Consider the following 72089-nt stretch of genomic DNA (forward strand, 5'->3'; position numbering starts at 1 on the left):
AAAGTAAATTAATTAACTAATTAAATTTTGCTCCCTTTGAAAATATTAGTCGACACGTTCTTATTTATACGCACCTGTTTCGTTGAGAGAAGTGTATTTTTCGTGAGGGAGATTATTTTTACTTCAAATTAAATAAGAAAAATTGTATTTCATAAATCACATTTATATTATATTTTTAGATGTATTTTTTGAATTTTTCCAAGAATTTAATAAATGTGTATATTAAATTATGTAATTATTATTCGATTATGTTGTAACTATCGAACAACTGTTAGTTGAACTGATATAATATTTAATTGTGATTATTTAGAAAGACAGTTTTTCAAAATAAATGCAGTCAAACTCTGTTATAACATCAAATATTCCATGGAATTCGGTCGCTATAACCGATTTGTCCTTACAACCGAAGGTGACGATATCAAGACCCTTTTTGAAAAATGTGATCTGATTCAATCAAATAATGTGCTTGAAATTGATATTTCATTATGATGCTGCTGATTAGACATTAAACATGAGAGCAGCGATGGAATGGTTCGGGGACGATAGAAGCTACGGGTGTAACATAGGATCCTGTGGGTTCGCTTGAGTTGGGGGGGGGGGGGGGCAACCATATTTAATTGAGAACATGATGGGAAATGGGGATCATAAATATGGACCATTATGGTGTCTCTCCAGCATAATTATGTTATTAATGTTATTCATATAATTAATTTTCGTGTTCCCGTATGGCAACATGACACACAATTCAAAACTGCCTGGCTATTTGCATATGTTGTTTGTGTTGTCCCCATCACCTATGCAAATGTGTCTGTTCGCCTCTAGCTTTTGTCGTTTACCGTTGTTAAATTATTGTTGTAAAAATAAATTATTTTTCTAATTAATCAATTCCTGAATCCTATAGTTATACAAAAAGAAATCTCACTTTGCAATACAATCATCGATTCTTGCCAAAATGTGGCCAAATTTCAGCGCAGTCACCAAATATTGCTTATAAACAACTCTTGGCGAGAAATACAGTGCTACAGAAAATCTGAAGTGATTCAAAATGTATTCCAAGTGAAAACAAAAATAATTGAATATAGCATATTTTCTGAGATGAATATTTATATATTATAGTCGAATTGAATTATGACTCAATCAAATTATTTTTTCATCCCTGATTCTAGTATACACTATGAATTCAAGAACGCGTCGTTGACAAAACAGGACATTTTTATGAAGAAAAAAGGTAAATTACAGGTAATGTCATTGAGCAAGTTATAACAGCAAACGAGTACAGTCGATATAGTTCCGGCTTGTAACGTGCTTTTTCTTTAAAAAAAAAAACAGTCATTAAAAATGTAGCAAAAGAGGAAAAGCGCTTTAAACGGGAAATCTGGATGAGTATTAGTAAGAGTTGATACCACAAAAATGAGTCTTACTGAGCGGGAAAGCATGATTAAGCGGGAACGGTAAAAGCGAAATACGCTCTAACAAAAAAAAAAATCATCATTAAAGCGTCAATAGAACAGCAGAAAAATATTGTCTCAATGTGATGAGCTCTATAGTTCTAGGAATTTCATGTGAAAACGCCATTAAACAGAAGCAACAGAAATGAAAAACGTGTCCAATTGAAAAATGAAAAATGAAAAAAATGCGTCGTCATATCCAAGGTCGTCCAACTTTCATTGACGTTATAAGCAAAGGTTATTAGCAAAATTAATCTCCGAGGGAATCTACCAATATCTCAAACTATTATTATAGCCAAGGTGCTGTCATAACCGATTTTGTCTGTATGTAATATATAATTACGTTGAAAATATCATTGAGAATGAATAGAACAATATAATGTAATGCACACACAATTGATGATCTGTGGAGGGTAATCAAAAGACATGCTGTACCAAAGATGAATGGATGATCTGGATTTTCGATTTTATGAGATTTCGTTCCATGAGGGATGAATGAATCTCGAATATATATAATGCTTCGGCAATATGATGAGATAAACTCGAGTACTAATCATATACTGAGAATCTAAATGCTCTAGAAACTACTGGACTTCGTCAGTAAAGCGCATTGCCCTCTCATCGGAAATGTTTACGCTTCCCACCCAAATCCGATGTACGTATGCTTATACGTACATGCATCGCTTCAAATTGTCTCTCACTGACTGCTTTAGTTGAAATGGATGGACGTACGGCAGAGCTCGTAATTCATATTACCAGACAGACAGGCAGACTTGACCATATTGAGATTCGATTATATTAACGTCAACACTATCAAATTGTTCGCTCTGGTGCTTCAGAGAAGCACTATTTATTATTATTATTATTATTATTGAGCAACAGGCTCCTACGTAGTTTGTGCTCCCGTGCTTCTACTTCTGTTAAATTAAAAAAATTAATGTAAAAGTTGTTGACTTTGCATACTGAGAGAATGCAAACAAAAAACTAAATTTCTCCTGAACCAGAAAACCAATATGGTTAATTGTAAGCTTTTTTGGAAATTGGTGGAATGGACAAGTTTTTGGCAAATTTGACCGATTTAGCTAAAAGGGTCGATTAATAATTTTGGTGACAATTCGATTTTGAACTTTGCCAATCTTTCAGCGCTTGTAGTTCGCCACTGAAACCAGATATTTCGATGAAATTGGTGACATTTTATAGAATTTTTTCTGTTATTTCCAAAATGTATGCTTAGTTTACGTATAAATTTCTCAGAGACTCCACAAATTCTGTTTTTTTCCAGACTTGACGCATTTTTCCACATAATCGATTATCCACCATAACTCGAAAAGGGTTTGGGGTAAGACAGGGTTAGTGAAGTGTTTAATGATCCATTTGGGCCCGTTTGGCTGAATAGGTGGGTTTCATCCTGTATGATATATTCATGTAATATGCAATTTATAATATTACATAATAGCATTACATTATTATACATCATATTTTTATATGTGCATTATGGCATGGGAGTTCAGCTTTAAGAATAAATGGAGGGCGTTTCTGCAAAACAATGAAGAAACCCAGTTCTACGAAATGGAAATGTTTGTTTTCATCACAAAAACCTTCACAAAGTCCATAACAAATGGAAAAAAAAACTACACTGATAGGGAAGAGATGAACGTGGAATTTTCGTAGCACGGCTAATCCGCTGCTCGGCTGATCCTCACACGGATATAATTGGTTCTACCGTATCTTAAAATAAGCCATGTCAAGCTATACGTAAATGCAGTTTGTGGTGAATAAAATTATCCATATTATTTTGCGATTAGCTCTCGTGTATTCATACCTGTTGATGCACCAATCAAGAGAAGCTTTTTATGAATAAGAGAACCATGAAAACCATTAAATGACAAAAGAATGTTGATCTCCTCCAACGAGTTCTTTAATTTACATAATATTAGTAGAAAAAACGATCTACAAAAAATGGACTCGATTTAAATCTCTATATACACTGGGGATTTTTTCTCAATGTGAACTGATTTAAAGAAAACATCGAAGGTACAGTACATGTGACGGGTGATGTATATACGCAAGGTTCTTACAAAATTATTCGTCAATTATATCCAAGAACATCTCCTGTAATTACGTAAGTTCAAGGAGTCATTCTTTTTTCAGTTCCGTGACAACCCTTTATATCCATGATCGGCATTTACCTAATTCATGTCAATCCTGCACATGAATATGGTAAATATCGGATCATATCGTGACGTTTCACTAGCATTTACATCTATATGCGTCATGACTAAATCGAATCTAATCTATCTCCAGGAGATTGACCGAACGTGTCACTTGTAAATTTGACGAAACAATTACCATGTAGTGATAATTTTCTTGATTTTTAGGTGGATTCCATGCATGTCTATTTTTACATATATAAATATATGACTATCATTTTGATGCAAGACCTGCAACTACATGGTTTGGTCCGGCCCAATAAATTACGTAATGAGGGTATCGACAGAACAAATTGTTATGGATGTCAGAATATGAATGCAATACCGAAAAAAATAAATGTTAGAATGCGAATGTTGTGGTTCATGTTTGGTGGTTGGATGAACTCGTATCCGTGACATGTGATTAACATTTAAGAAGGAAAAACGAGACGTACATATGAAGACGCCTCCGGTATTTTTGTTGTATTTTTTCCTACTCGGAAAATCCTTTCGATTCCCAAGAGTTACATGCCATGTCCGTGCATCTATTCATTTCATTGGCCACGGCCAGTGGTAATCCATCTTTCGAGAGCGGACGTGATACATACACAGATAATAATCTACGGAGATAAGTTATGTAATTACATTCGTTTATATCAAGCGATTAAAATACAAAAAAGGGGGTTAGAAGGAATCTTGATATTATGGACAAGAAAAACATGTCCGGAGAGAAACCACGTACCTCTCAATAACAATAATAATGATGATGATTGTATAATAATGTGTGTAGTAATAATAATTCCACTGAAAAGTGACATTTCTTAAAACAGACTTCCAAAGTGATATTTTTCAAGTCTAGTCAAAGCTTCCTAGACCATTGATTTCCAACCGTTTTTCCGTGGAAGCTCTCTTGGATTTCCACAAAATCGAACGTCAAGGAACCCTCAAAAATCCTGGAACTCGAATAGTTCGTAAATATTAAAGAAAAAGAATTCTCGCTACTGATATGTAAGCTGTACTTTACTTTGAATTTTGACAAAGTAGTATAATTTAAAAAAAAAATTAGACCATTTGAGTGTCTAAACCACTGAAAAACGGCAATTCTGAAATATTTTCTTGAATATGATTATATTGGAAGTACTCAGGTGTGGGTATGATCGAAATGCTTAAGATTTCCAACGAGATGAATAGGATGGACCATGAGTTATTAATATTCTACGTCAATCAACTGCTTCGACATTGGAGACACCAGTATCGTTTAACATCGAGCGCCCGAGTGGTGCAGTGGTAAGATGAACTTTCTTCCAATATGAAGATTACCGTCAAGGTCCTCGGGTTCAAATCCGGGGAAAAACATCAGAAACAAATTTTTACCTACCGAGCCTGGGATGATAATCGATAGATGGCGATCCCTCCTTCAACTCCACTGGTTGGAAATTAATGTAAGGCGATATATGACTGGAGTTGTTGTGTGGTACAGTAGTATCGTTTAACAAAAGACAATTACAGGTTGTGGTGTCGCAGGGAGTTAATCACTAATAGGGTTGTTAATAAATGTAATAGTTTACCGCCAGGAGTCGGGAATTCTAACACGATTTAAACGTTTAAAAAGAAGAACGATAATCGTAAAATGGGATAAATCGAGAAGCTACCATACTTAGATAAGGGCCCATTCAAGTGTTACGTAAGCAGATTTTCAGCCATTTTGACCCCCCCCCTGTCAGCAAAAGTCAGCAAAACACTGACCCTCCCCCCCCCCCCCCCGTCAGCAAAATTTCGTCAGCAGCTTAGAATATTTCATATCTTCAAAAAGGGGTGGCTGATGACGTAAGCAACCTTCAAACCCCCCTCCCCCTTGACATCGAAAGTCAGAAAATCCGAAACTCTCCCTCCCCCCTCGATGCGGACGTAATACTTGAATGGCCCCTAAGACAGCCATAAATCTTTCTTAGGAGCAGCAAATTATATATTATTTATCCAAAACATCGGAAGTAAAAACTTTTATATGGTATTTTAATCAATATATGATAATGTAAATGCTTTTTGAAGGTGAGTAAAACTCAAAATTCTGTGGAAGAAATTACTTGTGCCCCCTCCAAATATCGATCCTGCGTACGCCATTGTTACCAACCGGCGAATAGATTCATAGGTGACACAAAGGAAAGATAAGACCAATAATAGATTACAAAAATTTTCCAAGTTTACTTTTCTGATTATTGTCCCTTATCAGAAAATGAAATGTTTCTACCGTCCTACCCCTTCCTTGTTATGCCATATACCAGGCATCTTCAACCTGTTGCTCGCGAGCACCACGATGCTCCCCGAAGCACCCATAGCGCTCTATGACCGTGTCTAATTTTGTGTTCGCGAGCACTTAACCTCCCGAATAAACACATTGTACAAATTATATTCAAAGATTAAAACCCTCCTGCATTCTCGTATCAAACTTGGCGTAACGGTGCTCTTCTTTTGATGATTGGTATAGGTAGTGCTCGCGACTAGAAAAAGGGTGAAGACCTCTGCCATGTACCAATCCTATAGGATCCCATGTTGTTCCTACCTCTCTAATCCGTTCCACCGCTGCCCAAACGGGTGATATCTCCCACTTTGGGAAACAATGGACGACATCTTCAACTTTTGCATTTGAGTAGCCATTCAGACCATGTACACACTGTAAAAGATTTGAAAAAAATTGATTTTTTTTTTGTAGAATACCCGCTGTTATATTCAACTTCCGTTCAAACACCTCAACATGAATGTTCTCACGAATGTATAGCATCATACACATTTGTTGTGGGGGGAATCGCAACACACACAAAGTACCAGAACTGTGTTCGGAACAACAAAAGCTGCTTGTCCGATTTGACTTGATTTCTATTCATTTCTTCTCTTGTAATCTTCATTCAGCATCCGCAGATGTAGATTCGGGCAGATGTAGTTCATACGATTGTTATGTTAATCATTTCCAGATCAATACGAATTCTATGAGTAGGGTCTGTGCTATAAAATATATGTAAACAGCCTTATATTTAATCTCTACACGGAATAGAGTCTCACATTGGAAATCTTTGTTCGTGAATAACAATCTTGACATCAAATTGTTATATTTAATCCACTGTTCTTCAACCACTGGTTCGCGAACCGGTCCGTGGGAATTCTCTGCCGGTCCGCAAAACGAAAATAGAAGCTAGGCAAAACGTTTCGCCCAATACATGAAGCCGCTACATAATTTGAGACTAAATTAAATAAACATAATCTATATGCATTGGCTTCTATTTGTGGCTTATCCATCATCAGATTTGCAAATTATGCCTCCCATTTATGTTTTCTTTTTTTTCTCCTTTTCCTGAAATTATTTCTCTTATTAATTACTTATGGCTGCTGGTCTATGTCCTCGGGAAATTAATTATCCTACTTTTTATTTATTTTTTCTGGTCTGCAAATTATTTAATCCCCTTTATCTACTAAGCAAATTATTTAATCCGCCGTTTCTGGTCAGCAAAATCATTCTTCATACTTATGTATTTTTTGCTGATCCAAAAATTATTTTTCTTATACATTTATTTTATTGCCGTTCTTCAAATTTATTTCTCCTATTTATAAATTTTTCAGTGACCTTGCAAATTATTTCTCCTATTTATTTATTTTTGCCAGTCCGTAAATTATTCCTCATTTTTTTTTTTTTTTTTTTACATATTGCCGGTTTCTGATTCATTTTTGCTATTTTTTAAATCTTTTTTTGCTGGTCCTCAATCTATTTTTCTCATTCATTTAGTGTGTTGGTCCTAGAATTATTTCTTACACTTATTCATTTCTCTCCGGACCACAAATTAGTTCTGCTATTTATACTTTTTTGACGGTTCGCAAATTATTTCTCCTTCGTAGGAGAACCGTGTATTATTTTTCCAATTCTCGTCGACCCACAGACGTGAAAAAGTTGCAGAGCATTGATTTAATCCTCAAAAATGTAAATTCTTCAAAAATTTACCAACTTTCCATCATAAAATCCCAAAATCCTAAGATTATTAATTTTTCCTCGTTAGATCGGATCATCGCTTTTCCTTGCATCGGAATATATTTCATTAATTGGATTAATGTTGGTTAAAAAAACTAATTAAAAAAAAATGTGTTAAGATCGTTTAAAAAAAACATGAATTAATGCTAAGAAAAATAAATTGAGAGCGATTTATATCAACTATTTTATCCACAAGCGATACATCATTATCCTGTAACTTTCTCTCTCCGATGCGGTTTTTCAATCAAAAAATTGTTTTTAGTTCCAAAAAAAGAAATTTCTCCCAAAAAAATGCGATAATATCCAAAATAATGAAAAAAAAAATTCCTTAAGTAATTTAAGCTGAGAAGATAATTTATTTTGGAGATGCTTTAGTTAAGAAAAAATCTTTATCGAGTTTAACGCGTATGTGAAATATTAAACATTCTTTGCGTCTGAGATGAGTTTTTAACGCCTTTAATAATATTATTATATATGCATATGAATATACGGAAAGACCTTCTCTCCATTGGATGAATTCTTTAAGAATTATTTTAATAACGTTCCTGTGCATTCCAGCGTTATGAAATACCGCGTTTATTTATTCGATTCTTAAGAACTATTGTGACGTACGAGTATTTATAGAAGAATGGTGTTGTCTCGATCTAATTGAATTGAGTTTAATTTAGCTCGAGGTCAAGTTTTTGTCTAATTTGCTCGTCATAGATTCCCAAATGATTAGAAGTGACAATAAATATTTTAATTTAATGCCACAATATAACACATCCATGCTCGACCCATGACTTTCGGGCGAAATGTGGCCCTCTGAGAGATCTGAGGTGGCCCGTGACCTAATAACTATTTTTGTAAAAATGAACCAAGTGACCAACGACGATTACCAGATCAATCAACTGAAATGAAATTCAGCGGTGCAGTTCCACATTACTTAAGTGGCCCGAGGCACATTGCCAAATCACTTAAGTGGCCCGAGGCACATTGCCACATCACTTAAGTGACCCACATATTTACAGACAACTTTGATGTTATGCGGTGCAGCATCAACCGAGTGATTCGCGGTGAAATTCCAGAGAACTTAAACGGCTCTCGATTCATTTTCAGGTAACTCAAGTGGCTCGCTGCGTAGTTCCAGATTACTCAAGTGACTCACGGACCAGATCCGGCGCACATAGAGTTTCCATTTGGCCCGCGAAAAGTGTTCCAGTAGAAAAGATCAGTAGTGAAAGATTTACCACATTTCCTTCATAAAAATAAGGAAAATCGGATCCATACGGGACATCGTCAATTACAACCGAAATATTTTGTCAGAGGTGAGTTGCTAATTAAGCCAAAAAAATTGTCAAAAGGTGGTGAAGCTGTCATTGCAGCTAAAAAATTGCAAAGGTAAAAAGAATTACCAATTAATCCAAAAAATTGTCAAAGAAAGGTAAAGTCGCAATTATAGCAAACAAAATTGTGAAAGGTTTGCAATTACAGGCAAAAAAATTGTGAAAGGTTTGCAATTACAGGCAAAAAAATTGTGAAAGGTTTGCAATTACAGGCAAAAAAATTGTCAAAGGTTTGCAATTACAGGCAAAAAAATTGTCAAAGGGGAAATTAAATTGCCAACTGTCGCTAAAATTGCTGAAAATTCGCCAATGACGCGAAATAGAGGACAACTGCTACTCATCGATGAATAAAATGTAATTTACAAAAAAAGGAAAAATTACAAATATTTGAAATTAATACCATATATTAATATTATTATAATTAATCATAATAACTAGGAGTGATAATTATAATATCAATTCTTGATTTCCATAAAAATAATAGTTCAAATTATTGGCTAATTAAGCCAAAAAAAAATTTCTTCCGATTTTCTTTGAAAATCAGAAGGAAAAAAACGGGACATTCTATAAAAAAGTCGGGGAGGTCAAAATTACATTAATGTTCCTTAAAGTACCGGAATAAATTGTCACCAAATATGTTTCAGTTTCTGGCCCGCGAATCGGAAAGGCTGTACAATGTACATTAATTCTGTACACCCCCCTCTGTAATAGAATTAGTCTGTTGCCAATCTTTTCTTTGTTGAGATACCTATGAGCGCTGCTCGATAACATGATTCAATCCGTGTTTTTCATTTGTGTTAGGTAGAGGTTCTCCGATTGCTGGATGTGGAAAAATACACAGCTACGGACCAAAGAGCTTAAAGGCATTCAAGTATTGAACTCGAAGTATCAAGCTTTAAGAGCTTCGCTACAGACATTTCTTAATGTAGTTTTAACGCAAAGTTCTCATGACATGTTCGACAAGGACCTCATGATAATAAAATCTGGTTACAATTTAACACCTTAAGTAGCCTATATAAACTACAAAAATAAGGTATTTATTGCCTAAGGGAGCTTATGATGCTCTTAAGACGGCTCTGATTTTTTTATGGTCGCTTCCTGATGAAAATTCCAAAAAGATCGTAGAGTAACTCTTCAAGAGACACAGATATCGTCAACGTATGGTTCTTAGAAGAAATGCATGTCCACGATCGGTCAATTCAACTATTCTGCTAAGAGCTGTCTCACTCTTTCGTGAGTTCCTGAAGGTCTTCCTGAAAATTCTTTCAGAAAATAACCTATTTCCCACAAATCTCATCCCTTCGGAGAAAAAACTTTTAAAAATAGTGTTATGGAAAGAGTGACCATACGACCTGTATTTTATGGGACATCCTCTTTCTGCCCCGTAATTTTGGACGTCCCGACTGTTTTTACAAACTAATCCCGTTTTTACAACGGAGCTGCTTGACTTTGTAATATTGATGAAAAACAAGTATGAAAGTAATTTTTGTAAGTAATAAATTATATTATACGTATTTACGATATAACTTATAACCCTAAAAATACTTTTGTCCCTTATTTATTATGTGTGTTCAAGGTTTTTTTCATGAAACACATTTTAACTCACTGAAAATTTTTCATTAGCCCTTAACACCTTTTCAACTGAAACTTTTACACCATTTCAGCGATAGAGATAGATGGTTTTATCTCAGTCCAATGTTATCTAGAAAATATATGTTTCCTTGATATATATATATATATATATATATTAGGCTGAGAAAAGCCGTGTGAATCTACTACATCACATTTGGGCCGTTTCCTTTAGTTAAGAAAGGCTACTAGCGCCCCCTACTTCAGTGCCTCTCGTCATAGTGCGTGAAATAAGGTAGGCTGGATCGTGTTTCCACTGGTGTAGGTAGTAACATGCTTGTCCGGTACGCGAGAGATCCTGCGTTCGAGTCCCGGTGGAGGTAAGGTGGCTTTTCTTTCCTAGTTCACCTCAGCGTAATATCCAGAAAAATATCTGTGTTTCCTTGATTCAGCGATAATTAGGAGTTATTCCACCTATTGGCAACTTTTTGGTAATATAAGGATTTGAGAGAGATGAAATTTCATTTACTTTTTACGAAAGATTATCACCATACATAATTGTGGTGATAGACCGTGGTTATTTAAAGAAGAAGCTAATACAAAATACAAAACACTGACTGAAAGAGAGATGCGAAAATCTCAATTTACTTCATATCGACCCTTTTATCGTTGAAATTCTAAGACGTATTAAAATATTTTTGTGTAATTTATACTATAATCATTTTTTATACAGTCAAACCTCACTACAACGATACTTGATATAACGATAAATATTTCTACAACAGTGGTTTTTTACCAAGGTGCGGCTGAACATGGGATGTGAGATGGGAATAAAAATTTGTAATATGTTGAATGATTTCCCAGAAAAATTGAAACGATGAGAAGGAATCATACCGACATTTTCATACCTTAAATTTTAGCGTTCCTTTTCCCGGAATTGTCATGCGAAATCCACGATGCAAAAGTTTATTTTTCACCCAAAATATTTTACAGTTCATTTACATTTGTATCTCGCGTTATTCAGCGCTTAGATTTGATTCTGTCGAGAGCATGACTGAGAAAAATGTTGAAAAATTTATCAAATGCTGCAAAAACATATATAATATTGTTTTCTCTGCCGGAATCAATATAAGTGAAGAACAATTCACATTGAAGCTTTCATCTCGAATTTCGAAAAATGTCAAGAAAAAGATAATTTTTATTTTCGTTTTCGAATTAATTAGTTTTTTATATTATCTATTAACCACACAAAATAGAAATTAAAATATATATAAAATAATTTATAAAATCAATTAATGGATAATTGCTGTAATTAACCACAAAAGCTAAATTTCATAACGAATAGAAAACGCATTATCCAAGGGAATGCGGGAAGCTAAATCGTATTGCACTGAGGTTGCGGAATGGTAAAAAGGAACCACTGATCTACAACGATATTTTATTCAAGGCTTGTTCGGAAATGATTTTAATCTCAAGTGACACTACCGCCTCTCGATATAACGATAATCTATAAGTATAACGATAATTCATAACTATACCGCGATATTTTTTCTAGGTCCGCAGATTATCGATGTTCCACTATACTGCATTTTTAAGCAGCAAAATTTCTAAACATCTATGCAACTGTTGCAAAACAACTGTTTGAAACTAGGAACAATCTTAAAAATATTTAGAGACAGATCTAGGTTCATTAAAACAGTCAATTTCCAGCCTGTCGCAAGAAAAGGCTTCTTTGGACCCAAAGATATTTCTTTTATACTTCGAAGAGACTAACCAGCAGCTGCATTAAGAGGAGGAAAAACCAAGAAAGGAAGAATCACAGTCATCCTCCTCATTCCCAGATAGAAGAGCCCGCGTGGGGATTAAGTTAAACGTCACAATGGGTTTTTCCAGAACTGCAAGTAAGTTTAACAATGGAATCATTGCCGATAATAGGGTATCCAGTATGTCACCGACAAACCTCTCCATTGAACAGACGAAGAACTAATCTCCCCTCCTTCTTGCCCAAAAGTCCTGCCGCCGTACGTACCTCCCATTCCTGATGCTGTGTCCTCTGGTATAATCCTACCCGCGGACCCAATACTTTATATATATATATACGTGTGCCTTTGGTGGATAATGCTTGTGAAAGGGCCCCGACCATCATCAATTGATGGAAGCTTTTGCGATAAGAAGCCTTTATACGTACTATTTCTGTGCCGAGTCAGATTCTATTTAGAAGTTGATCCGATTTTTTTTTTTTTTTTTTTTTTTTGCCTCTCCTGGTAAATCTGTTTCACTGATCTAAACGTCTGATGGACGTTCCCTCATTCCTCCAACTCTTTGTTTACGGGGCACTTTTCTTTTCCCTACGACGTGGCTTCATAAAATGAGGCGCTTCGGTTCATTTTCGGTAATTAATGAGAAGCAACACGTGCGTTCCTGAGCTACATGATAATGGTTCGGGGGGGAGGCCTTTTGAGAGATAATGTCGGAAGGGTATGAAGCATATTGAAATACTGTAGAGATAAGTATCAGTACTCCCTTTTGCCCTGTAAACTCTCATCTGGGCTGTATGCAGTTGAACTCATTGCCGGTGGGTTTAGAGTGCATAACATGTGTGACCTGTAGTTATTTTCTTGAAAAATTCGATTTGAAATGATTCTAGAAAGCAGTGGGGGGAGGGATCTCGGTTCTCCCATGAGCCGGATAAAATACCCGGAAAAATTTTGTCTGTCCCGTAAAATATTGGACGATCCTACGAATGTGCACAGTCAGTCGCCCTTCTCAATGTATGAGTTTGACCTTAGATCCACGTCCAGTTGTTGGCCTGAAAGTTGTTGCACCTACGAAACTACTGGTTCGAATTCGGTAGCTCATTATGATTCAAATCTTGTCCCTAATTCTGAGTTTCTTATCCTTTGGTGCTCTACATACCCTCTATGTTAATGAGACGAAGGCCAGGGAACCCATGCGCCAATAAAATGAACACCACAGACTTTTTTACAGGAAAATTCTCAGCACATTTTTATGTTTAAACAATAACAGTTAATTGATTTCTCTTCCACGCTCACGGACCACCTGAAACCTCTACATGGACCCTCAAGGTGTCTCTCCGTGGACTCCTGGATAAAAGCAACCGCTCTAGTACCTATAATACAGGAGTATCCATCCCATTGCCCAGAACTAATATAGATGTGCTCTAACAAGCATTTTCTAACTGTCAGAAGCGTAACTCTTTCCTAACGTTATAGGCGAGAACTACTCTTATAAATTGTAAGAAATATTCTTTTATCCCTAACATGATTTTAACAATCTGTACCATAACGCACAGACAAGTTCAACTTCCGTGGATTTTTCGAATGGCTCCGCTGACTGACTTCAAATGCCGTGCATTGATGCCAGATTCGGTCACCCTCGGATAGAAAGAGTCATCATTTAAAACGACTCCCACAGCTATTTTCCTGTCACCATTTAATGGAAGATGACCAATACAGGAAGAACACTTCCCTTTCATTCTGGTTCGTTGTACATCCCACACACAAGGATAGTGAGTGACTACGTACTTTTGTCAGGATGTAATTTTTTCCCGTTGAACCCCACGACTGATGTACCGGAAACAGGGTTTACCCTCAAGCAGATGGGTATCGCGTTTAACACGCCTATCCTCGTTCGCATCGCATTATTTCAGTACGTGATATAGCATTATATCTGTACGCGTATACCATAATATACTCTTTCACCCCTTTCTGGTAGATACCTACTTCCGTACGCATTGACATTTGTTTCCTCCTAAGCAATTAGTGACCAACCTCCTAAACAAAACCGCGCCTGTAGTGCCGAGGTAAGGTTATGCTAAGCCGATTCCTATGCGATGCCCACATGCTCACTCAGGCAAACCTTAAAGGTACAAAACGACCATTTTGCTCGGTCATGTTTCCGTTTTGTACCCGTGATACAGTACACGAAAAGGTACGGACAACATATGGGAAATGGATAATGATTGTAATATCACTTGTTTCTCCCTATACGTGAAGAGTGGAATCTATGGAACATTAGGCAACAGCTGCCGAAAAAAAAGGGGCACGCGATGCTGTAATTATACGTGTGAGGTTCGATATTAAGTCATTAGCAGTGACTACAACAAATTTATTCTGACGCGGTACTGCACCAGAATGGTAATTTTCTGAACATGAGTGAGTTGATTGGTTTGGGCAAACCGCAAGGCTCGAATCCATTTACGAATTGCTTGGAAGCAATCCTGGAAAGGTTCCTTCTGTGCGTATTTGGACCAGCGTTCAAGCTGTAAAGCGTCATTGCGCCAAATCGGGTCAAAAAAGTATTTAGAAGCTAGATAAATTCAAAAAAGTGTTTTCTTTTGGCTCCGTGATGGTCGAAATAGTAAGTGTAGACGAATATGTATAGTGACAATACACCCTGTCTTCATGGTGATTTTTTCTTGGCGTGATGTAGAATTTCATTGTAGTAATGGCAAATAATTAACCCCTTCTGTTGGGTGATAATTGGTCATAGGCTGAATGTTTTTTGTTTTTGTCTCACTGAAATATGATCAGGCCATTCTTCTGTACAATCTTGAATTTATTTTGGCTAATTACCGACATTGTGTGAAAGCTGATTCAATCTCCATTGCGCCAAATAACGTTAAAAATTCATTTAGGGGTAAGTGAACGACATAATATTCCAAAAATTAAGTGATATTTTGGCTTAAATTGTCCCACAAAGAGTAACATTACACTTCACTCATAGTTCGAAAAATAGGTGGCGGATGGCAGTATTATGACAGGAATTACACAGAAATAAACTTCATGTTAGGCTCGCAACCCATACACACACACTCCATCATATACTCCATTCGTTAGAAATTCCTCTGAGGGTTATAGGCGATAGTATAGTAGCAGTCGTCGTATTTTGCAATCGTGATGATCGAATCAATTAGCTTATGTATAAAAGTTAAGGGGAATGTGATAAATGCGGTTATTATACATAATAAATGGTACAGTAGATACATAATACTGTACTATTATGCATACTTACCTTACTTAGTATTTTAGTAAACTTGATAAATTTCCCTAGATTGATCACTTTTTCCCGGCAATTATGCATAATACCCAATCGTCGCATCGTTGGTAGACATGACACATCGTACTGTATGATATACTATGCACGATGATTCATGCATGTAGTGAATTTTCAAAAAGGTCTCTCGGCGTTCTCCTAAACTCATTCTACCGCTTTTCCGAGGCTTAGTTCGTCCTGGACTGCAGGCTGCAAAGTTTTGGAGACCACATACCTATAGAGGAGCATAGACTTGGTTGAACGGGGGTGCAGAGAAACAAAAGAAACAATAATTGGTTATTATATATAATTTCCGGTAAAAGTGATAAATTTATCAAACCTACCAAGACATATTGGTAAGTATGCATAATATATTCGATTTATCACATTTACTATAACATACACATCATGGAAAAGTTGGAGATGACTGATCTAATGTATATGTTCATATATAAATTGAAATCATCATCATCGTGCCCTCCTCCAGACTTTCAAGTCTGTCTCGTCCTATGATCGACTGATCGTGAGTGTAGATAACTACCTATAGTGTGATAATTGGGATATAGCTAGCTAAATGTCCCGTTTTTGTCTCACTGAAATACGACCACCTCATTATTGAGCTTTATTTGAATTATCCCTCCGCAAAATAAAACCAGTTTCTATAAATTTGGCTTACGTTTCATTCCTATTTTGACTATATTTTATCCCGTCTGATTAGTCAAATTGTTATAATTAATGCAAAACCACTTCGATTCAGATGAACTCGATGCCACGTTCATAATCATATTTCATCCACTTCGTTGGCCATTTTGTCGGCTGTTTCCTTGGTATTTGTATTAGTATATTTCTCGGAACATTCAATTGGTACCTCCAGGATGACGGATTTTCTCTTGGTCTTATCATGGTTCGTGATAGTGATGGTTTGTGATGATATTGTAAGCTTCTGTAGGGCAATAATTGGCGATAACTGACTAAATGCCGCGTTTTTTTTTATCTCACTGAAATACGACGATCCCTACTCTTGTGCTTCATCTAAACCAGTGTTTCCCAAAGTGTTTGATATCGCCTCCTGGGGGCGACGGAGTAGTGCAGGGGAATGGTGGAAGCTACGGATATGATATGAAATCCTATTGGTTGTCTTGAATGAAGGGGGGGGGGGGTTGATGGGAGAAAAAAAAACTGTTTCCTATGTGATATGTGCTATCCACCACTCGAGGGTGCAGGTGGGTTGTAATGAGGTAGGCTTTCCCATGGTGCAACCTGGGTGACGAAAAATTTACCGCAATACATTATATCGCTTGCTATTAATCGGCACAGCATAACCTTGATGGTCCTCACGTGAATAAAAACCAAACTCCAATCTAATGCAAAAATGCAAGCACACCAATAAAACCCAAACTTTTTTTGAACCAAAGTTTGGGTTAATGTAAATGAAATGCTCATTTGGAAACATTTCCTTCCCATTTTGGCTGCATTTTCTCCATCTGATTAGCCAAATTGCTAAAATTAATAGTAGAACCATGCTTTGGAAAAACTTTAAGCCATATCCATATTTATATTTTCCAAATATTTAATTGGTGTCTCCTTTAATTATTGAAATTTTTCTCAGCTGATATAATACAAGTCATCCTAGTCACAATATCCATCATTCACTTTCAGCAAGGGATCATCGCGTAAGAATACATACAAAGTTCGCAGAGAGTATAAAATTTCATTTGTAACACGTAAAATGACATTCCAGAAAGTTTTCTTCTACGATAATAATCATTATGAGACTCGGCAGTTAGAAAGAGATGAGCACCCATTTTTTTTTTCGCACCCAAGAGAAGATTGATCGCTTGATGTCATTGCTCATTGCGTTGGATTTGAAATGTTCAATCTGTGGTGAAAGGATCGCCTTTCCATGACATTTTTTCCCCCTTCAACAAACCATAACAAGGAGGAAAGAGGGATATACATTATTATACTTCGCAACATCATTTCATGGAATTTTCGACAGGGTGGACCTTCACAATGAAGATGGATAGAGACACCACCCTTGCCCCTCTTTAGCTCTTGCGGTAATTGGTTTTTCCCCCCACTCTGCGGTGCTATTGCTGCCATAGTTATAATCGTTCTTGCCAGGATTATTATTTCTTTTCATTATTATTTTATATTCCACATTTATATTTTATACTTCCCGATCTAAGCCTGAAAGTATAATATAAAAGTTTGTGGCAGAGTTCTATCTTGATATAGGAGGAAGCATTAAAATCTATCTTTTAAGATTTTTAATAATTGTCAACATTCTCGTAAAAAGTAAATAATCAATAATCTAGTTCACAAAGCGTTCCTTAACTTTTCTGCCCCTTTCGGGAGAGCCTTGCAATAATTAATATGTTCCAAGATGTTAGGGACCCTCAAATTTACAACATTCATGATCTTGGGCAGAATATTTTTGACTGAAAATAAAGTCCTATCTTCTGGCATAGTACGTAGGCCACACCATGCTCACAAATTTCATGCCAGTTTATCAATGACTATTCAAATGCTCAAAAGATGCGAGTTCGTAAAAATAATATTGTTTTAATGCAATGCGATTTTCTGTGAAACTCGTAAATTTCGACAAAATATACGGGACATCTAACAATTTTCGATTATTGCGATGATAAAACATTATAGGTAAGCATGAGATTTTCATTCTTGATTGGTGCATGGCATAAAAATTCAAACATTCGCCATTTTCTCTCTTCAAGGTGTGGAAGGAGTATGGCATCACCCCCCAGTGTAGCTTGAAACAAACATAACTCCGACAGCATAAATATGTTGAGATCATGCATATTTTCACATGCAGACAACACGCCACTGCATGTACCAATTCGTTAAAACTAACCTCAGAAGAATATGTACGAGGTGCATGTGCGATTAAAATAGTAATAGTAGTAGTAGTAGTAGTACTCTTTTGATATTGGCCGGTTCAGGCAGATTTTGTCTAATACTGATCAAGACTCTACACAACCCTGGAAATAATAGCCATGCTCTCTCTCATATTGCTATTACAAAGGTTGTTTCTAAATTCATGGGACAAACTCAGAGTTGATATAAGACGCCTAAACAAGCATTTTGATCACAGAATGTGCCGTCGAACCGCAATACCAAAGACGGTAGAGGGTGTTTTTAGAGAGAAAACAGCACTTTTCACCTAAAAACCACATTTTTTTCGACGGATTTGCTGCAATAATTATATGCTATCAACCATTGGAGGGTGCATATTCACCTTCGGATTGGATTCCAGTTTATTTTTAATGGTGCAAGGACTTGAAGATTATGCTGCACCGAACAACGATCAAGCGGTACAATGATTTGCGGTAGAATTTGCGTTACCCAGGTTGCACCCCATGAGAATGCCTACCATATCACAATATATCCTGCACCCTCGAACTGTTAACTGCACTTATTTCAGCAAATCCATCAGAGAAATATGATATTTGTTTCTGGTGAAGTGTCGTTGTGCGCTTTCTAAAAACACCCTTTCAACCTCTACCGCCTTTGATATTGCAGTTCTACCGCACACACATATTCTATGACCAAAAATATTTGCTTAAGACTCATATCACCACTTAAAGTTTGTCCCATGAATTCAGAATCACCCTGTATTTTGATTGCTATATATAAATTCATTGCTAGAATTTCTCATGGAAACCTAGGATTTCATGGAATCTCGGTGAAGGAACGTTCATCTAGTTTGATGCCGAATAGACTTGAAGTACTTTGAATACACTCGAGTGATGTGTGCTGCACTTTACTGTAACACATTATCAATTAACACTATGATGAATTTCATGAATTGGCCAATTTCGCAATGCAGCGAATGCTCAATATGGTAAGCATCCGACCATATCAGTGATATTATATCTCTCTCATATACGTTCCGTGCACGTTTCGAAGTAGGTATCGCTAGCTATTAACTCAAGTACACCGTTTCCTGCCTCGACTAACTGATTGTACGTACATTTGAATAAGCTCGCTTGTTCCCACACGGTACTCGATACCACAGTGCATTAATGCACGAACTGTATTTCGGGGTACTTCAGTGCTCTATATATTTTTCCTCCCCCTTCGTCAACCCCCTGAATATATATTTGCGTTGTCTCTCAAGTATTCCATTAACTAGTACTTGAGATGGCGGAAGAATAACAAAATGCGATTTTTTTTATATATATACTGTACGTATAGTACTTCAAGTGCGTGCTATGTACTCTCGAAATTTCACTGCCAGGTGGTTCCTAATCAAAAAAAAGATACAAAACGGTGACAACCCTCTCACCTTCAAGACCGAAGAAAGGATGGGTATTGGATACCCCCCCCCCCCTTATGGAGTGTACCGTGGATATGGAACCTACTATACAACAAAATCTATTATGAGAATCGTACCTGTGTGCTTCTTATGAATGGATGGACCCCTTGCTAAGGGACCCACACCCTTAGGGGGTGAATAGGGAGTTTCAGACTTTGAAGAACCCCTTGTGCATTGAAGTTCCTAACGTATTGAAATTCCATTTCTTCAAGATGACCATTGAAAATCGAAGTACAATGTAAGGATTTAGATCAACTTATATTCAAAGGATTCTAGTTCAAATAGGCGACTAATATCTCTGTGGAGGAGATTTTGAATAGGGATTTCTCCTCTCCTTGTAATCTCATATCCCCCTTTTCATTCATTCTAACGTGCGGTGAAAAATCCTTTTGGGCTTTCATTTCGGCTGTCAATACTTGTGCGTGTATTTCGGTGCACCTGTGTGAGTAATTCCTGCTGAATCTATAGCACAATAATGATTATCATGATTTTGGAGAATTAATACTAGAAGGACTGACATTTCGTTCTACCTAGATTAACCGATACCGGGCGAAATGACCGGAGGTTAATTTTCATAACAAACTCTCGATTTTCGTTACTTTTTTACGTTTAAATGTAGATATGAGTGTATAAATATATAGGTAAGAAATACAGATATAAAAATTCGGAATTTTCCAAATTAATATTATAATTAAATTTTATTTTAAGTCTCTTCGCTCCAGAGGCACAGATATGTGTACATATGTTTTAATAGTTCTTAATGGTTTTAAATTGTTGTTAATGACTTTTGATAATAAGGTTTGAAATATATGTTTAAGGGTACCTAATTAATTATTTTTCCCAATTATTCTTTTCCTTTTTAAGGGTCATTTCGACAAACAATAAAGACAAATCAATTGGGGAAAAAAATTAATGGTCAGTTTAGTCTCAGGTTTGAAAAGGGCAATACCTGCCCAAAAGATCCTCACTGCATAACTGATAAAAGAATATTTAAATTCCAAACATTATAGTTGGGATTGTACTCGCACATCACACTTTCTAAACTGTTCTCAATACCTCTGTTACATTAGAAACACATTTTACGCATTGAAAATTTATCGCTTGTTTTGTTATTGCATAGCGGGACCTGCCATCGCTGTTTTTTTTTTTTTTTTCCTATTGCAGTAGCGCTTGTTGTTGTCAGCAAAATACTGATTGCTGAACAAATAAGAATCTCTAAGCTGTTAACTAATTTCAACAAGAAGGAAATTAACTTTCCCAGTTTTGTTTTATTCATTTATTTTTCTACAAATCGACCAGCATTTTTTCGGGGTACGTTGAATGTTGTGCAAAAGCGCACTGGAAAACGAATCGCATTCGCACGGAATGCTTTCGAGCTATCTGATCAACTTCATACTTCGTATCGTTGCAAAACACCAACGGTTTCAGAAAAATTTTCTAACTTCGAGAATGTATACTTCGATGTTTCAATGTACTCATCGTAGTAGGAAGATCTTTTTCTTATCCAAAACCACAAAATTCAACTTTATGTATGAACGCGTTTCATACAAAATCGTCCCTGATAAATTTCAAGTGAAATTTCTTTTCCATCTTTTATTATTACACCTACCCAGGTAGTATTATTCTATTTCAGTATTTCAGCAAATATTTGTGAAGAAAACAATCATCCCGTGCTGAAATTTCGAGTTTCTTTCATATAACATTCAATGATTTGAATCGCTACATGTTTGACCATATTACTATTTTTATTTTGTAATTAGTCAATTATTAAGGATGATTTCAATTAGCTGAAGTGAGCATTTCTATATTAGTAAAAATTTGATGCCAAAGAATTCGACGAAATATTTGCTGCGATTTGCTATGAAAGTACATATAATAACATTACCGGTGAAATTGACTGCTATGTGTTATAGATACAAAAATATCTTGAATTTTTTTTTTTACAATTTATGATAGTTGGACAGCGTAATATACAGTAGTACATGGTTGATTCTAATTTTGGGTAATTCGATTTTTTACAAACTTCTCTTGAGTTTAATTTCCAATTTATAATGTTAAAGTTTCTTGTTCAATTAGAATTTTCTTGGAATTTTTCGGATAATTCGAAGTTGAGGGAAAAAAATCATGATTTCTGTATAGGCAAGTTCAGTTTGAAAAATTTATACAAGAAGTCAGACTTTGATTTTCTCGATAAGGTTGTTGAACAACAAATTAAAAAAACAACTACTAACAAATGTAAAAGTTTGAAAATTCAAATTTTGTTTTTTTTTCTACTTTTCTCAGATATTTAATGCCAAATTTAACATACTGTTGGAGTGCATCGAGAATGCGTACCGCTTTTAATCTCAATCTTTTTGTCGTCATTAAGAGTATGGAAAGAGTAACAGAAAGCTCCGATTGTAATACGTTAATGAAAGTACATTTCCTTGACAGCACAAGAATGATAAGCAACATTTTTGGGAAAGTTTCGTAACTGATGAGCGTGAACTGTTTCTGGTAATCAGGCTTTGAACATGATCAAGGAATCCTACTGTGATGCAGATTCCGGTGCAGTAGAATAATGCAGCATCTAGGATCAATTATATACATATAAATTTTTAAATTTGGAAAGAATTTCGTAATTAATGATAAAATTTTAATAATCGATAATTACCATATGCGAATGTTGATGATTACGTTGCAATTTGTAGTCATTTTACTGATCCATCATAGATTAAATGGTTAATCCGAACTTTTTTCCCAGTAACTTTGGATTAAGTTCGACTAAATAAGGATTTTTAGGGGAAAGCAGTTCAACATTCTCTAAACCAGCGGTTCTCAACCTTATTGACTCGCGGAGCCCATTTAGTAAAAAAATTCTATGGGGCCCCGTAGGCCCATTTTTTAATTATTCATCAAAGTTACTCTGATTTATTTTTTACTACTTAAAAATATTTATACTTATTATTTTAATTTTACTGTTTTATTTAATTTTCCTCAAGCGGCCGCGGAGTCCCTGGAGAGTGTATAAGGAGCCCCAAGGGCTCTGCGGAGCACCAGTTGAGAACCGCTGCTCTAAACGAACTGGTTCATAGAGGAAAATCTAGCGAGAGTATCGAAAACGGTCGAAATGATCGGCGTGGTCCATATAGTGTTACCAGCATAATCTGTATAAATTTACCATGTACTTTGTGTGTGTGTGATAACCTTTTTATTTTATTTATTTATTTATTTACTCAAGTATAAAAAGTACATATACAAGTGAAGAAATTACATCCAATGAGCCAATGAGCCAGGAAAGGCTCATACTGGATACTCGATACATACACAAGTCGATGAATATAAAGTATAAATGATACAGATACAATAAAACAATTACAGAAAAGAAATAAAAAGGGGAGGCAACAATATATATATATATATCAATTAACTGTGGCAAACATAGCGGTGGTGCTTTGAATAGTTAACATGGAGGGAAAAATTTTAACGTATAAAAAAGTGCTGAGGTCATGTAAGCTCTAGGTCAGGCATCTTCAACCCGTTGCTCACGAACACCAAGGTGCTCACTGAAGTACGCAAAGTACTCGATGCTGGTGTCCGATTTCGTGCTCGCGAGCACATGATCAATGCTCTAATTAAACACCTTGTACAAATTGGAATTCAAAGATTTAAATTATCTTGATATCATGCATTCGTATGTCAAATTTGTCGTAACTGTACTCAGAAAAGACAGGGCAAAACAACTTCCTATTTAGAAGTTCAAGGGAAAAGGGGACCATTTAAAAATTTTGATTTTTCATTTTGAACACACTGTATTTTCACTGTTAAAGCTGGTGCAGGGTGATTTTTTAACGCCAGTTGAACATTCTTTAAACTGCAATCATATCTCTACGACAGGCGGTTGATGTGATAAAGGCCGCATTAGCACTTAAAGCACCCTCCCTGTATAGTCAAAATTATGACTTTCCAACTTGGAGACGCGAATGCCATTAGGTCTCCGATTTGAACAAGTCTTTCCGCAGAGACCTTCAACACGACACTTATATGACATGAAAATTCATACATTTGCCATCATACATACCCGTCATCAGCCCCTTATTGCAAAAAAGTTTAACCACAATAACTTGAAAACAAACAATTAACTATTCCAATTAAAATATAAAACCATGCTTACATATTTCATTCCATTATATGTAATCCCCTCATTATAATACAATAAAAGTAGTGCAACATCTACTCGAGTAACTTTATTAAAAGAACAAAGAAATTATTATTTTTAAATCATCGAATTCGAAATACTTTTTTATGTACAAAAAAATTCCATTATGTGAGAAATGAATTCATTAAATAATGAAAAAGAAAGTTTTCTTCAATAGAAAGAAATCTGAATTTTATTATTTTCCCCCTACGTGTAATTATAATTATTTTTCGTTTTCATGAAGCAATTCTTAGTGATTTCTCAGGCGTGAGAGAATTAATCCAAACTAATTAGTTTAACAAGAGATTAATGTAATTAATTTTGGCTAGAAATATGTGAAAGGAAAGTGTTATTTAAAGTTAACTATTTTTATATGGAAAAAAAAAATTCTCATTAAATTTTTATTTCAATCGATGTAACTATTATTCTTTCGTTATGAAATATATATATTTTTTAATTTTGATTGAAAATAAATTTTTGTCGCATTTGTTTTCGGAGAATTTTCCAATTACGTATTTTGTTGCTTGGTCTACGTAAGTATAAATTATCCAGTTTTTTGCTACAAGCATATTTCAGTCGCTGATTTGGTTTATTAAGCATTAATTATTAATTATTTTGTGGAAACACGGGAATGTTAAAAATGTGTGTGTCCTGACAGAATTTTAAAATAATCATATTTTGAATATTTTTACAGGGTGCTCAAATATGGCTGATAAAAAAAATCTTGTATTACATATGTTACTGCCAAAGCCCGAAATTGGCCAATTCGTGACTGGGCCGGCCACTTCACGAATTCGCAATTCTGAATGGCCGGTGAGTCCGTGAAGTTGCCGGTGATCCCTGGCCAATGTCCGATAACAAAAGGCATGATTCGGGATTATCATCAAGTTGGCGTATTAAGACATTAATTTTACATTAATTACGGGAAAAAAATTTCGTGATAATTATGTCCACATTAGTTATGGCAACCCATCAAACCGCAGTCACGATGCGGTAATCATTTTTTACCCAAAATTTGGCAGATAAAATATTATATGTTTATATAATATTTTATTTTTATAGTTTTTCTCTCAAATTTAGCTTTTTTTCCTCTCGTCATATAGAGCTAATCCAATACAGCTACTTATGTATGTATAGACATTTATCACACGTTGGTGATTAAACAAATGGATTTAGTTTCTACCGGGCAGTCTTACAATAGCACATCGGTCTTTGGCGAGTGATCTCCGGCGACTTCACCAACTGGCTGGCCAATGTCCGAATAATTTCTGCAATTCAGACTTTGGCCAAAGTTCTTGGCCAATTCGTGAAGTGGCCGGCCCCGTCGTGAATTGCCCGCGCCCGCACTTTGGACTGATTCGGGGTGGTTATTTTATTATTATTACTTTTATTATTTAACATTTTATTTTTTATTATTTTATGATTAATTTTCATATCATTTTTGTTATCTTTTTTTTATTAAAGAAAATGCTGCATAAATTTGAAAGAAAAATCCTTCTGAAATCTATGGAAATGATGCATCACTTGAATCAACAATTTCGACGGTTTCCTAAAATTTATGCAGGAGTTTCAGTCTACGTAGATCAGTTTCCCAAGCACCTTGTTCTACGTGATTTCCTTGATTATATAAAAAAGCAATAAAATTATTCATTATTACTATCGAGATTGCATTTCGTTTGCCAAAATAATTATAAAATGTTTAAAAATATTATAGCTTTTTTTTTAAAAGAAAATTTCAAAATTTCTGAGTTTTAATGCAAAATTGCAAACATGTACCCTATTTAAAGAATCAATCTTGCTAGTAAACATCTTTTACATCTGGAATTTCAATATATTTCAAAATAACTATTTTTGAGCAACGCGGTGTAATAGATCCAAAAATAACTATAAAATGTAAAAATTGATGAAAATACGTAATCTTTACTTTTTTCCCGAAGGTTTTTCTATTGTTTCCATATTGAAGTAGAAAATCCAAAAAATATCATTTCAGTGATCTTCAATGAATGATCTTCTAATGAATGAATCATGTTTTTCCAGGAATGATCTTCCAATAAATGAATCATGATCTAATCAAGGAATCCATGATCTCCTAATGAAGGAGAATCTTATCTTCTTCTTATTTTCTTAATTTAATCTTCTAATAATGAATCATAATCTTCTAATAATGAATCATAATCTTCTAATAATGAATCATAATCTTCTAATAATGAATCATAATCTTCTAATAATGAATCATAATCTTCTAATAATGAATCATGATCTTTAATGAATGATCATTGATGTCCTAATGAAGGAATCGTGATCTTCTAATCAATGATCTTCAATAAATGATCTACTGAATGATCTTCAATAAATAATCTACTGAATGATCTTCAATAAATGATCTACTGAATGATCTTCAATAAATGATCTACTGACTGATCTACTGAATGATCTTCAATAAATGATCTACTGAATGATCTTCAATAAATGATCTTCAATAAATGATCTACTGAATGATCTTCAATAAATGATCTACTGAATGATCTACTGAATGATCTTCAATAAATGATCTACTGAATGATCTTCAATAAATGATCTACTGAATGATCTTCAATAAATGATCTACTGAATGATCTACTGAATGATCTTCAATAAATGATCTACTGAATGATCTTCAATAAATGATCTACTGAATGATCTACTGAATGATCTTCAATAAATGATCTACTGAATGATCTACTGAATGATCTTCAATAAATGATCTACTGAATGATTTTCAATAAATGATCGACTGAATGATCTTCAATAAATGATCTACTGAATGATTTTCAATAAATGATCGACTGAATGATCTTCAATAAATGATCTACTAGAATGATCTTCAATGAATAATCTAATGAATGATCTTCTAAATGAAAGAATCATGATCTTCTAATGAAGGAATCATGATCTTCTAATGAAGGAATCATGATCTTCTAATGAAGGAATCATGATCTTCTAATGAAGGAATCATGATCTTCTAATGAAGGAATCATGATCTTCTAATGAATGATCTTCAATGAATGATCTAATGAATAATCTTTAATAAATGATTTTCTTATGAATGAATTATGATCGTCTACTGAGTAACAATGTTGAATTTTTTGCTCTTTCTACTGAAATCATCATGATCTTCAAATGAATAATCTTCAGTGATCCCACTTGAATAAAACAATACATAAATAGCGATTATTTTCATTAATATTTTATTTTAATTTCCAGAATATCTGTAAATTTTTTTTCAAATATTATAGCTATTTGTAACAATAAAAAAAAATACAAAATTGGACAAATTTTAAAAGTTTAAGAAATTGCAAAAATACTTTATACAAAGTAGTTTGCCTACACACAAGTGAGAGCACATTTCTTAAATCTTCTAGATTTTCAATACATTATAAAGTAACTATTTTTCAAAAACACGATGTAGTAAATCTGAAAATACGATAAAATGTAAAAGTTAATGAAAACAGGTAAAATTGTTTTCCTGATGGTTGTTCTATTGTTTCCATATTGAAGTAGAAAATCCAAAAAAATATCAAAATCATTTCTTGTAAAAACAAATAGAACCTCGAAAAAAGAACGAAGATTAAAGATATTTTTTCCTTCTATCCTTTATTCCGAAAAATAAATCCTTAGGCAGAGAATTTCATTTTTTTTTTAATATATAAGAAGACTTTTTTTGCCGTATTTTCAATATTCCGAAAAAAAAGGAAATAAAAAATACGGAATAAGATCAGTATTTAGAAAGAGCGGATAGTGAATATACACATATACACGAAGAAATGGGAAGTTATTTCCGGGAATTTCCTTCCATTTTTTTTGCCACCGGAAGAATGAAAACCGGAGATCGATAAACAGGAGATGATTTCCTCCTCATTTTTTCTTTCTAAATCACTATTTTTTTTTTCACGAAAAAACAATTTCTTTGAAGGGCGAAAACTCATAGAAATTAAGAGCGTTTCCCACTAAATTGCGGTACGGGAGTTTCCACTCAATATGAATGAAATACGGAAAATAATTTGAAAAAAAGAAAAGAAAATACAATTTGCATTTTATTGTTACTAGAAATTTAATATAAATTCCATTTGAATGTAATTTCTTTTTAATATTGATATGGTTTCGGTATTCAAAACACGTGCCGTTAGCGAAATTTTATGTCGTATTTTTAAAGTAATTGGTTTGGTGTAAAAAACTTTTGGAAGATAGATAGCTGTATGCAGCTATATATTATCATATGGCAAATTCTGGCCAGTATAGTGTAGGAGGTACTGTTATACCTTGACCATAGAACTTGAAACACTTGAAATAGTTCTGACAATATTGATTTCTAGCTGATGTTTCTGAAGTACAAGAGGTTAGAAATACATAACCTTACAACTGAACGTGATTTCAGCTCTTTGTCTATGTTCTATGGCAGGGGCACCAACTTCTTTCTGTGCAAGATCCAACATAACGGTCAGAACAACGTCGCGGGCAGCATTACGGGCATCACTCCGGTTTATAAGCCACACTAGTAAAATGGGAGAAACCCGGAAAACTCGCACATTTGTATAAGAAATAGGTAATATAGTGAAACACGGGCAATTTTTACTCGCTAGCCACCCTGTGTATTGTCTTCCTTTGATCTTATAAACATATTCACAGTTTATCTGGTTGTGTTCCCAGCCAAATGCAATACACCAAAAATTAGTGTCTTCTGCAAATTATTCCATCCAATCCATTCATAGTAAGAATTTTACAAATGAAATATTTGTTCCAATTTTTCTGAAATTATTATTTTGGCATAATAGGCAAGCCCCGTCGTTGGGCATTTTGCCTTTTGTGACGTATAATGATCACAAATTTGATTTAACAGCTTGTAAATTATTAATTTTAATTTGATAATGTATTTTTACCTTGTCGTTGCCGCACAAAATCACCTCGTGAGCCGCATGCGGCCCGCGTGCCAGCTGTTGGCCACCCCTGCTCTATGGCATTGACAGAGATTTGCAAGCATAACATAACATAATTTATTTGTTTTTTGATACTTTATACTTCAACATATGATTTTTGTATTAAAAATATACTTATATTATTTTTCCTGAAACATTTGAATTTTTTTATCTTCGTAATTTTACCGTTTCAAGTTACAACAGTGCATATACAGCTGAGAATGTTATTATGAACGTTTTTATCTTCTTCACGCCTATTTTAATTTAATTTTTATTACAAAATATGTGTAGTGCACGTATCATGTAAAAGTAAAAATAATTAGTTGGTTTTATGAAGAGAAGAAAGGTTATAAATTTTACCTATGAGTATCAAACTTTCAAACTTTATTAGGGAATTATGCATAATCGTCGGTAAAAGTGACAAATGTAGTGAAATTTAATCAAATTTTCTTTATCGGGATTGTTAATGATTATGCATGACCACCGGCGTATGACTTTTACACAGTAACACATACACGTTATAACATTGAAATGCATAAGAACCAATTGCGACCAAAGCCAAACGTCATATAAATGTTAAAATCATATAAACGAGGTTCAATCATATATAGTTTACCTCCCCATTAGCGGACACCATGGCCCCCACAAGGGTGGGGCTGACAGGGCTCTATCCCTGGGGCCCAGGACAATTCTCATATTTGTTTTGCATTTTCACGCTATAAATTAACTACAGAAGGGCCCGTGGAAAGTCTGAAAGGGGGGCCGTAAAAAATACCAACCTACGGGCCCTGCTCCCATATGGGGGAGCCATGGCAGACACTCCCCGTTAGCGGCCAAAATTTTCGGTCACACGAGTGTCCGTTATCGAGGGAGTCTAATGTACTTACTCATTACTGAACTTATTAATCACTTATACCACCAGAATAACAGAATAAACTTTCAAATATCCCTGTTATAGCCATTTGGTAAAGTGATCTAATAATAGTTAAGAATCATCCAAAAAAAAGCCTTTTTTTCAAGTCTAACCTAACATCCATCGAAGTACCTAATATTGAATGTCATGAATGATAAAGAAAAATGAAAAAGAAAATTAAAACCCGAATTAATTTCTCTCCCCTACTTAAAATGCCTTGCTTTACGAAGGTAAGAAGCTTTTCAAGTTATTTGCTCTCTCATCTTGAGAGGAAAAAAAAACGGGTAAATCGTTCAGATTAAAAAATAGATGAAAATTTCAAACCAAAAGAATGTAAGTTTTTACACTATACGAAAAAAAAGAATAAAGAAAAAAAAACTATCTAAATCCCGCTAATTACTTTGATTGAGTTCATTTTCAAAAGGAAAATATTTGAAAAATTAAAATAACAGACCCTGCTTGTATTCAAGAGGTCCCCGTATTACCATTTCTCTTTCGTAATCCTGTGGTATTACGTTTTCATTAGAGACATTAAAGTTGAGCTATGAAAGTACTTGAAAAAAATATGAAAAAAACATTTTTTTCAAGTAAAACAGGTCGAAATTTTATTTATATATATTTTTTAAAGCTATGGTTTTCAACGTGTTTGAAATTCCTCTTTTTTTATTATTTTTTTCCGAGAGGAGTAATTAATTTAAATGCAGTGTTTTTATTTTCGCTGCTTCCTTCCAGTTAATAATCGTAGATGAAGAAGCGATGTTTTTTCTAGCGTGAGTATTATCATATTTCTTAATTTTTGTCGTTAATTTTACGTCATTTCTAATAAATACTAACATTTCTTAAAAATATTACTAAATTTTAATTTTTGTTGTAAATTTTATAGGTATGGATATACGTGATTCTCTTTCTCTCTCTCTCTTGTCTCATTTTGGTTATTCAATGAGCGTATAAGGTGGTTATTCATCGTATTTGAAGATCTTTCATTGAAAATTGACGGAAAAGAATTGTTTACCGTTTTTTCAGTAGAAGTTTTTTTCTTAAATAGAATCTCCAGAGTCACTTGAAGAAATTTTAAAAATTTTAGTAGGGAAAACTAAACAACAGTCATTTGCCATGTTTACCTAAGACTAAACTAAATATAAATAAACTTTTCGATGTTTTTTATCCGTATTCATTTTTTAATGCATGTTGTTATTTTATTATCTTAAATTCCCATTTTCAATCATATTTTTAAAACAGTAATTAATAACTTCTGGAATAATTTCACTTGGGAGATCTTTAACGCTCCAGAAAAAAATCATTATTGACGAAAGGAATGATAATTTTTATGTCATAAAGGAAATGATTCCAATGCCAAGGAAAATTCAGAACTAATGAAAAAATAATACAAACACCTACGAGAAAATTCAGAATTGATGAGAGAAATATTTCCAGAATTAGTGAATTCCTTTCCGAATTGATGAAAAAAATATTTTTAGAAATAGTGAAAATTCAGAATTGAACGAAAAATTATTCCAGGAATAGCGAAAATTCAGAAATGGTAGTAGAAATTATTCCAGTACCAAAGAATATTCAAAAGTGATGAAATAAATGATTTAAGTATTTAAAAAAAAATTAACATTAAACACTAAATAATTTCCGTATTAACGAACAAAAGGATTACAAAATAAATGGAAAAAAAAATTCAAAATAAATGGAAAAAAATTTTCAAAATAAATGAAAAAAAAGTTTTCGGAATTAATGAAAAAAAAGTTTTCGGAATTAATGAAAGAAATATCAGAACTAATGAAAGAAATATCAGAACTAATGAAAGAAATATCAGAACTAATGAAAGAAATATCAGAACTAATGAAAAAGTTATTTCAGAACTAATGAAAAAGTTATTTCAGAACTAATGAAAAAGTTATTTCAGAACTAATGAAAAAATTATTTCAGAACTAATGAAAAAATTATTTCAGAACTAATGAAAATTCGAAATTAATGAAGAAAAGAATTTCAGGACTTAAAAAAATTCTGAATTATTCAAAACATACAAAATTATAAAAAAAATTAATCAAGAATGAATAAAAGTTTTAAATAACTTGGAAACCCTATGTTTGACGTGAAGCCCAGGCCCCGTTGGCCCACCCGTTAAGAATGCCCTATGGGTCCACACCCAAAAAAATTTATATTTTTGCCAAAAATATCATACTCGCATAACCTATAAGAAGAACCAATATGTTACGTTAAATGTAATAAATGTGGTTATTATGCATTATTACTGACCACTTTGGTAAGTTTGATGAATTTTGGGAATTTATTTAATTTGCCGGTGATTATATGTGCAATCTTCAGCTCGAAATGGTAAATATCACACATAAATCGCAATTAATCACTTAAATTTACAGGAAGTTTTCCTCAAACCTCAGTCTAGGATCATGTATTCGATCGGTGATATTATGTTTCACATCTTTAAGATCACGGGTGTAAGGCTAAGAACATAGTGGAAGCGGCAAGCAAAGCGACGAATGAGAAGGAAGAGAAGCGAGACGAGAATATAGCTGCGAGCAAGGATTATAGTACACATAGTGGGGGCGTTTAATATAGCAGAGTATCGAATATCGTACTCGCAATAAGAGCTTGGTTTTTTTAAATTAAAGAATGCTTAAAAATTTCAATTATAAAAATCATTGATCAGACAACAGTTTAGAAATAGCAGTGTTGTGTAAATATCTATAACTATTTTTAAATATAGCTACGGAAATACTCCTCATATTTTGGTCGCTTTCCTCCCTACACCTTTTCCCGCGGCACTTGAGTGCAATCACTTCTCGAAAGATCAATAATATTTTCTACTAAATTTATGAGTAAAAAATTGAGAAAATATCAAATTTATCAAAGCGCCCTCCCCTTCAGTTTAAATTTGTATTATTAGCATAGGGGGAGGAGGGGGTAGAAGTGGAAAATCTCCTCCCATGTTCGAATATCGTTATTTGTATAAATGTTTGTTGTTCGTTTCATTTTTTTTTACACGAGAGACGTAATTATTTAAATAATAATTTATAATTATTGAATTAATAATTTATAATTATTGAATTAATAATTTATAATTATTGAATTTATAATTTATAATTATTGAATTTATAATTTATAATTATTGAATTTATAATTTATAATTATTGAATTTATAATTTATAATTATTGAATTAATAATTTATAATTATTGAATTAATAATTTATAATTTCACATAGCCGTGTACATTATTGACTTTCCGCCGAGAAAAATTAGAAAATTGTATAATTTGTATTGCCTTTAATATTAAAAATGCAGATTTATATAGAAGAAAAAAAAAATTCACAGTCGTATTCAACATATCAAAATAAATTTTTGATCTAACTTCAATTCCGAAATAAGAATAACTAAAATTTATATCACGCGTCAAACAACAGCCATCACGCAAGAAAACAGCAGAAACACACGCGTGTATAACAGTATTCAGAAGATTGCAAGAAATCACGGTAATTAAACTGTCACTGTGCGATTGCGGTAAATATATTAAAAAGAAAGAAGACGAAATAATAGTAGTAATAGTAAATAAAAGACTAAAAGAAAATGGTAATTATTGCTTTCATCTTACCTCTAATATACATGTTTGAAGAGAAAGACACAGCATATACTGTGCATTTCATTCCTGCGCAGAGAGAGAGAGAGAGAGAGAGTCAACATTACCTGAGGCTGATTTAAATAAATCAGAAACAAAAAACTGTATGAAAAAAAAAGAAAATATCTCATTATTATTTATTATTTAGAAATTTTTTTCTCTCTCTTTGCTCACTTTGACGCGGTTTTTTTCCTTGTTTCAAGCCTAAAACGGTCGCCTAAAAATTAAGAGAAAAAAATAAATCAATGATGGTAACATGTAATTGCATGTGCGGCCAAACAGCAGTATCATTATTATTCAATTACTGTCGCAGATGAGAAAGAAGACGGGACAGCAGATGTCGGACACGTGAAGGCTAAATAAGAAGCTACCAAAAAATAATAATGATAATAATGGAAGTGGGGAGAGAAGAATAAAGGCAGAAATATTATATTATGGCCACCGTTTTTTTTTCTTTGGACAAGAAAATTATTGAACGACTTCGGCTTTCCCGTCGCTCAATCAAATTGATTTTTTTTTTGGGTCTTCGATATCTTCTTGTCGATCAAACCAATATGGGCATTCCATGGTCATTATTGATTAATTTGGATTATTCTCTCGCGCAGTTTTTGATTATACGGTTTTACGTTTTCTAGGAATTACGTTAATGGAAATGCTTTTAAATCAAATCAATGGTGAGTTTCGTAGAGTTTTTGATCTGATCTAACTAACTATTGATATTATTTAATCGAGAAAATTATCTTCGATATTTGAACAGTTCCCTGGCTTTTGAGCTTTTGAAGAGAGACAAAAGCAAAAAAATCATTTTATTAGAAATTTATTAAATTACAAATATTCAGTTAGTTTTTCCGAATAATTATTCAAATATTTATCTTATGGTATGGAGAATATTTTCGGATATTGAAAGCTTTCCATTTGATTAATCTTCCGTTTTGCGTGGCAATTACTATCGGGTTTTATACAATTTTTATAAATTATATAAAATTCGGTTATTTAAATAACTATTTTGTAAATCATAAAATATTTTTTAAAAAATAAAATTTGAATAAATTTTGTTGAATTATTTTTATCAGCGAATACTTGATCATGAAGACATAAAATCTCATAACACACAAAGTTTTTTCTTTAGATTTATAAAGGAGATAGTGATGTATTCTTGAATACGAGTAATTAATTTCTCTTGTCAAAGTTTTAGAGCATTGCTCTCCCCTAAACAGGGTGATACGGTACAATCAAACAAAAGCTATACTCAGTAGAGCAGTGGTTCCTAACCATTTTTGACTTGTGGAGCGCTTTTTTGTATATAATTCGTGTGGCAAATCTTTTTCCCATTCGTTCGAATTTACAGATAAATTTTATTTCCCTCGAGTGACCGCGGAGCCCCTGGCAAGTGCACATGGAGCCCTGGAATTCCATGGAGCACTGGTTGAGAACCACTGCTGTAGAGCAATATGTACAGGATGGTTATAAATAAACTGACACTACTCAGACGTATGTAGCGCCCATTCTGTTGGAGGTATTTTGATGAAACTTGGTAATATATAAGATATATATATATATATGGACCATATGGGGTAAAAGAACGATGCAATATAAAAAGTTCAATTTTTTGACCACCAGGTGAAAAAGTGGTACTTTTTCATCGCAGTTATCTTTTTCTTATGGTCCAAATATCGTATATACTAAGTTTCAATGAAATACGGCCATCAAAACGGCTGCTAGAGTAGTATAGTGTAGCTGAGAGTAGTGTCGTATAATTAAGCTGTGTTGGGTGAGTTTTAATCATACTGACACCATTCCGACCTATATAGCTCCCGTCATGGTGAACCGTCAAGTTTCATCCAAATGCCTCCATCAGAATGGGTGCCACATACGTCTGAGTAGTGTCAGTTTATTTATAACCAGCCTGTACGTGTCGTAGGGTGATTGAAAAATCTGACTTATATTATTGCAAAGTGCCTGGTCATTTTCCAATGCACCCATCTAATTGGAAAAATTAACTAGCACTTTCTAACCAGCTTAAAAATTTTCAAGCTTATTGAAATGAGCCCGTTAACCTTTAAACTAATTATAAAATTTGCAATTGTTTTCTTAAATAGCCAATTTTCAACCATGCTTGATGCTGGATTTTTAGCCGGATTTTTCAATTATCTTATGATATATACCGTGGTATTATCCTGTGGATTGCTAAGAGGCACTGAGAGATTATTATTATTATTATTGAGAAAATGGGTTATAATAAAAGTATGTTTCGAAAACTTTGCTTTGAAGAAAATTTGCAATTGTTTGCTAATCTATGTTTAAATGTAATGAGCTACATTTCCAATGTCTCTAGATAGCCTATTTTTATTCAGAATCTTTCCAATATATAGTAACATGACCCTATGGATTTGTTTGAAGTAGGGGCAGAGCCGCCACCTTAAGAGGTGGACGACAGGTGTGGTCGCGCCGGGTCTCTCACTTACGGTAATAATGATTCTTTTCATAAACTCTGGAGTTCTCCCTTTTCATCCAGAAAGCATTATTCTGGAATTTTCTCATTTTGATGTAGGAGGAATTATTCTGGAATTTTCCAATTTTCATCATTTTCGGAATTATTCTGGAATTTTCATCATTTTCGGAATTCTGGAATTTTCATCATTTTCGGAATTCTGAATTTTCATCATTTTCGGAATTCTGGAATTTTCATCATTTTCGGAATTCTGAATTTTCATCATTTTCGGAATTCTGAATTTTCATCATTTTAAGAATTTTTCATTCATCGATTTTTGAAATTATTTCTTTCATTTATTCTGAATTTTCATGGATTTCTGAAATTATTTCTTTCATTTATTCTGAATTTTCATGGATTTCTGAAATTATTTCTTTCATTTATTCTGAATTTTCATGGATTTCTGAAATTATTTCTTTCATTTATTCTGAATTTTCATGGATTTCTGAAATTATTTCTTTCATTTATTCTGAATTTTCATGGATTTCTGAAATTATTCCTTTCATTTATTCTGAATTTTCATGGATTTCTGAAATTATCCCCTTCATCTATTCTGAATTTTCATGGATTTCTGAAATTATTTCTTTCATTTATTCTGAATTTTCATGGATTTCTGAAATTATTTCTTTCATTTATTCTGAATTTTCATGGATTTCTGAAATTATTCCTTTCATCTATTCTGAATTTTCATTGATTTCTGAAATTATTTCTTTCATTTATTCTGAATTTTCATCAATTTCTGTTTGCAATTGTTATTTCTTATCGTTATTTCTTTATTCTTATTTCTTTCACTTATTCTGATTCTAAAAGTATTTATTTCATTTATCCTGAATTTCCAACAATTTTTGGGATTATTTATGGTTCTGGAATTATTTCTTCCATTTATTCTGAACTTTAATGGTTTTCATTTTCTGAATTTTTGATTCCTCTCTCTATCTCTCTCCCACAGAACATTCCCCCAATATAAAACTCGGGGCTGGGGGGGGGGGGGGAACGAAATTATCGAGACACGTTTGGGCCCGCTATTATTTTCGCACTGGTAACGGAGACCCTAAGAAGGGGGGCGGGACTGACAGAAAAAAAAAAATTTAAGAAACTATGAGGTAAAAGGCAAATACGTTTGGGGCATTTGGCATCAGGTTATAAAATCGTGAAGATTATTCAGAAAAGAATTCAGATTATACAGCAATGGAAATGAAGTTAAACATTTCATGAATTTTCTGGCGTAATTTTAACGGGGAAGAATCCAATTAACCAAAAATTCCATTTTTAGTTAGAACTGCACGGTTTTTCTCATTGTTTCGAGCATTTATCCTCTTGAATTCAATCATACCGAAATCTCCTACCACAAAAAAAACCTGACATTTTCACGAATGCAAAACTCACCTCACAACAAAACCAAAGAAATAACGAGAAACAAAATCCCGTGTGATCGCAAAAGAAAATTGAAAAAAACAAAAAAAAATTACGCAACACACAGCAGCAGCAGCTGTTACTGAATGCGCGTAATTTCGCTTTTGTAATACAGAAACACAATGGCCGTTGAATTTGAATATACTGTATTTTTTTTTTTTTTTCCTTTTCGCCCTAAACCAAGTGAAAGGGCATTCAAAGCACGCGTTCGGGCCACGGTAAAGTAATTTATACCTTAAGAATTCAAAAAAAAATATATAATAATAATAATGATGCACATCTTTTATACAATCTTTTTTAAGTTCTTGTTTCATCAAAGGAAAACAGTATCGAAGAAGATGAACGAGAGAAAAAAAAATTGTATCAGTTAAAATTAAATTTTTAATTAAATCTCAACACGGATTTGAAAATACGCGGAATACATGCAAAAAAAAAGCCTTTTCCCTCCATTTTTTTTAACTTACTATAATGAAAAAAGAAGGGCTTTTTCGTTGAAAATTAAAACCTTTTCGACTTTATGATACAGCCATTGAATAAATTACTTTCAACTTTCGTACCCGAAGGAGGGCTCTTCTTTTCCTTCTTAATTTTTCAATTAAGCATCTATCCATCTATATATATGTGAAGGAATTGCGTCGCTTATAATGCAAAATTATTCAGCTACTTTTCCTATATTTTAACTTTTTTTTTTCTCTATTTTTAGCAATTTTTTTTTTTTCGTTGCTTTAGTTTGAAAAAACAAAAAAACGCGGCACTTTCCCAAATTTATATTTGACTGGAATTAATGTTTGAATAATTTCGCTTCTGATGATAGTAAAACCCTTACGAATCCCTATCGGCATTTTTTTTTTCTAAATTCATCTTAACCATGCCTAGGCATATTCTAATTTTCATACTAAGTGCAAAAAAATGAAAAGTATGTATATGCGTCGAGGGAATTTATTTGATGAAATATGTATTTTCTCTATAGCTAAGATATCCATTAATAATATATTTTCTACGAGGATAGTACTTACGTTTCTGTATCGAGTTCATTGTAATTAAATTAAGATAGCGTATATGATCTATAACGGGATTAAGTTGATGTTTTATGAATGTTTCGGTTAATTTGGTCCCAATGTAATTTAACTTGTATGTAAAATTAATTTTGAGTACTCTAATTGAACTAATATTCATCGAAATAATTTGTGAAAATTCGAGTTATTCAGGGGTGTTTTTTGTCCGGGTGCTCCGGTTGTGTGTATGTCAGCAGTCACTGTCATTTACTTTAAAAATTAGCAGATAAATATATTAAAATAAATTCTGGAAATGATTTAAATGTAAGAAATGATACTTAGAAGGTTTTATTAATCCAAAAGATGCGATTAACTCCCTCTTTCAGATCAGAGCATAAGTTTTTTTGAATTCTCAAAATGTTTTTGCATTTTTCATATTAAAAAAATGCATTAAAATATCAGAAATTCTTTATTTTTTTCAAATTTTCTATAGTATTTTGTTGCGAATGAATAATTCACTTCTTTCTCTACTTTGTTCAGTTAAGATGATGCAGGTTATGCTTATCTTCCCATACAATTTTTGCCAGAACTTTGTTGCTGAATTTTATGTAATACATTAAATAATAAATTAGTTTTTTCTAGAAGTACTTTCTCCTGAAAGCCATCTTGAAAACCCCTAAAAGTTCAAATCTCTTCAAGTGTCGTCCTCTGATGAAAGCCCCAAAGTTCATGTTCACCATATTTATAACTCAAAACTCACACGGTCCTTTTTTTTTTTGCCTCAGGGCTAACTCTCTGAGGCCAAAAGAAAAAATTGTACAGTGAGAAAGATCAACCCACACATCTGTGGCACCAGTGTCTGAAAGGGTTTATGATCTGTCTCAACGAGGAATATGAGGAAAAACAAAAAATCTCCCTTGTATATTTTAGCCATCTTGGGGGAAATGCAGATTGATTTTATATTTGCACTATAAATTCAGTCAGAAATTAATTTCATAAATAGAAAGGCCGATTTTTACAAATTTCTGTACGATCTGAGCAACATGCATTGGATTCTGTTCGAAATCAGAAAAAACGGAAAATAAGCCATATTACCATCAGATATCATATTAAATTTTGACTATGAAGTGCTAAGCATTGCCGAAGCCTAAAATTCAACCTTAGTCTTATCTTGAGCTTTACCTTTCTAATGCTGAAAATTCAATTTCCAACGTCGATTGAAATTTAAATCAAATTCTATATCACAAACACGAGTTCAACGCCCAGACGTTTCATGTTTTTACAAAAATAAGACTCAACAAAAAAATATCCCGAGCTTGATTTTTCACGATGCTCGTAATATAAGCCCTACTCTAGAAATCAATTTCAGTTAAAATCATCTGAAGGACTATCTGTGCTTTGAAACCAAATGACAACAGTACATTGGAAGTACACTGCTGGCCACCCAAATTGCAACACCAAGAAAGACAAGAGATATCGCAACAATATTTATTTTGTAGATAACATGTTGACCAAGCATCAAATGATTAAATTTATAGACTTCTGTGAAGTGTGGTTCCTGCCAAAATCAGTAGCCAGAGTAGCCGCCATTGTTGGAGATCACCGCTGCCACACGCCTCGGCATTGATTCAAAGAGACTTTGGATGTGTTCTTGGGGTACAGCAGACCAAGCAGCTTCCACGCGTTGCCAAAGTTGATCTGGTGTGGCAGCTGGGGATGTAATCTGGGTCAATCGTTGAGCAACCATGGACCACATGTTTTCTATCGGCGAAAGATCCGGAGAGCGAGCTGGCCAGGGAAGCAATTCAATCTGGCGATTGACGAAGAACCTTTGGACAATGCGTGCCACGTGTGGTCGCGCATTATCCTGTTGAAATATGGCTGTGGGCAAGCCCTGAAGGTAAGGAAGGACAACTGGCTCCAACACCTCGGAGATGTAGCGCTGGCTTTTTAAAGTACCGGCAATGCGTACTAGAGGAGTGCGAGAGTGATATCCAATACCGCCCCATACCATAATACCCGGTGCAGGACCAGTGTGGCGGTGCATAACGCAGCTGTTCAGCATCCTCTCTCCCCGGTGTCTCCAGACTCGAATCCGACCATCGTGGTGTTGCAGACAGAAGCGTGACTCGTCAGTAAAGACAATTTCATTCCATTGTGCCGTCCACATCCTTCTTTCATCGCACCATTGGCGGCGGAGAAGTCTGTCGTTCTGCGTCAAGGGTAGACGAAGCAATGGACGTCTTGCGGACAGACCACTCTGCTGTAAACGGCGTCGAATGGTACGCGCAGACACTGGATGATGCGGTACAGACTGAATGTGCTGTGCTTTGGTTCGTGATGTGGCTGAGCGATCCGTCACTGCCATACGCACAATACGCCTGTCATCACGTGAAGTGGTGCACTGAGGTGGATGCGATCGAACACGTCGGTCCGTCGTACCCTCCTGCATCCAACGATCACATATCCGCATTACAGTTGTTTGGTTTCGTCCAACACGACTACCGATTTCCCTGAAAGATAATCCACAATCTCGGTAGGCCACTATCCTTCCTCTGTCGAACTCGGATACTTGATCAAAAGGTGATCGCTGTTTTCTACGAGGCATAATTGATCGTTTTTTTGAAAAAACCACAAGAAAAACACAATTTCCGTACTTCAAATCGTCGAAATCTCCAAGCCTTAAATAGCGCTTTGAAGTGGCGCCACAGGCGCGCGTGATGTGCGTCTGCGCTGAAATTCTAATCATTTGCATATCTCACCTCCGCTAATGCATGTTGTAAATTTCATATTATTTGCATGCTTCCTTCAGGGTGTTGCATTTACGGTGGCCAGCAGTGTAGAATGCACCCACATTAGACTGAAGTTTAAGAGGTCATGAGCGAAAAATCCAGAGGTTAAAATTATGGGTAACTGTATTGCCAATACACTGCAAGCACGCTGCATGAACACGTGGTCATTTGAGGGGAACTCTATTAAGAGGGCTGGACAAATCTATTGCCCGTCGTTCCCTTGGCATGTAAAAATTTCAACCGGGCATGCATTTTTCTCGATCACACTCCCGACAAGGCAAATAAAAAAACCAAAAAATTTGAACTTTAAATATTTTTAATAGTTTGAATTTAAAATTTACGAACTTTCGCATGTTTACTTTTTTAATCAACGATAATACAAGTGTTCTTACAAACAGAAATGCTTTCTTTGGCAGCCATGATGCGAATGTTTAGTCAACGTATTTTCATCTATCTTCACGGTCATAATATTTAACAGCCCGGTGCGGTCATAGGCTTTCACATACTATATGTAACTGGGCTCATATCCTGGAATCTTCCACCCTTTGGCTTGCTTGGCTTTCTTGATAACTTAAACAGCAACGATGTGCGAACGAAAGACGTTTGTAAAACATTGTTTCTAAACATTGCTGTGTGTCAGGAGGATAAATTATGTTGCCTTAAACATCGACGAATGAGTTTGGATTCCATTAGTTTTACCGGACCGCTAATTTTTTATACAGAAGATAAATTCGTAGCAATATTGTTTGAAATAGAAAAGCTTTGCGCTAGGACTTCTGCTGCCATCTTTCAAATTAAAAAAAAACTACCTGTTACAATCCTTAAAATAAAATGGTTGGTTTCAAACAGATATGTAGAAATGAACAACATAAAGTATGAAAATATGATTTTTTTAAATTTTATGCTGCATATCGTATGTTTGAGGCACAAAAAAACCGTTTACTACATTGTTTTGTTTGCCGCGAAATCACTTTTTGTAAACACCTAAAAAGATAGCAACCGGTATTTTGGCGCATATAATTTACGCCAGTATGAAGCATAAAAATAATACAATGTATAATTTCATACCAAATGTTGTCAATTTTCATTCCGCACATCGGTTTGATACCAACAACGATTTAATTTCAAGAATTGTAATAGATAACTCTGTTTTTATTCAATAACTGGCAGTTGAAGTCCTAGCTTAGCAGTTTTTAATAGGTGGCAGATGAACTGAGTTTTTTTTACATTATTTTGCAAATACAGTCGAATCCTGTTTTAACGAACACCATTATAGCGAAAATCTCGTTTTAACGAACGCTTTTCTAATCTCCCAGATAAGTTTACATAGGAACAATGCAAAAACCTGGAATTCCTTTATAACGTAATTTCGTTATAACGAAGTTATTTCTCCGGTATCTTCGAGTTTTTTTTATAACGGGATCCGACTGTATTAAATATTTATAAATATTTAACGTAAGGAATAAGTTCTCTTCTTATATATGTTTTTCGCCGGTTTGCAAACTATTTCTCCCGTTCATGCCAGTTCGCGAAGATTTGCACTTAATTTCAGGGATCTCCAATGAGAAAAAGGTTGAGGAACACTGAACTTAACCGTGCAAGATCCAGGCTTTTAGCGCCAATATATAATATTTGTCCATTGCCTTATAATTCGCCTCCAGTAATAATGTAGAGAAAGATGTCCCCTGCACACTTGTTAATATAAGATTTAATTTTTAATCATGTATCAGTAATAGTAATACTTTTTGGGTTTATACAGTATATATATATACGGGTATAGATCATGTAACTTAAAATACAAATACAAATGCAATTGTATTTGTATTTGTATTTGTATTTTAAGTTACATGATCAGCCGGGCCTGTCAGTTTTTGAAGATTTGTTCAGCCCTGCTGTTTGTATAAGAGATTGGAGCCAACAGTTCGTCATGCCGGCGTTCCTAAGAAATGTGACAAGATTTGTAACTGAACAAATGCAGATTTTTGTAACGAATAAATCAAAATTTTTTGTAAGCGAAAAAATGTAAACATTTCTACCTGGATAGATACAGATACTTGTATCCGAATAAATAAAAAAAATTCTACGTGAATAAATACTTTTGTACGTTTATTTTTGTATACGAATAAATGCTGATTTTTTACGCTTTTTACGCTGATAAATGTATACTTTTTACGTGAATAAATGTACATGTTTGCACGTGAATCAGTGCACATTTTTGTACGGAATTAGTGCATATTTTTCTACCCGAACAAATGTAATTTTTTTGGCACGAATAAATTTAGTTTTTTTACACGAATGAATGGAAAACTTTTTATATGATTTTGGGGCACCAGTAAATGCAGATTTTTGCACACGAATAAATGCAGATTGTTATACATGAATAAGTGTTGATTGTACATTTTAAAAAAAGAGAGAGAGAGAGAGAGAATCCTCAAAACCAATCCCTAACGCGTCTTGTGAGGTAAAAATTAATACAAGCCCTGCCATTGGTTTTCAACGAAACACGGTGTATACAGATATCGCAGAGGGGCCCCAGAATTGACAATTCAGTGCCAAAATCGTTGTTTTCCGAGCTCGCGGGTTGAGTACTCCAGAAAATACACTTCAGAATGATTCCTAACACAAAAAAACACAACAATTCAAAACTAGAACAATGGAGTCTCATCCAATGATCATCAGGTCTTTCCCCCTCGAAGTTCACTCGGACCCTCATAACAATCAACAATATAAAATTCAAGGCAATTATGGGAAGAATGAAAATCAATTAAAGACAATAATATTTAAAAATATTTTTTTTTCTTCATAACAAATCACATCAGGAAACGAAATCCTTACAATAAATTCTCCATAATAGGAACAAAAAAAATAAGGACACGATTCGCAATTACAATCTCAATAACGACAATTGTTCTTAAAACGAAAGTCTAATTGGGGGAACGATTTAAAAAAAAAACAAAAAAAACTCGTACAAAAGGGACTATAATAGAATTTTCTCGCCCTTTATTTAAAAGTATTCAAGAATTATCGTTATTTTTGTTTCTATAGTGAAGTAAGTCATTGATACTCACGAATTTCAATTGTCTTTAAGGGGAGGGTAACAGAAAAAATCATGGACAATAATTATTTAAGGCAAAAATAAAATGATACCTTCATTGAATGAGGTGAAATTGATCAAAGGTTCGGCAGATGGTACCAAAAAAAAAAATTGTTATGAATTTTCTTTTGAAATGAAGCTTCTGCTACCACCACACCATTGTATGATGTAAGTATCTTCAATTTCAATCCAGTTTTGTTTTTTTCTGGCCTTTAAGGCTCGTTTTTTTGGTTTTTTTTTTTGCTTTTCTCCTACCCATTTGATGAATGCTGGTTAATAATGTCTTCATTAACTTGCCTTCATAAATCTTCCATGCCATTTTTTTCCCCTGTAGCTTTGAGAAGTTACTTATCCGTCGGGGTGGGCCAAAGTTTTGCCCATCCTTAGTCTGTGGATAAACCCCCACTGTATACAAAAAAAAATGAAAAGGACAGACAACCCGTGATACCTTCCCTTCTGTTGGATGGATAAAACAAGAGAGAGAAATAGTGAGGGGAAACTTAATTGCTGTTTGGCCTGGTCTGACTTATTCATGTTTCTACTTGGTGGGGGTCAAGGCAGGGAAAAAAAGAACAGAGAATGGGCTGAATTTCTGATGTTTTTTGGAGGGATTTTGGGATAAACGTCGATTTATTTCGGTTCTTCGTGTTTGGCGTTCACCAGATCTATTACCATGACTAGAAGTAGTTTTTTAATGTCTTCAACTTTTTTAAGAGTAGTTGGCACCGTCTATGTTAGGGATGCAATCGGCCCGCGAAAGGTGTTATGATAGAATAGTATCAATACACACAACACGCGATAAATGCCTGGGCTGGCCATATTTCCTTCATAAAAATACGGGAAATCGCGATCTATAAGAGATATCAATAATTATCGCCGGAAAAAATTATCAAATGCAAGTAAAGTAGTCAATCACAACTAAGAAAATTTCAAAGGTGAGTACAGTTGACAACTATAGCTAAAAAAATTGTCGAAGGCAAGTGAAGTCGCAAATCTCAACTTAAAAATTGTCAAACGCAAGTAAAAATGAAAATCGCAGCAATGAAAATTTCAAAATGAATAGTTTAAATTGTAGCCAAAAAAAAATTTGTCAAACTCAAGTAAAGTTGAAAAATTATAGCCAAAAATAATTATCAAATGCAAGTAAAATTAAAAAATTAATAGTGAAAAAAAAATTGTCAGAGACAAGTTGAAATTTACAGACATGAAAATTCCAAAGTGGAAGTAAAGTAGAAAATTGTTGCCAGAATAAAAATAAAAGTCCCCAATTACAACCCGAAAAATTGTCAAAGGCAAGTAAAGTTGCCAATAACAGCCAAGAATATTTTAAAGGCAAGTAAAGTTAAAAATTATGACCAAAAAAAATATCGATTCATTTCACTGAATTTGTTTTCAATTCTCTCACTGAACAAAATGTAAAGGACAGAAAACTCCCATGTGGTACCTCCTTCCCTTCTGTTGGATGGATAAAACAAGAGGAATAGTGAGGGGAAACTTAATTGCTGTTTGGCCTGGTCTGAGACTTATTCATGTTTCCACTTGGCGGGGGTTAAGGTAGGGAAAAAAAAATTAGAAAAGAATTTCAGAAATTTTCCTCCGTTTTTTTTTTTGGAGTGATTTCGGGATAAACGTCGATTTATTTCGGTTCTCCATGTTGTAACGTTCGCTGGAACTGTTTTCGCTTTGAAACAATGTTTTCGTGTCTTGTACTTTTTAGTACCCCGTCTTGAGCATCGTCTATGGACATCATCAGATGCACAACACCCATTTAATAACTCTGATATACAGTCAAAATCGGTTATAATGACACTTTGACTATGACATAAATCTTCGTTGGTCCCAGCTGATTCCTATGGAGAATAATTTTAATTAACCTTGCTTGTAACTTCGATGAAAACGTAACGATCTCGAATATAACCACATACTTTTCGTCACTTTGATTCCGTTTACTAAGAATTCCTAGAAAATTCCCAAGAAAATATCCCGTTTTTTCACCTTGTTTTTATTTAAATACCAAAATCAGGGACTAAGATAATTCGCACAATTTACAGATTATATAACAAGAATATGATTAAACGCAAATTCTCGCTTATTTGTCATGTAGAATTTTTTTTTTGCTGTAGAATAAATTTGAATTCTTTACTGTAGAATAAATTTGAATTCTTTACTGTAGAATAAATTTGAATTCTTTACTGTAGAATAAATTTGAATTCTTTACTGTAGAATAAATTCGAATTCTTTACTGTAGAATAAATTCGAATTCTTCGCAGGTTCGCTGTAGGCCTTTATTTGAAGACAAGGTCTTTGCCAACAATGGGCAATAGTTGGCGATTTCACATTTCAAAAAATTTCCAACATTTTTAGCGCGAATTGGTGATGTCTCTTGTTTATAATCCCCGTAATTTTCTCGATAAAATATGGTCATGCAAACATTTACATTTCAAATGTCTTGGAAATTGTCAACCTCGGTTATGGCGACAAAATTTCAAGAAATCCTTGATATGTCGTTGCAACAGAGTTTGACTGTGCGTCTAACTGAAATCAGTGTAACGGTAATCTGTGAGAAGTTAATAAATACAGTAGCCTCGTGTTTGATAAATGGAGCTCAAGCAACGGATAATCTTGCGCGCTTCAGTGAGAATCTCAGTGCTTGCTCGTTAGCAATAGGTTGAGAGTGATGTTAAGCACTCATTTTCATAAACAAATATCGAAGGTATTTGACATTTTTTTCCCGAGTTGGAAGTTAAGGCAATTGTGGAAAAATGATAAATATTTGAATTGGAGTTGGATGGAATTTTCTTATTTGCAAATTGATTCGTATCTCCCAATCGAACACAACCATCGCATCGAGCACCCCTGGTTAATTTGGTGCATGTGAGCAGCAGGTTGAATGCCACTTTAAACAAAACTCATCCCCCATTTCTTTCGAGTCGCGAGCATCGTCTCTCAGGCCGGTCGACCACTGGAAGCTACTAGGAGCGGAAACAAATCGCGTGTATGCGCAAGACCGCTATAGTAGTCCTGCGCATACACGTGACTTATTTCACGACTTGTTTTCGCTCCTAGTAGCTTTCAGTGGGGACGACAGACCTTAAACTCAATACCAGACGATGTTAAATTGAGAAGTAAGGATTAAGAGAACATGGATCTCGTTAGGATCTTGAGCCCCTAATTATACAAATACAAATACAAATACAACGCCACAACAGGCAAAATGCCCAACGAGGTGGCTGATAAAAAGATGCCCATAAAAATATGGTTGTCATATGTTTCAAAAATACAGCAACCCAATTAAAAATGCAATTAACACAAATTACAAACAATATATACACATGATAAAATATTATACAATGCCCATAAAAAATACTTATGGTTGTCTTATTCTAAGAATGGATAGCTTCTCGATTTACCCCAACATGTTTATCGTATTTCTTTTTAAACGTGTCAATTGTGTTACAATTTACTACCTCCGGGGGTAAGCTATTCCATTTATTAACAACCCTATTGGAGAAAAATTCCCTGCGACACCATAACCTTGCATTGTCCCTCACCAATCGATACTGGTGTCCCCTTGTAAAAGCAGTCATGGTGTACTAAAAGTTCATGGTCCATCCTATCCATCCCATTGAAAATTTTGAACACTTCGATCATATCTCCTCGACACCTGCGTTCATCCAATGTAAACATATTCAAAAAATGAAGTCTTTCTTCATAACTCAAGCCCTGTGTGCCAATAAGGACACGCGTAGCTCTTCTCTGCACCCCTTCAACCAAGTCTATGTCCCTCTGTAGGTATGGTCTCCAAAACCTTACAGCATACTCCAGTCCAGGACGAACTAAGCCTCGAAAAAGCGGAAGAATGACTTTAGGAGAACGCGAAGAGACCTTTTTGAAAATGAGACCAAGCATTCTATTCGATTTTTTGACAACCGCTGAACAATGTTCAGAAAACTTAAGTCGCTCGTCAATGAGAATTCCCAAATCGGTGACTCTAGTTACATCCGGGATAGTGACACCATTCAACTCGTAAGAGAACCGTGGGTTGTTCGAACCAAAATGAGCGACCATGCACTTATCTACGCTAAACGTCATGCTCCATTCATTTGCCCATGCTGCAATCTTGTTTAAGTTGGTCTGGAGCAACTCCCTATCGCTTTCATTTCCGATTACCCCCATTAGCTTCACATCATCTGCGAATTTGCTAGTAATTCCATCGATACCCTGATCGAGTTTGTCGATAAAAAGTGAAAAAAGTATGGGGCCAAGGACACTTCCCTGAGGAACTCCACTTGTGACGTCTGTCCAACCAGAGAATTCCCCGTTCACCATAACTCGTTGCGACCTATCTCTTAACCACGATTCTATCCAATTCAGCAAGTTGCCCCCTATTCCAATCTCGTGTAAACGCTTCAAGAGTTTGCCATGTTGGACCCGATCGAATGCCTTCTGGAAATCAAGGTAAACAACGTCGACATTTTTGCTCTTACCCAAAGCCTTAGTCACGTAATCATAGAAGCAAAGGAGGTTAGTTACACATGACTTCCCCTTCCTGAACCCATGCTGATTATCCGACAATACATAACTCTCGCCTATCCACTTCACAAACTGCCTTTTGATGATAATTTCCAAAATTTTCGAGAGGGAGCTCGTCAAACTCACTGGACGATAATTAGACACCACTTCTCTACTACCCTTCTTAAATATCGGAACAACGTTAGCCAGTTTCCAATCTCTCGGGACGATACCCTCAGCAACACTACTCCTGTATATCTGTGCGACTGGCCCCAACAATTCATTAGCACCTTCCCTGAGAACCCTGGGATAGATATCATCTGGTCCTGGTGCTTTGCTTGCACATACATTCCTTAGAAGATTTAGGACCTCCACGTCTTCCACTTGAATATCGTTGAGCGTTTTATTACCCCATGCAACACCCGTATATCGAATTAAAAATGATATGTGATTGTCATAGTATTCATAATTCTTAATATACGTGTGCATCAATGTGTTCGCATCACCATCGAGAACATAATTACCTCCCTCCTCTTCCCCCAGACGTTAATGCCCGAAAATTGAAAGTAAAACACAATAACCGAACATGAACCCTCATGTTTGTCTCGGTTATCACTACGGTGTTCGTCGAGTTAGAGTTAGCGACTGAAGGCAACCTAAAGCTAGTCTTCATCTTTTTCCGTTCAACGTACCATCTATGTCAATCATACAAAATAAAAGCCCTTACTGAAAGTTGACATAATTAACAAACACTTAATATATATAGTTTGTTGTCAACTCAAATCAACATAACACCAATTCTTGTTTGTACGGAAATTCGAATTGTAGAGTCCTATAACTCAAAGATACGGAATTCAGCGTAAGTATCAAACACTCTGGGGTGCTCGAACACCGCGATTCCCGTAAGCAGTAGGTTAAATATAACCTAAATATTCGATATCGGACAATATCGGGATTGAAACTAAATAAAGGTATCACGTAGAAATTTGTTTATTAATAAAATTTGTAACTATATATATATATATACAGTCAAACCTCGTTAATGAGTCACTCTTGGGAGAGCAAAAATACAACTTAATAAGCGGAGTGACTCGTTAAACGGAGTAAGCCATAGCTGTGCCAATTCCTGCCTGAGGACAATTGGGACTTCCCAAAAGTGACCCGGTAAGCGGAGGGACGTGTTAACTGGGTGACGCACTAACGAGGTTTGACTGTATATATATATATATATATCTCAACAGGATGCATAATATATTTTCCACGAACCAATCATTTATTAAGATATATGTATTTTTATAGATATATAATATCTTTACGTACAAGTTTGCTCACATGCATAAACATGTAAGAATCACATCGTCGAAAAATCAATAAGAAATATTTCACTGATAACGTACCATTTTCCTGTAACTGTGTCTAAATAGAAATATTATAGAAAATTAATTTATAAATCTGATTTTTTTCTAAAGATTTCTTGTATTCTGATACGGAAATTAATTAAGAATAATTGCCATCTGGAATACGTCGTTAGATATGACTGCGCGGGCACTCGACATGTAATGTTTCGACCGAATGCCAATAATAACAGTAATGAAACTCCCTCGAGGGGGAAAAACCGTTATATATATACAAGTTTCTCTTGGATATTAATTCGCTCTTTGCTCGACAGTCAACAAGAAATTCATTGAACCTCCTCCCTCCCTTTTGACTAAGTCAATCATGAATATTCATCGCATCTCTTCCACAAGAGCAAATTCAAGGAAACTTTCTCAAGGGAAGACGAGCAAAATGTTTGCTCACTCAAACTCTGTGAGAGGAAAACTTGGAATAACATCCATAATGATGGAAGAGATATCGGGTGAATTATCTATTAGCAGTTTATTATTAGCTTTAAGAGAGGACTGGATTCAGAGCTGAAAAGGAATGACTTGTAAAAGGACCAAAGGAAACGGCAATAACCAGACAAAGTCTAATCAAGAAGCAATGACCACTTTCAAGAGTATTTTAGACTGACTTTCAATTTGGGCCATTGAATGCCTTAATCACGAATTATTCAGTTTTTGAAGGGTTCAATTATTTGTTTTTTGAAAAATGACTTATTCGTCCGTAAACAATATTTTTGATGTACATTTTTTCGATTCAGAGGCATGTTTCCGGCCTCCGGACAGTCAGTTACAAGGCTCGCCACAGAGAGCAACAGACTTACAAACAGTGCAAATGTAATTCAATCATAACACATCTCTCACTTCACTTCTGAAATACAGATGACAGCACTGAAAAATCAAACGCAACACTGCATACGCTCTCAGAATGTTAGGTACAAACACAGATATACTTCCGGCACAACTCACTAGGTAATAAATCGCCCATAAATAGTGATAGACCTGAGTTGTGCTCGGTTTGAAAGAAAAGAAAGAAAAGTCAATCACAAGGTATAGCATTTCTGCCATTTTACTCGAAATTTTTCCACATTTCGCAAAATATATGCAAAAATATAAATTGAAAAAAAGGCAATTTTCAAAAAAAGTTCACGTTTTTTTCCGGAAAATTGTATTTGAATACAATTTTCCTAGACACCGGGAGATTTCTTCATAGTCCCGTATATACGGACGTCTAATGAGAGCGATGATAAAAAATTGAATGACACGCGCATAGAAAAATTGCTTTTATTGGGAAGTTCGTACACATAAGATCAGTGGTTTTGATAGAGAAGTTGGTTTTCCAACTTCGAGGAGCGAATGCGTGTAGGTGTCCCATTTAAAACATCTCTTCACAGAGAACACACAAACCTACTGTTCGATAATTACATAACACGACAATTCAAGTATTTCCCATTTTCACTACAAAATATGGAAAACAGATGGCAGCAAGAACACGGAACAAGCGCAACTCTGATGGGTTCGATCGAAATGGGACAAGTTTCAAAAAGTTTATAAAGTTTTCTGTTCATAAAACTAAAATCTAAAATCAATAGATGAATCAATGAAAGTTGCATTTTTCAGTAAAATAATGTCGAAGTATTTTGCTTTCAATGGCAGGCAAACAAAATTAAGCAAGATGGGCAGAAACAAGGATTTTTGCCACCCCGGGACAAAAAGGATTTTGCCACCCCCACAACTTTAAAATTCGACAATTTTATAATGGCGTACTTTGTTCCCGCCTAAAGCTGACGCTCCCTAAATTTTGACACCGGGGCAGTTCTCCCCCCCCCCCTCCGCCTCCGCAACCCCCTTTTAGTTCAACTTACGCATAGTTTCTATTAAGACAAATGCGCTTATATCTTATCTTAATATGATCAAAAAAATTCAGAAAATACTTTAACATTACTAAAGTGGATCTGCGCTTGAGGCTCAAAAATTTTTATTACCGTATTTCATTGCGAATAATCCGCGGATAATGGATTACAGAAACATCGTGTTATCCCATTTAAAGATTTTCTTCCTGAGGGGTTAGAATAGATTTTTCATTTGTAAAATTTAATTTGCGAAAAGTTATTTTTAAAAGTGGCACTTTTCTCCTAACTTCTCTATATACAGAAACGTGACAAACAACACTTTCTATTCCCTATGATTTCATTATTGATGAATGAAATTTCCACCTGCAGGTTATACGCCACTTCCGACTATACGCAACGATATTTTTCTCTACATAGTGAAATTCGCATCTGTGAACTATACGCCTCCGCGAATTACACGCACATACGGTAATTACACGTATATACGGTAATACGATTAGAAATGCAAAATCTACAGCCGTGAAAACAAATTCCCCACAAGTGTGGTTGGAAATTCGAATATCCTCCTGAATGGGTGATACACAGCTCTTGTTAATGTAAATCCAAAGATTGCTCGTAAAATATGTGACTAAGGAATACACCCCGCAAGCAAAGGATTAGAAAGCACCCGATTGAGGCCGAAAATTTATAATGACGATACGTTCTTGTTCATGCTGTCCAAAGTGAATGTCTACACAGTGTTAATGACGAAATATATCATCCTCAACACCCTGGAGACATATGCAGTAGAAATTCAAAATACGTATCAACGTAAACTTATTTCCGATAAATTTCAAATACTGCGTCTATGTAATTTTTTTCCCTCCGGATACATTGAGAATGAATCGATGATGAGGATGATTAAAAAAAATTAACATCAATCATTCATTCACAAATGATTTAAGTGGATTTTCCACAATCTTTGCATGAATAAGTTCCGAAATCTTTCTAAATGTGCTAAACTCTTCGTGTGATTTATACCGAAATTCTCTATACAAATGTTGATCAATGAATACTTGAGCCATCGGTGACGCTATAATCACTTTCGTGAAGACTTCAGCTTGAGAAAAAATATATTATCACCAAAGGGGAAAATATTATATTTCCCATTCTTCATTTTCTTACAGTGATTACGAAAGGATCACTCCAAGGAGAAAAAGAAAAGAATCTAATCTGAATTCCTCTCCTCATCGCATTTTACAACATTTACGTGATTGAAGTTTAGGCTATTCTTCACGGACACGTAGCGTGACCATTATTTTTCGAATACCACTTTGTTAGGCTGTTTATAATCTTGGTGGTGGTACGTACGTGGGCTCCTAAGCTATTAAGAAGATAATCACTGGCGATTAAACTAGAGACAGAAGAACAAAACAAAACTCAATTCTTCTCCATCGTTCGTTCTCTCCTCATCCTCGGGAAGCGACCTGTGTTCTTAAACAGAGATGTGCGTATATGACATTCCCATCAGCGGAAAATGCCGGGGCCACCGCAGTAGATCCACTTATTATGGATGCATCCCATTGCAAGTCGGTGTGGGCCTCCGTTTCTGGCCCATTCGATCATTTCTTCGGCTGCTGCTGCTGCTTCTTCCACACGAGAAACGCCTCCTTATTTCAACACACGGTAATCTTCGTTCGTTTTGAATTGCAACCTCCAGTGACAATCGCTTTCTTAAAAGTCCCTTTCTTTATGTGGTTCTTTCGGCGAATAAATGACTCAATTTACGTCAATGTGTGTGGCCCAGGTCCTCCCTTCACCCTCCCCCTTACCCCCACCGCTCTCCTTGGGATGGTAAATTGTATTTGTGCTGCAATTACAACAACGACGTAACATCAAACCGCAATCTGTTTGGAAATCTCCAAACTAGAGTAAATAAGTCATTAACGGAGATCTCAAGCGCGAAAATATTATTTTTATGTAGATAATATTTCGTTAAATGCATTATTATATTAGCTATTATTACAATTATTGTACTTTAAAGACTTGTGATAACTAATCGGGCCGCTTACAGACATTGTTTAGGTGTCTCACGTAGAGGGCAGCATTGTTTTGGAAAAAGTTATTGCTAATTTGAACATTTTTGGAAAGTCATTAGTACTTTAGGTATTGTCGGGATCTCATTATTCCTCCTGAGCATTGTTGGAAAACATTTTTATTATTATGACCAGTGTTGGAAACGTTTTATGAGGTTAGTTCTTGTATAGGATAATACCGTCTAAAATTTAGATTTAAGTATGTACTACAATTTTTAAAGATTCCAAAATATTGCGTTTCAATGCTATTCATATATGGATAGGAAATCATGGGAACAGGGTGTCCCATAAACTCGCAAATAGTTTAAAAATTCATAAAAGTCGAAGGTGTATTTGAATGCAGTTTGTGGCAAAGTCATTCTCACGGAGGAGAATTTTTTCTTTTCCTTGGCACAAAAAAAATTTGGTTCAAATTTTTGTCGATGACGTGATTGGACCTGAACCTTTCTTCAATCTCTTCTGCGTCCAAAACGTTCGTAAGGCTTCATCCTTCATCCCCGCGATTAGTAGATGAGGTAATAGTGCTTTATCCACCTATGGTCAACGTCACAAGAAAATGTCACGTGACTGTCAGTAACAGTAATATACAGGAATGAGCTGTAAATCGTAAACCCTGTATTATTTACGACGCTGATTCGCATATTTCCCAGTTTTCCAGTGATTTGATTTCGTGCAGCGCTCTCTATCGACCAAAATTTGAAAATAATTTTCTCTGCAAGAAAAGAATTAGGAAACTTCTTGAGAATAAAAAAAAAACGTTTTCGTAAACCGGATTAAAATGTACGATTTATTTACTTTTTATAAATTTTTGAACCATTTATTAATTTATAGGACACCCTGTATAAGCAATTTTGAACATTTTTAATCAGGGCAAGTTATTATAATTTTATGGCTTTTCGATACGAAACCGGTCATTTCTACAAGATGCATAAGATGAAAAAATCTAGACCGTGCGTGTGTGTATTAACCCCTTCGCTTATAAGCTATTGGCAAAAAATTCGGATGGCCTCTATTTGACGAATGGGCGATAAATATGGTAGCCATGTCCTAACCTAGCCGTACGTTAGATAAAAGGGTGAAGTAAAAAAAAGTAGAAAGAAAGGAAGAAAAAAAATAAATGAGAGGAAAACGGTATAATAAGTACAAGTAAGAGAGAGGATAGGGATAAGAGAGCAGGTATACGAAGTAGAATCCTTTTTCACCCCACCTGTTCTCTTTCGCTCTTATATGTATATAGTAAAAAATACATCATATGTGAGGAAAAAATCACTAATAATTGTATAGAAATGAAAGAAAAGTGACAAGAAAACGACTTTTGTCACAGGATTACAACAAAGCCTCGCGATGATGAGGAGAGAGGAAAAAAACTGAGACAGAGCTTGTTTGAACGTATTCCACAGACATTTGGACGCAATATTACATCCTCGATCGTAAAGTGGTTGATAATTTGTAATGTGTTTGTCTCGTGATACCTCCATAAATTACTAGAATATTAAAAGATAGGAATTTGCTTAACGTTTAAAGTTAACCCGTTTACGCCCGCACACCTTGATGCGCTTTGAATTCTATTTCGCTATTGGGATATTTTGATGAAATTGCACCAAATAAGAATATTCTTAGGGTTTCTCGAATACGTCAACGGCAAATAAGGCACTGGACGAGACAATTGTCCTCAATCAAGGACGATAAATTTGAAATTTAATAAAAATTGAATTGAAACGAAAAATTGAGTTGCGATAGTTATTCACATTAAACTGCAATCTAAATAGTCTTAATTACAAAATAACCACTTGCGTGAAAACAACAATGTAATGTCGATAGTAAAAGGGGGGGGGGAGGCAAACAAAAGTACCCACGAGATAATAGAATACATTCACTTCAAGGGTTAATACAGTCGATTCCCGTTTTAACTGCACCGTTATAGCATACAAAAATCTCGTTTTAACGGAAACTTTTCTAATCCCACAGATAAGTTTACATAGGATCAATGTTAAAAATCTGGAATTTCTTTAAAATGAAAAAATCTGAAATTCCTTCGTAGTAACGAAATTTTGTTACTACGAAATGATTTTATAACAAACTCCAGTCTCTTGGAGTTTGTTATAATGGGATTCGACTGTATCTAAACCAGAAATATCTTCTCGGGGCTTTTTTTCGATGCCAATGTCTGAGTAGGGTTGACATCTACACCTACTAAAATACACAACGTCTAGCTTTAAGGCTAAAATGTTATAAAGAGAAAAATTTTTGCTGTACTCGAATGAGTACATTGGGTACAAATGGGGTTGAAATAAGCAGTTATTTAATCCCGTTTTTACTGAGATCTCATTGCCGTTTGAGTCTAGTCCCGTCTTTTTTCTTCAATTTTCATAAAATATTCTCTTCGAATAATTAATATTCATGCAGACAAAAGGCAGTAGGTGGCACTTCGCCAATAAGGACACACCTCTTGGAACCGGGCTCGGAACCTGAAATGTTTGGTGCGGTTTTTGTACGTGTCTACGGGCATTATTCTCTTCAGTGAATGATTGGAATTTACTACGCGTAATAAATGTACGTGAGTTAGGATATTTTACCATAATGAGGACCAAACTTGGCGATGTTATTGAAGTATAGGTGTTCTGAGCTGTACAACGACACAAATTACCCAAAAGAAAATTAAGAAATTTCAGACTTATTTGGATTAAAAGGATGAGAATTTTTTCGAAGCCGTTTAAAAAAATCCTGAATTTGCACATAACTTGTGATGCAAAATCAATGCGTGAAAAAGTGTGTCCAAAAAAAAAACACGTTCTTGTGAACTCAACGCCATACTCTTTAGTGAAGAGATGAGAATGGATATACCGGGTGTCCCGTAAATTCGTAAATAGCTTAAAAATTCATAAAAATTGAAGAAATCGGCGTATTTGAATGCGGTTAACGAAAAAGTTATTCTCACGAATAAAGACCGTATTTTTGTACAAAAAAAAAGTTCAAATTTTTGTCGATAGAGGGCGAACTGAAAATATGCAAATCAGAGTGCTATAAAATGAAGGGTGTAAAATTAACAGCTCATTTCTGAATTTTTCTGTTACTGGCACTTACATAATGATTTCGTTGTGATGCAGTGGATAAAGCACTATTGGTGAAATTGTTTTGCCTCAACCACGAATTGCCGACTGAAGCTTTACGAAAGTTACGTACACAGAAGGGATTGAAGAAAGGTTCAGGTTCACTCACTCCCGTGCAGTGTCTGCTGTTGACAACAATTAGGACTTTTTTTTTCTGTATTAAAAAATATCCCCCTTTGTGAGAATATCATGCAGTTTTCGCAAACTGCACTCAATTATGCCAATTTTGTTTTCAATATTTATGAATTTTTGAACTATTTTCGAATTTATGCGACACCGTGTAGTTTTCTGGATATAGTTAAATTCTCTGCCATGAAGCTCGAATAGTTTGGTCTCATGTTTCCAAAAAATCAGCATGTGCATTACAATTTGCATAGGAAATACCCCATAGTAGTGGATATAGGAACCTATTTATTTATGCTCCAAATTACTTTCCCATTCTTTCATTACGGCGTTTCTAAAATTTCTAGCTTTCTGATGAATATTCACGGCTGTAGACAGCTCAGAACGCGCCAACTTCAATTATCGACAACCTGTACATTTCTCCCAAATGTCACATAAGAGAAAAATGCAAAGTAAAAACTTTTAAAATGGTTGGTGATACTTGAATAGCATTAAAGTATAAAAACTAATATGGAATAAGAAATGAGTTTCGAAACTGATACGTGAGTCTGCATCTTCATGATGCAATAGGAATTTTCTTCAGGTATTAACTGAAAGCTTCGTACTTTGATTGAGAAATTTACTGATACCTTTTTAAGTCTTTATTGGTCTGAATTCAATCGACACACGCCTCCCTCACTAATATGCTAACTACGTTGAATTAATTAAAATTTAATAAAGACGAGTGTTTCTCGGTATCTTTCCGGCTTATGAAATATTCTTATTTTGAAAGCAATAAACCTCTAAAGTTCTAATGGAGAACAGACTTAATCCTGTTAAATTATGCTTTATTTGAAGAGAACGCGATACATTGAAAGGTTTGTCCCTCTAACAGACTTAAAAAGGTATTTCATATCAATAGAGATGAATAAATTCAAAATTCTGTGCATCGAGATGTTTGTTAATCCTCGTAAATATCTGAAAAGACTACAAATATTTAGTCATCTCTGAAATTGGGCATTCCGATATAAATGTCTGTTTGTTTCCGCAAAATCTGTGATCTTGAAACCTCTTAAATTATAGTATAATAGAAGAGAGCATTAAGATATACATTATTCAGTATTTTGAGCCTTTGGTTCCCAGATAAATTGTCATTTCTCCCCAACACCGTAAAAAAAAAGTATACGTATTTGATTAATTTATATACAATGTATGAAATTTTCATAAATTTATTAAAATACCGAATTTATATCGTGAGATTTCTATCAAAGTGCTGGGTAAAAAAATACCTGAGAATATTTTACAGCTTGGTTCGGACCAAAAAAAAGAGAGATTGCTAATATGCGCTAAAATATTGGATTATACAGTCGTCGGACAAACTGTATTTCATGGGTAAGGTCCGCTGTAGTAATTTACGGCTCAATGAAGAAAATTTTACTGCGACTGTCTATCTGCGACTCTATTGAGTGTTTTCTCAATCTTTTTGAACCCAAGGACCAGTAAAATGTCTAAAACAATCTGACGGACCACTTTTGTCCCAAATTACGGATCCTATTCCTGAATTTTTAGTTGTTTTTCTTATACGCTTTTGTTATTTTGTTAGTTTGCTTAGTTGTTTTTGTTATTTTGTTATACGTTTGTCCCGTTTTTTCAATTGTGCTTATTTGAATTGTTGATGTTTACTAACATCTTGAATAAACAGCGTTTTCATAGCTCTTATTGTGATAATTATAGCTATGAATATAAATGTCAATCTCACATATTGTGATCAGGCTCAACGTTTTTTCTTCGATTTTTCAGTGATTTCAACTAAAATTTGGGATTTTTTTTCGACTTTTGACAACATTTTTTTCTGAGAATTGGTGACATTCCGTAATTTCCCGTATTTAAGATCCCAGTTCTATATACTTTCCTTGAATGAGTGAATAGTCATCTAGTCATTTGGAACGTTTTTTCGTCACCTACATTTTTGTTTGCTGCGGTTTGTAGCAACTCTGTATTTTACAACCCTTCACCCAATTTAGCAATAGTTAGAAAATTTGTCGTAAATTGCAATTTTTGGCCACAATTAGTGATATACCTCCCATATTCAGAATCGAAGTTAAACGCATTTTGGTTGATAGGGGGTATTGGTAAACCTAAGTATAAAGGAAGACAATTTTTATTTCAACCCATATGGGGATATTGCTAATATCAATTACAACAATTGAATAATTTTTCATTCAGTTAGAATTAAATTATCAATTCCGCCTGCTAACCACCTATGCCATCGTTGCGGACCACCTCTGATAAGGGGGCCTTATCAGGTCAAGAAACGCTACTCTGCATAATATCTTCCCCCACCCCGCACCGGTTGGCTGACATGATTCCAGTCTAAAGCAGGCATCTTCAACCCGTTGCTCGCGAGCACCATGGAGCTCCCTGAAGCACCCAGAGTGCTCGATGCTCGTGTCCGATTTGGTGCTCGTGAGCACTTTATCACTTTATCAACGTTACAACTAAACACTTTGTACAAATTGCATTCGAGGATTGAAATCATCCTCATTTCATGCATTCATATGTCAAATTTTCCGTAAGGGTGCTCTTCGTTTGGTGATGGGTAAAGGCAGTGCTCGCGACAAGAAAAACGTTGAAGACCTCTGGTTTAAAATTTCGATGATCGATGCCTTATATATATTTAATTTTGTTTTCACCTAGGCGCGTTGTGTTAGAACATTAACGTAGGTGGTTTACTAAATGTCCTGGCCAAAGGAGCAAGGCTGGACAAGTCTCCAAAAATGTACATGCCCGACCAGGCATGTAGATTAAAATAATAATAAATTTAATTAATAGTAAATAATTTTCGTTTCTAGTTGCGGTCATCCTATTCAAATCCGTCCAAGTTATAGCGAAGTGCCCAAGATATAACGAAGCAGAATATGATGGACATTCTATGTTATAGAATCGCGGCCGGTTTCATTCAAAACAATTGTCGACAGTGAAGCCTGTCAGTTTGGACACGTCCCTACACATTAGACTGTTTTAAATATATAAAATTCACTTTTAAATTAACTCCGCTACTTCCAGCATTCGATGAATTGTTGAACCAGATCCTACAGATGCTTTACTTATTCCGAGTAAAACCAATGGAAATCTCCACCAGAACTTCCCGAAAAGTGGGATTAAAAGGTTCAATACTCTTGGTCATGCATCTTCAGCCTGTATTTTGTGAACATCACGGTGCTCATTGAGGCTAGCAAGAGTGATCGATGGTTTGTCTTCGATGTAGTACCCACGGAGAATGTATCAATCCTCATTCCAATAGAGTGCCTCATTGAAAGAAGTAGTTATATTGATTGGAGTTTTTTGGGCATGCCTCAGAATCGCCGAATGCGTGCTTTTCTTTTTGCAAAAAAATAAATTTTTGAGGCCTATACTCTCAAAGCCAGTCGCTCTCTACTTCTCATAATTTAAGTCAACCCTGGAAAACCGTGTGAGGTATGTGCACCCCTGGGCATACGTGAGAGCCATTGCGCACCCTCTAGAAATGCTACGAGGCGTGTGTGTGTGTGTGTCTGCCAGTACTACTCGAATTCATCGGAGACTTACTTACTCCTAGAAATTCATAAAAGACTTATGCATCTCAAAGCTGGACAAATCTAAAGAAATTTACATGCCCAGCCAGGCATGTAACTCAAAATAATAGACGCCCGAATCAATAGTTTGCATGCTCGGAAATGTTATACGTACGTCATAGTCGATTCGCGGTACGCAACCGGACTTGGGCAGGCCGGTAATGCAATCAATAAGCGTAACGATTACATTCAAGCGAATTTAATCAACAGATTTATTGGTTGAATTTTTAAAGTTTTGTAAAAGATCTTTTATCAAACTTTTATAGTATAATCCAGGCCTGAAGTCATGCCAAAAAATTTGTTTCTCTGTTCCACAGGGATAAAGCCCACACGGCACTGTCAACGGGCTTCCAGCAGCGCAACTGAAAAGCCTTCAAAAACTTTAGAAAGCTTGTAATATGATGTGCCAAAAAGTTAATTTCTTCAAGAGGGAGGTGAAGTTTCTTGCTCTTCAGTGCCAATTGATTTCAGTGTCCCACCCTTGTCTTGTGGCTCCCAGGGGGCCCACGACATCATAATAATATTCCACACATCTCGAGAAATACCTTTTTCCCTTCACTTCGAAGCCCACCAGATTTTGTTGCGTCGTCATCCGGACTTATGGGCGGTACGCAGAGGGGCTCGTAACGTCGGAACGCCAAGAGAGGTTCCTAACCCTTTCGCTATTGGCTCGTTCCGTGGACACCCACGTGGCGAGGTGTGTGGCATCCGGTTCGTAACCCACTGATGGCGGCGTCGTCACAACCAGTACGCGGACGGACGGACCATGGCGTCACAAACCGGCCAAAAGGACCTTGACATCGTCCCTGAGAGATTATTATTTCTTCTAAAAGAATGAAGTTGTAATAAAGTTGGCGATTCATTGCCGATTGTTACACTGAAAGAGAGAGATATAAATCTCCTATTGATTCAATCACGTTCTCTTTTATATTCAATCATATTCATTGTAACAGAAGAAACAATTAACGAGTCATTTAGAGGAATTCCTTTAGAGGAGGAGGAGGAAAGTGTTGTACAGCCACCTCGCCTCGGGGGTTCGATTGTTAATTAATGGCTATTGATTGTTATTTTATGTAGAGTTGGATATATCTGGGGAACGTTTATGGATCGTATGGTTGTGAAATCGACTGCAATTATTGTTATGAGCCAATCGTGTGTCCCACGTGGAGAGACACTAGACAGGCACTAGCCTGAGGGCCCGGGAAAAACATTATTATATATATTTTTGTTTTTTACACTATAAATTTATTATGTAGAGGCCTATGGAAATCCTGACTGATGGGGGGGGGGGGAGGCTGACCAAAAATTCCAGCTTAGGTCCCAGGCTCTGTTATTTGGGGGAGAGGACGGGGTCTCTATAGTACTCCTTTTTTTGCAGTCGATCCCGATTATAACGTTGTCACTCATAACGTTTTCCCGTTAATGCGATTTATTTTCGTGCTTTCAACTGTTGAGTAATTCTAATTAAGATCTCCCGTTTAAAATATTTTCTCGCTTGCACCATTTTTCCATGACGGTAAACTTTATAAGCGGTATCCACTGTATATGCTCGTTTGAGGGTATTCTATTATTTGAAATGGTCACCAATCTTAGTTAGATATTAGTATAATAATATGCCCAAAATGTATATGGATTTTAACAATGCCTTAGCCAAAAACAAACTTTTTGGTGGTGGATGGACGTTTTAACAATGAATGAAGAATGGAATACGAGTGTATTTTTAATTAGCATGAAGGGATTCGAACTATTTTCTTATGGAGAGATAGATTTGAAATAATACACAATGCTGTTGATAAAGAATCAATGTAAACAATGCTGTTGATAAAGAATCAATGTAAACAATGCTGTTGATAAAGAATCAATGTAAACAATGCTGTTGATAAAGAATTAATGTAAACAATGCTGTTGATAAACAATGGATGTAAACAATGATCTTCATAAAGAACGGATGTAAACAATGCACCTCATAAAAAAATGGATGCATACAGTGCTCTTATACAATATACAAATACATACAAATACAAATACAAATACAACGCTTGCAGACGAATAGATGTAAACAATGCTCTGGCAGAAGAATTAATGTAAACAATGTTCTTTATAGGGAATGAATGTAAAGAACTCTTAATATATATATAAAGAATGCATTTAAACAACGCCCTTAATAAAGAATGAATTCAAGCAATGATTTTAATAAAAAATGAATGCAAACAATGCTTTCAACATCGTTAAAAAAGGGATTTAAACACTTTTGTTGTTCAAACATCTATTTGGACAATGCTCTAGTTGAAAAGTGAATTTAACTATGCTATTGTTAGAAATGGGGTTCAGCAATGTTCTTGTAAATGTAGGTGTAAAACATGAATTTTAACACTGTTACTGTGAAAATGGAAAAATAATGTTATTTATCAAAATTGGATTTCAATAAAACTGTCGTTCATAAATGTATTTCAAAATGCTGTTGTTCATAAATGGATGTGATCAATATTGTTGTTAAAGAGTAGATTTCAGCACTGCTGTTGAGAAGAATAAATTTAAGCAGTGCGCTGGTTGAAAAGTAAATTCAGCAATATTGTTGTTCAAAATGGACTGCAATAGCTTTGATTCAAAAATGTATTTCAGCAATATTGTTGTTCAAAATGGACTGCAATAGCTTTGATTCAAAAATGTATTTCAGCAATGACCTGGTCTGGATCCAGAGTATTTCAACTATGCTTCAATTCCAAACTGTTTCAACTATGCTTCAATTCCAAACTGTTTCAACTATGCTTCAATTCCAAACTGTTTCAACAATGCTCTGTTTCGAAAATGAGTTTCAACAATGCTCTGTTTCGAAAATGAGTTTCAACAATGCTCTGTTTCGAAAATGAGTTTCAACAATGCTCTGTTTCGAAAATGAGTTTCAACAATGCTCTGTTTCGAAAATGAGTTTCAACAATGCTCTTAGTTGAGAATGGATTTCAAATAGACTCTTGGTAAAGAGATTTTAACATCGCTTTTTAGTGAAAATTATTTTGACCAATCATGTCGAAATGATTTGTACATAATGATTGAGAAAGAGTGTGCACTGATGAGGATTGGAAAAAAATATTTCATTCATCCCTTGCATAGAAAAGGTCCGTTTCGGGCGGGGTTGTAAAAGTGATTGCCCCTCCAAGAGCCGGAAATATTATAAAAATGGGTCTCTGTGGATGTGTGTGTCCCGTAAAATACGGGATGTGCGGGCTGTTACTACACAATGAATCGCCCCTCTGATACATTACTCTGGATCCTCACCTGGTCCGTTTTAGCACGCCATGAGGTGGGAAGCGATACCTCCGTTTCAGGAAACAATAATTCGAGATATAAAATTTATTTGACCGCACTAATTTTCCTTCCCGTAATGACGTCATTTATCTCAAGTAGTGCCCGTATTCCACCATGACTATCTAGCTTCAGGGCAGGAACTATTTCTTCCTGCTTACGGTTGGTCGCCGAACCCAATTACCATTGATCGTGACTTCATGTATATTTATCTTCTCCCTCTTTTTAATAAGATGGAAAAGGCAAGACGAGATGAAACAACCTTACACTGTGCCCAAGGAACACGCGCTGTTGATGCGTTCGTTCTCGGAATTATGAAGTAGTGTGCTGTTCCGTTGTAAGAGATGGATCGATTGTGGACACAGATTGAAGACCGGGGCCAACTTTACCTACTACCTGTTGATCAATCTCCATTAGTATAGTCTGGGCTCGAGGCTACTCTGCTCTTGAGTTCGCAATTTCGGACCCCCGATGAGGAAAAGGTTCTTCTATTTTGGGAACCCACGGGGAAATCTTGACCCACGTGTGCTAGAAAGAGAGAGATTTTCATCTGGGAATTATTGACCTTGGTACTGTCATGACGTGTAAAATCATTATCTTTATCGGTTCTGTTGGACAGTATAAGTCGTTATATTTGTCTCCTAAAATCCTTTAAAAATAAATAGACTCAATTTTGATTAATGCCGGTAATGTTTGTTTTCCGTGTCGTGCAATAGAAATTGGAAACGTTTGAGCTGCCTGCATTCTACCTCTCCGTTATTAGATATTGACTGCAAAAAATGCGATACCAGGGGAGATTCGACGCCAAATCTGTGGAGTGTCGTTGCCAGGAGTGGTTGCAAACTTCATAAATGAGTGAGACTGTTTAAGGCAAACCGGAAAGAGTCTGACTTGATCAGATGTCGTACCATTCTATCAGTACCATCCACTCAGCAATCCATGCAATAGTCGAGCTCAGGGGCGCTGACTTAAAGAAGGTGGTAAAGAGAAAATCAATGCGTTGCATTGTGTATATTCATTAAACTACTGGGGTGGTTCTACCCCTCATGAAATTTATTTCCCCGAGCCTGTCCTGCTGGCAACCTCGTGTCAGCAAAATCTTGTAGTCGAGATTATTAATTATCTATTTCATAATTTGATAACGGCATCCAATGTACTTACACTCGTACGTATACAAGGATTTTATAAATTGGTACATATATTTACCACTTCTGTTGGTTGAAGTGTCTAAGAGCTTAGTCGAGGCATAATTTCAGAGAATCGCAAATGATGAACGCCAGCTATCTTATTCCTGTGTTAGATGCCAGAATTTACATGTTTTCCGAACTTCTGTTAAGCAGTCTCACCCATTTACGAACTCATAGCATCGTCACTTCGCATATTTGGCGATAAATTTGTGATTGGGATCGCATTTGTTTCGGTCAGGAAGGCAATGCAAAACATTCACTCACGAAGTAGATTCTCAACCTTCTTATACGATTACATCGGCTGACACGAAGAGCAAATCTCCATTGCTTTACATCCTGCAGTGGAACCCCTAGGCTGGGATCTTTAGCGGGACCCAATGCCAGATTTTTTACCATCCCCTTCTGTAGTGAATTTATAATGGGAGAAAAAACAGGATCCCCCCCCCCCCCCGGGTCTCCCTGTAAGCCCTAACCTTGTGAAGGCCGCGGAAATATTACCGACATGATTCAAAATTGCTTTCACCTGTCTGCTTGTGAACAAGGGATGCTGGGAAAACGATTCCTCTATGTGTAGAAATATGAGCACAGTGTTGTGACAAAGATATTATACTAAAACAATAGTCTTCATTTTTAATGTCTGTGTCACTAATTACGATATTAATTGTTCCAACGAACTTTAGAAATTTCCGCTACACGAATCGTAATTTGTTATAATCAACTTGAAATTGTGCGATAAAAATGTATTTACTTTAAAAATATTATTGAAAAGAAAAAAAACGACGCCATAATAATCATCGCATTAACCGCAATTAACGGGATAACTTTCGGAAGCGGGTAAATTTGCCACCATTATACTAATTTCATCTGAGTTGTGCCTTCGAAAACGACGAACGGAATTATATGCAAGCATTTATTACCACTGTGCGAATATGTGATATTCGCCATTGCAGCAGTTTTTGAGCCTGGAAGCTTTGAAGGTCCGTGAACTCATCAAGAGCGAACGAATCCCGGTGATACAATGAGTATAACCAAGTATTATAAAGGAGTTATCGACTTAGTAATCCCGGTAAGAAGGGGGAGGGATGTATGCGCCATGATAATAATTTGTCTCAGGCTATCCTTCAAGTATTAGTATATACAGGGGTTCATCTCTTCCAAAAGAGTTCAATGTCGCGGAATTTTAAATATTTTGCAGAGAAAATTTTTTGAATCTGTTTGCCTACAGGAACCGAGGTCTGCAACGGAAGAACTATTTTTTAACATTCTTTTGAGATTTGGAAAAAAAGATTCATTGGAAATTCAAAATTCACTTATTGATTCCAGCAGCAACAACTATAAATTAATGATTCTTTGACAACACATTTTTTTGGCGTTTTATTAAGTCGTGTGTTCACGACGGTATCAAATCTAAGCACAACATGCTAATAACACGAGGTACCAATGTAAACAAACTGCGAAATAATTTAGGTAAATATAATAGTCTTTTTTTCTCAACCGAAATGAAAAACAAGTACAATCGCTAATCGAAAAAGAAACTTGTATAATGCAAAATTTATATGGCAAATTTCTGTGAGTAGATGTTCGAAGATGAGGGTCAAAATATTGGTATGATTTATATTTTTTTAGGAATCGAAAAATTAAATTTTTATCATTTTAATTTTCCTGAATAATCAGTGCACATCAGTAATTTTTTTTCCATCTCGCACCCTCAGAAACGCTCTACCGCACCACCGGTTGGGAGCCACTGCTCTAGCCCAGTGTTTCTCAACTGCCGGGCCTTGACATCAGTCAAACCAGGCCGTGAGTGGTTCACCGTTTCATTTTTACCAATTTATTCCCCATCAGTCAGGTGTATGACGAAGCCTTCCACTCGCAAAAAAAAATCAACCGGGCCGCGGCTTTCAGAGGTTGAGAACCACTGCTCTAGCCAATATGTTCTTAACCTTTTTGGCTCTACGGACCCTTTACAAAATGATTTGCAGTACACAGCAGTGTAAGAAAAATTAGTTAATAGTTCTGTCATAAAAGCTCGCGGACAATCTTTCGAAGAACTTCTGGTTAAGAACCACTGCTCTAGCTAGGTATTTCTGATCATTCCAGGTTCACATACTCCTATCAACAACACTATATTACCCTAATTAATAGGTTAATTTTTCAAATATGTGTGGGAGTAGTAGATATATCCTTGTAGTACTTCATCTGCTCGTGTGTATCATATGGGATGGGGGGTCCTTCAACTTTTCTGGATTCATGAGCACCATCAATGCCAAACACCAGAATAAAATCAGCCGTATGACAACTCCAACATCGATTCAAAATCATTGTAATTCTTGGAATGGTCTTGAACGGAGTATTGAATACGAATTCTATATCAATATAACTCATGAAATCAAACATATTCATCGGTCAGGTGCTTTAGTGAGCACTGCAGTGCTCACAAGCAACGGGTAGAAGATGAACATGCCACGACACATCTCTACCATCGCTAAAAGATAATCTGCCCAGCATGATCTTGGCGGCATATTTGGCTAGCATCTTCTCTTGCAAAAAATTATATAATAGAGCCATTATAGATGAAGCGGCAAACCCGGCACCTATACACTTTTTCTTTTCCCCCTCTCATTATTATTCTTTTTCCTATTTTTTCTCTTTTACATCATTACAATTTAGTTTCCTTCTTTTTCTTGCTGCTGGCCATCACGTCCATCCAACAAGAAGGTTGCGCGCACACACACACACAGATACGTACTCGCTTAAGTGTAATGCCGTTTCCGCTCCCAGCCAAATCAAAGGGGAGGAATAATTTATGCATATTAAGCACGACAGATGGGGGGCAAGGCACCAGGTTAAGCAAAAAAATAAAATTATCAAAGGAAAAAAAACCCCTTGAAGGAAAAGAAAAAGGTTTTTGTGCTTTTTTTTCCGTGTCTGAATGGTCTGGAACAGCGCTCAACGTTTTGATTGGCTGGAGAAGGTGACTTAACCACGCGTGATGTCACAATGTCTGGTTAATAGCTTCTTTTCTCGACGGCATAAATTCTTATTACAATATTGTTCTTGAAAAAACACTCTCAAATTATCCGTGGACAAGTGAAATTCCTCCGAAATATTGTACGACAAATATGTAAGCCACTTACTGTGCCAACTCGTTTGGAACTTTGTAGCTTTCAGAACTGAATCCACAGAATGAACGGACACGCTTCGTCCTCCATTTGTGACATTTTTGAGGAGAAAACAATATCCAATGTGTTTGTCATTCTTGTCGTAATCATCCTTCAACGAGTATCGACGATAGTGCGCAGTAAAAATCATGTCCTTGCCTGATCCGAATGAATCATTGAACCAAATGTCCGCACTGGAGGATTAAAAGACACGGATTATCGGGGTCTTATTTTATGGGTTTTTGAGATTCTTAAATCTGTAAATACGCGTAGTTATGGTTCCGAAACGTAGCAATTGTGTTAGAAGGCTGGATATTCTCTCAGAATGTTCATTAATAGTGATGAATTATGGTTATTTATGTGTGTGTGAGTTTAGCTTGAACAATTTTTTTTTCACTGCTCTCTGCAAGTGATTCCGTTAAATTTTCAAAATTATGACTAGAGTTCATTATTCAAAATTGGGTATACATTTAAAGCTATTACTACAATCTGATTTTTTTTTACTTTAGTATGGGGAAGTGATGACCAATAACTCGTACGTATAGTATATACAGTCTAGCCCCGATGTAACGCTACCATTCGTCTCGAAGATTCCTGGCCCTATAACGAGTTTGGCGTTATATCGCAATTAATTACAAATTAGCGTATTTAATCCCTATGTATGGAAGATTTGTTCACTGGAAACATTTTGGCGCTAAATGGGAGGGCGGGGGGGGGAGCTACAACGGGGCGTGATTGTACTTTTTGACAGTCGAAGAATCGCTTTTATTTTCTGAATATTTAGTTAATATTTTGACGTTCCGAATTTCTAAATATAAGCTTTTTCTCCGAGACAGTATTGAAACCTGTTTTGGGAAGATGATTTTTGGAGCCCATTTTTGTGACAATAATTTTTTGGGTCCCATTTTGAGAACATTATTCAAACATAATTTTCGCCATAAAAATTCTTGAAACCCTTTTCCGTGAAGAAAACTCTTGAAACAGCAGACATAGACATATTTTTTGTGCAGAAAATTTTTTAAGCCTTTTCTTTTGAAGAAAATTGTCTAGATCATGATTTTCTTTTACAATCCAACATGGTTTCTTTTCAACATGGCCCTTTCCAACTGGAGTTCAGCGGATAAAACACCACGGAACTCTTAAGAATCTGGAGAGCTATCAAAGAAAAAAACTTTCTTGTTGTTGATATTCGTAAAACTTCCCTTTTTGAATTTTGGCGAGATAGTGTCGTGTTTAAAAAGAATCCACACCACTTGAATGACTCACCTAAAGAATGTGGAAGCATATGAGTCACCAAAACAGAGACCTACAGGTTGTGACAGCATGTGAATGACTAAAAAGTAGTGGCACAGGGACATATTTACGAAATGGGATGGGGTAGGTTGGCCAGATGTCCCGGTTTTTCGCTATTAAATTCACTGTCCCGAAAAAGGCTTTCGGAACGCCTATTTGTCCCAGTTTTTCTTTGTGCAATCAGAGATCGAATTAAACAGAATAATTTTCAAATACAATGCGTATACACCGCTTAGTTGGGTAATGGATAAACGGATCTTCTTGACCCGAAATTTCTCCCAGAGACCCTTAAGATGGAATATCAACTTTTTTTTACCTCAATCAAATATTGCGATTCACACGGTAACAGTAAAATTATATTAATAACTATGTACCTATCAATTTTTTTTTTTAGATAAGATATTTTAAAATTGTGACAAATGTATTGCCAGTTTCAATAATAGTAGAAATCTTTAAAAAAAACTGCAAAAGAAATACTTCACGAAATACCTTAAAATTAGAAAAATGATCGCGAAAAGAAAGGATTTCTGTTTGTGCAACTGAAGTTTTGGATTCAATAATTAACCTCCCCCCGACGCCCTGCAATACCGTATGAACGCTACATCCGAAATCCACAGTCCACACCCCCTATATTGAGGTTTTACTCAGTAATCTACTTTTGTGTAGAAGCAATGGGATAATATGTTCGTAATATACATTGTAAGTTCGCAATTTTATACTGTAATGTACCCCAAAAGAGCGTTTCTAAAATGTCCGGGATTTTAATAATTGATTCCGTGTTTTGTCACGGTTTTTAATTAGGAATTCCGGGAATGGTCGCAGTTTCTCAGGTACCTCATCTGGCCACCCTAGTCCAGGATGACAAATTTCAAAGAATGAAAGCTAGATTAGAATGGGTGAATAAATCGCGGAAAATAATTTGTATAGCCCACAGGCCACACAAAACGGTATAACCGCATTCGATCTCACCCTAGGGCCTAAAATTTTTTGGTCTTTGACAATTGCTCGAATTTCGTGGGAAAATGAGGCTGGAATGGGGGAAAAAATCCTTGCTGAGATTAATAATTTTTTTTATTTCCTGTGGTACCAAGGGTCCTTTTTATTTTGCAGATACTGGGCACATTCTCTTGAATTTCACCTGCACAGACTTGTTGTTTCTCTGCGCACAGAATTTCGATATCTGCGCAGAATGAAAAAATATCATGTTCCCTCATATACAATGTAGGGAATTTTTTTTTCTGTTTAGCAGAAACTTTATGTACACGGAAGTACTCTCATACTTAGTCATTGTCAGACTCTAAACGTCCGTATTTTGCAAATTTATTAACAATAACAAAAATGGTGCCTATCTTTCTCCACGTTGCTCCATAACCAACAAATGGGTAAAAATAAATTTTATCAGCCAAAATATCCCTTTCAGAAAATAACTATACAGTACAGGACATATTACATTGGGAAACATCGTTAAACTGGAGCCCTGTTCTGCCACCTATAAAATAAAAAACACCACTATTAATGTTCCTTCGAAATAGAATTGGTGAATGTGCTGCATGAAAAAACAATATAGTATTATATTAGCACATACTTTCTGAGCAATAATACCAATTGAAATGTCGAGTTTGCTGCAAAACTTTAACAATCGATAATTTTGTAAAGTAAAATAACATCAGTAACATGAGCAAAATATTATTTGTATTAATTTCTTGTGATTATTCTAACCGAATAAATATTATCATGTAGATTTATACTTTTTATGATTTGATCGTAGTCCCCAGAGAAGCCAAATAAGGGTAACCTTTTGCATTCTGCAAATAATACTGTCATTTTACTCTACACAACATCAACTGTCAAAATTTTGAGGCAGACTTAATAATTTAATTTATGTTATTTCTTATGGAATATTTACCAATATATATATATATATATGTATCATACTTTGTTTTTTTTTCCCATGGGGCACATAAATCAAAAACCAGTCACCCAATTCCAATCGATTAAACATAAAAGTTGTGTTTATTTTTATTTGATGAGTGGCAGAAGGGGTTCCAGTTTAATGATTTACCCCAATATAATATTTATATAATAAGTACAT

This window comes from Pholcus phalangioides, unplaced genomic scaffold, assembly GCF_987345545.1.
Source record: "Pholcus phalangioides strain wild (caught in Gottingen) unplaced genomic scaffold, Ppha-v1.0 ptg000013l_1, whole genome shotgun sequence".
NCBI lineage: Eukaryota > Metazoa > Arthropoda > Arachnida > Araneae > Pholcidae > Pholcus > Pholcus phalangioides.